The 71,052-nt window shown below is 42.5% G+C and overlaps 5 protein-coding genes across 9 annotated transcripts in view; 3 read left to right on the plus strand and 2 right to left on the minus strand.

The window, feature by feature from the left end:
• The window catches only part of ednrba (endothelin receptor Ba), a 6,503-nt gene extending 5,587 nt beyond the window's left edge, over positions 1-916 (plus strand). The window contains exons 8-9 of the mRNA XM_078264608.1: positions 1-37; positions 164-916. The exon at positions 1-37 is cut by the window's left edge and continues 112 nt beyond it. Of these exons, the coding sequence (XP_078120734.1) occupies positions 1-23 (23 nt within the window). The 3' untranslated portion in view covers positions 24-37; positions 164-916. The remainder of the gene's footprint in view (positions 38-163) is intronic.
• Positions 917-7,073: 6,157 nt separating this feature from the next.
• LOC144526889 (ETS-related transcription factor Elf-1-like) lies at positions 7,074-16,935 on the plus strand. Of its 3 annotated transcripts, none has more exons than XM_078264610.1 (8): positions 7,074-7,396; positions 9,627-10,027; positions 10,159-10,282; positions 13,195-13,299; positions 13,497-13,652; positions 13,762-13,836; positions 14,197-14,392; positions 14,809-16,935. In XM_078264610.1, the coding sequence occupies exons 2-8, from the start codon at positions 9,974-9,976 to the stop codon at positions 15,407-15,409; spliced, it is 1,311 nt and encodes a 436-aa protein (XP_078120736.1). In that variant the 5' UTR covers positions 7,074-7,396; positions 9,627-9,973; the 3' UTR covers positions 15,410-16,935. The 3 variants fall into 3 exon arrangements, with proteins under 3 accessions (XP_078120736.1, XP_078120737.1, XP_078120738.1); XM_078264611.1 differs by lacking the exon at positions 7,074-7,396 and adding an exon at positions 8,764-8,957; XM_078264612.1 differs by lacking the exons at positions 7,074-7,396; positions 9,627-10,027; positions 10,159-10,282 and adding an exon at positions 10,505-10,691.
• A 1,364-nt stretch (positions 16,936-18,299) lies between these two features.
• On the plus strand, positions 18,300-42,668 carry sugt1 (SGT1 homolog, MIS12 kinetochore complex assembly cochaperone). 3 transcript variants are annotated; one of them, XM_078264613.1, is made up of 13 exons: positions 18,300-18,443; positions 18,541-18,589; positions 19,613-19,703; positions 20,404-20,473; positions 20,913-20,983; positions 26,181-26,234; positions 28,225-28,253; positions 28,473-28,498; positions 28,749-28,845; positions 30,226-30,333; positions 39,912-40,002; positions 40,939-41,111; positions 41,855-42,668. In XM_078264613.1, exons 1-13 carry the CDS (start codon positions 18,430-18,432, stop codon positions 41,954-41,956), a joined length of 975 nt encoding a protein of 324 aa, XP_078120739.1. In that variant the 5' UTR covers positions 18,300-18,429; the 3' UTR covers positions 41,957-42,668. The 3 variants fall into 3 exon arrangements, with proteins under 3 accessions (XP_078120739.1, XP_078120741.1, XP_078120740.1); XM_078264615.1 differs by having other exon boundaries at positions 18,544-18,589; XM_078264614.1 differs by having other exon boundaries at positions 18,301-18,443; positions 28,476-28,498.
• Positions 42,669-43,613: 945 nt separating this feature from the next.
• On the minus strand, positions 43,614-51,191 carry LOC144526391 (leukocyte cell-derived chemotaxin 1-like). The gene is made up of 7 exons (XM_078263840.1): positions 51,037-51,191; positions 50,632-50,772; positions 49,268-49,408; positions 48,669-48,782; positions 45,634-45,784; positions 45,102-45,205; positions 43,614-44,440 (listed from the first exon to the last, which is right to left on the minus strand). Exons 1-7 carry the CDS (start codon positions 51,106-51,108, stop codon positions 44,216-44,218), a joined length of 948 nt encoding a protein of 315 aa, XP_078119966.1. The 5' UTR covers positions 51,109-51,191; the 3' UTR covers positions 43,614-44,215.
• Positions 51,192-52,654: 1,463 nt separating this feature from the next.
• Positions 52,655-56,273, minus strand: LOC144526107 (protocadherin-8-like). The gene is made up of 3 exons (XM_078263323.1): positions 53,817-56,273; positions 53,470-53,695; positions 52,655-53,370 (listed from the first exon to the last, which is right to left on the minus strand). Exons 1-3 carry the CDS (start codon positions 56,271-56,273, stop codon positions 53,018-53,020), a joined length of 3,036 nt encoding a protein of 1,011 aa, XP_078119449.1. The 3' UTR covers positions 52,655-53,017.
• Between the last annotated feature and the right edge of the window lie 14,779 nt (positions 56,274-71,052).

Raw genomic sequence — 71,052 nt, forward strand, 5'->3', positions numbered from 1 at the left:
CCAACAAGTCCACTTCAGCCTGAGGATGTGCATAGAGGTGAGAAAGGAGGAAATATGATGGCAAAAAACCCCGAAATATTCAAGTATGTCTGACTGAATGACAATAAGTGTTCATTTTGACCTTATCTACAACATCATATGATGTCTCCTTTAACTTCAACAGACGTGTATTTGGAAATTAATGAGATGAAACCCTTCTATCCTAAAACTCTGAACACTTGCCATAATGGATCGCTGCACACTCACCCTGTCCAAGAAGAAATAAGCATCAGTAAATTCCAAAAACTGTATTCCTGCATAACAAGGTCGAGAGGCCTGTGAAGCAGGCAAACTGGTATTCAAAACACCAAATATTGAGAACTAAGCAGGGGCTAAGTTTAGCACAAGTGTTATGTAAAATTGGGGGTCAAGGGTCAATTATCAAAGACAGCCCATCAGGCTCGCAGCCTGGATAGTGAATGTTACTTTGACGCTATGAATCTTGCAATCATTTCTGCATTGTACGGACTACATTTGAGTGTGCCGCTGTGTTGCATGTTGTTACCACACACTAAAGCAACTTGGAAGAGTTTAAACAGTGAATGTAATGCTCTTGCTTGAGATTTGTTTACGTTATTTTGTTATGCATTTCATTTATAATATATGTATGTATTGAGCATTTTGCATTCTTTATCGCTTGTTACATTAGTGCCTTTAAATGTATCATCTTGGTGTCATTTTCCCACTAGTTATTCGACTACTGATGTTTGATTTCAGCTGTGTGACCATTCAGCTATTGTATTATACGGTTCAATATTGGGCCTGTTGTTAAGGCTTCATGCGTTTCATGACTGTATTTGGTCACAATTGCTTATCTTAATATGAATCCTTACCTTTTTTTTTAAGTAAATAAATACAATAAATAAGGAACTAGTTACTTGTGTATTTGTTTGTTAAGAAACGCATACATTTTTTGTGCAATTATGTGTTCAGACACACAGTCAGAATCATTTATGACTGTAAATGTTCTAGATTTGGCCATTATCGTGGCCTGACTTTGTGTGTGTGTGTGTGTGTGTGTGTGTGTGTGTGTGTGTGTGTGTGTGTGTGTGTGTGTGTGTGTGCGTGTTTGATTTAAGCGTGACGGCAGGCGCCATCATGTGATGGTGAATGCCAACAGAACATTACTGTGATCTCTCTAATTTTCTTCCCACTTTTTCACTCTAAACACACACACACACACACACACACACACACAGCTCTGACCTGGGAATGTTCCTTCAGGCTAAACCAGTGTCACGCATGTCATGTTAGTTGTCAAAGAAGCTCTCTGTCCTGTGATCTCTCACCACCCCTCCTCGACTCATCTCTTCATCTGCTCTCCTTGCCTTCACTCACTGTCTCACTCTTCTTTTTCTGCCTTTATTTCCTTGTTTATACCTCTTCTCTGTCCTCCACCCTTATTTTCCTCTCTGCATTCCTGTCTCCACTTCTCCAAATAACCCCTCTGCCTCTGTTCTTCCATTATACATTGAAACAATTCAGTGTGGTTTGACATTAAATCAAACCCAGTTCTATCTAGCAGCTGTAAGTGAAAGAAATCACATTAGGACATTCCTCCCTAAAGTATTCCTTTTCTACTCTCAGCAGAGTTAAACTGATATACTGTATCTGCTTGTGGATACTGGCATCGGCCCTCTAGTACTGATGTGATTGATTGTCCTTCAAGATCACTGCTAAAAGAAACAGAAAGTTGCAAAACAAAGTAAATTTTGTGCAGTGAGCTACTTACTAAACAGTTTATAAATCAAAGTGTAATTAGCTCAGGTTCAATTTAGAATATCTCATCTTGCTCTACAAAACTTGTTTCAAATTGAAAGGATGTATTGGCCCAAGCAGCCCTGGTTTATTGTAATTTAGGAAGCAGTTGTAATCTATCACAGAGTTTATGCTAAGTAAGTCAACTTGATTTTAAAGGAATGGTTTGACACTTTGGGAAATACGCTTATCTGATTTCTGGATAAAAAATGACATGAGAAGATTGATACCAATGTATGTATGATGAATGCGCTACCGCAAGTAGCCGGTTAGCCTAGCTTAGCATAAATACTCTCTTTTGCAACTCAACGTAACAAAATCTGCCCATCAGCATCTATTTAATCTGTTTTAACCCTGTTTAATCTATACAAAAGACAACAGGTTGTGGTTTTACGAGGGGTTATTGGGCAATTTCTTGGACGGGCACAGTAACTTTCTATGCTAAGCTAAGCTAACTGGCTGCTAGCCCTGCCTTTTTACCAATCATTGTACATACTCTGAAAAAAGATTGGAAACAGCTAGAAACAGTTCCATTTACAAGTCGGATTTTCATTGTTTTCATTAGCTCTAGCCAGGTTAGCCATTGTTAGCAATGTCAGTTTATAATAACACATTACGCTGTTTTTGTGTATACAAACAGCACGGAGCATCAACGGTTGTTGGAAAATCTGAGTTCCGAGTACAAATGGAACGCACTATAATGATGCTTCTATTATTCTCAGCGAACTGACTCAGACCTCGGATATGACGTCACTTCCACACGCGTTCTATGTTTTGCGTGTCCAAGTTGGAGAAAAACATGGACGCCACCCAGAAAGCTGTTGTTGCGGTAGCACTGGCTGAGTACCAGGCCAAGCTTCTAGCACTTACATTACATTGTTTGATTATGATTATGACTATTACCATTTTGACTTTATTACTATTAAAACGTTCACTTTATTTAATTTAATTTATCTTCTAGTAGCAACGCTAGCCACGTTTAGCATACCCTTACCATTACCATTACCATACCCACAGACAGTGATACGGACCCAGTAAGGTATTGCAGTAATACGAGTGATTGAAATCGTCATTTAAACAACCAAAGCGGTCCAAAAACAATGAAAACAATTCATACTTCAAGTCACACAGGGCGCAGCCATCTTGTATCGGAATTCTTGCTCGGTGTCCTCAAGGGTTGTCCGAGTTCCAAGCTCGGAAATCCGAGGAAATTGGGCGTGTTGGTTCGTGTTGCTAGGCAACATCTATCTTTCTAGTCGGAACTCGGATAAATAATCGAACGCAGCATAAGTGTCTCCTGGCTGTAGCTTCATACAAACATGAGAGTGGTATCAATCTTTACATCTAATTCTTGACAAGAAAGAACTGTTTTTTTCCAAAAGGTCAAAACATGAATATTTCTGCATGTTTTAAGTTTATCCCAACTTTACTCTCACTGCTCCTATGTTTAATAGACAAGATTCAGTTTTACAGTCTCTCAAATCTTTCTTCTTACAGCTGTAACTTTCTATTTCGACTTCAGCAAAGTTAACAGGAAAAACACTCCATAGTTCTGCCAAAACTGACATAATGCTACAGCAGTCTACTGTAGTGAGTTCATTTCTCTTTTATTGCTTATAGGAGCCGGAAAATAGAGATGAAAACCTGCAGCAGATTGATGCCAAAAGGTTAATGAGAGATAGCACCTCATTTAGCAATAAAAACTACTGTAAACTTTTCATAGACTTATAATGTTAGCTTGGCCGAGAGGTTCTTTATATTCAAAAGACATTGTGGTCTTTTCCTTTATTAACTGCATGGAACTCTGGGTGGAAGTTTGAGGCAGTATGTCCTTCTCAGTACATACAGACACACACACTGTCTCTCCATACACAAACACATACATGCAGTACATTTGGACACCACATACGCACAAACAGACCACATACCAGTACACAGTTTGTTTTCTCCTCCCCACAGTTTTAGAAGCCAGCATAAAGTGCTGGAACATGGCAGGATTGGAGGGTTGATAGCTTTGGGTTGTGGGTCTCAGGGGTTGGGGTGTGAACAGACCTGGTTTGGCCCCTCTCTGCTCTCTCTTTCTCCAAACATTCTTTCATGTTTTTCTACCCCAACAATCTACCATTTTGCATATTTACACAGCATGTTCTGCAGACTTGCCAGCGAACTGCATTCAAAAACAATTTTCAGCAGTCGTATGAACATGATGTTTGACTTAATTTTTCAAATATTTGACAGGCCGAACTTGCTCCTTTTCTTAACATTTTGGTGCTTATGGAATAATCCTGCGTGGCAGAGCAAGCTATGCAATCAGCTTTCATCTGTTATCCAGATAAAGCTCTCACTCCTGTATTTTTCTGTGTGTGTGTGTGTGTGTGTGTGTGTGTGTGTGTGTGTGTGTGTGTGTGTGTGTGTGTGTGTGTGTGTGTGTGTGTGTGAGAGTGTGAGAGTGTCTAATTTGATATGCTGTTTGGTCACATTCCATTGATTTCACACTTCAAGGAATGGTTGATAAATGACACAAAAATGCAACTCATCACTCACTTTCCCAGATGTATAAATGTCACACACTTGAACACATGACAACAAACCAAACACACACACACACACACACATACACACACATGGTGCAGCAGAAGCAGCAGAAGGTGAGCAGACGTGGCCAGCAGAAGGAATTCATCAGACTGACGTACCATGGCATTTCTTTCATCTATTTCCCACTGAGTTCTACATGCAAGTCTTGTGCCACAGTCCTGCCTCCCCTTTATTTCCTATCATTGTCTGTGACAAAGTGACAAATCTATGGGACCAGAGGTGTGCAGGTTGGTCAGAGACAAATGCTGCAAACATGACAATTGTCAAAATGTAGCTTACATCAGGTAAATGTGTCGTTATTTGCAGTTTGTCAGTAAGGTCAAAAGCCATCTTGTATAAGAGACACATGCCTACAAATACTGCCAATTGTTTTCACGATTCATTGTTGATTCTATAAAATGTATTAAAAAGTGAATAATGCCTGTCATAGTTTACCAACAACATTTTGAAATTGCTTGTTTCATCTGACCCAAACCCAAAGATATTAGTTTCCTAACATAGAAGACTAAGAAAACAACCAAATATTTAATTAATTTGATAAGCTGTACCCAGATACATTTTAACATTTTTCTCATACAAAATGACCATTCATTTTTTATCAAAATTGTTGACGATCAACTAATCAATTAATCGAATAAGGGACTGAATGAAAATTGTTTGGATGTTAAGATGGGCTTAACTTTCAACCCAGTCTCAAGGTAGTTCGTGAAATGGTCACGTTATTTCATCTATTGATTCGTGTTCACGGGGACGTTTTTTTCGTGGTCGCCAGCATGAAAATGTAAAGTCACGTATTTATCCTAATCACAACCGTCCCGTTATTGTCGCACGTTCCCCGCGGCCGCCTCCCGGCGAGTGTGAGACATCCTTTCCCCGTTGTTTTTTTCCAAAACCCAATCTCTGAATAGATGGTTCCCATTTCATGCTGGCCACCACGAAAAAAACAAGATAAATGTGTTGTTGTACACGAATCAATAGATTAAAAATAACATGACAATTACACGAACTGCCGTGAGACCGTGTTGTAACTTTATGTTTCACTTTTTTTAAAAAAGCAAAATCTTTTTGATGTAACAATTATGTAACTAAAAAGGGACAGAAACAAAATATAAATTCAGGATGAGAAAAAATAAAAGACCCTCCCTAGCTAAAGTCAGAATAGCCACCTTCAGCCAAAAGAAAATTACTAAACCCTCTCACCTTTCTGACCCCTTCTCCCCCTATAATAATTTTCATACAGTCCCTCGTAATTTCAGCTTTTCACACTATGCATGTGAAGTCAGCGTTTAAAGCTGAATTAAAACAAACTTATCAGAATTATGACTTGTTTGTATTACGTAAACTGAAAATAATGGCTGTAATTTAGGGTCCTTGGATCACTTGCAGTATGCACCCACACACACACACACACACACACACACACACACACACACACACACACACACACACACACACTGTAAAAATAAAACCCTGCCCTTTACTACTTTACAAAAATAATGGGAGTTAACCTTATTTTTATGCCAAACCAGCAACATTCTTGAACCTGCCTGCTGTTGCAGAAGTGGGGGGAAAATGATATAAAATAAAGGAATGAAGGGTAGGCTTGATTTTTTCTGCCTTATCAGTCCATCTCCACCCACAGATATTGGATGTATATGGATGAGATTAAAGGTAGACTAATATTTTCAAAAACGCTGTCCCTTTCACATATTTGAAAGATGCAGATGTTAAAATTCTCAAAACCTATTTTTGTAATAAACAAGGCACTCTATTGCATTTACAACTACAACACGTCCTTTATGGATCACCTCCCGCTCTTCAGTGTGGCTTAATAAAGCTCTTACGACAGCAAAGAACATATTAAATTGTGATTTTTGTCAAAAAATGTATCACACGTTCCATTTGTATCTATGTATTTGTGATCATATGACGGTTATGCACGGCAAGCTAGTTTCTCTTATGTGAAGTTCACAGACAGGGTAGTTATGCGACCGTTACAACAGTGACTATACAGAGACAGCATGGCTGTCTGCAGAGGCCCCTGTTCTCATGAGAGAGCTGATGATTTCTAAGAAACAGTGGTAACAGTGATCACACAGCCTGTACCAGACCCCTGAGTATCACTGAGCCACACTCTGCGATGAGTGTTCATATAAGCTTTTCCATTTCTCGTTTATAAAAAAAAAAAAGGGAGAGGAAGTAGAGGACATGAAAAGATTGCTCACGCAACAACCCTTGTTCTCAAGGGTGTTGATGCAGAGTTTTGCCACTAGGGAGCATCAGGAACTGAAAAAAGACAAATGTCTTTTTTACTTTATACATCTATCTTCCTATTTAGTCTTTTTGTCCATATTGTTTTTCTCTATTTTTCAGCCTATACCTACATTTTCCATATAGGTTAACATTAACTGTACACGTCATCAAAAAGCATGTTATAATATTGGAAATCTATTTAGTTTAGTTGAAGTTGACCTGCTGATTTTATTTGAGATCAACACACACACACACACACACACACACACACTGGCTATCCACCATCATATAAACCACTGGGCTGTTTGGAGATCAGTTGCTTGTCTCTCTGCTGCTTTACATTGCAAATACGCCCGTGTTTACATTTGCTCCACACTGACAATGGTCACTATGGGTTACCTTGACTCACAACACAGGTAACCAATCAGACCTCACAGGGGGGGAGTTCGCTGGAGAAAAAAAAGAGGAAGCAATAACTGGCAAGGTCTGAAGGGAAGAAGAAGAAGAAGAAGAAGAAGAAGAAGAAGAAGAAGAAGAAGAAGAAGAATAAAAAAATCAACTTCTACACTGATCTAAAGCCTGTATGGCACTCTCCTTGGTGACTGGAAATTCACAAGAGGAAACTGATCCCAGGTCTGTAAGCAGATTGTTCTCTGTTTGCCAAAAGGGATAAGAACAATTTCCGTTCCTCTTCTGGATCCTGCAGGCAGCTGCTGCTCTGCCACATACAGACACAAGCTATAAGCACAAGGTAAGCCCACTGCTTTTTATTCTATATAACAGACCCACAACTCTGACAAATACTCAAAACAGCAAAAGAAAGTGCTAATAGCTCTTCGGGTGACTGTACGTGCATGACATGTGCTGAAGGGAAAGTGAAAGTATATTTCAGAGCGTGTGTGTGAGTTTCTGAGCATGGCTGTTTGACGCAGTTTAAACACCTTGCCAGAAATATAGTAAATACAAATAGTATACAAAAGTGACAGCTAAACCACAACCACATGTGGACACGAAGTTTGCCACCCCCCTCCCCACACACACACACACACACACACACACCATATTTCACTGTGTTCATTTAACAAGGCCCGATTACTGCAAGCAACATGAGGGGCTTATCAGCTGCTCCCTCACTTGCCATACTGTTATCAGCCTGGCCTAGTTCACACACACACACACACACACTCTGTGACCCTTTCTGTCAAACACAGCCGCACTCTTTCTATCTCTGACTCGCTCACACACACACACACACACACACACACACACACACACACACGCAAACTGGGGAATGAATGTTATGGGGGCTTATCAGTGTCCTTAGGGGCCTGGTAACCACTTCACAGGCTCAGATCCCAGTGCCGAGGCCACAGAGACAAACCTATGTGACCAGAGTACTGATGAACAAAGGCTCTGTACAGTGACTGACTCCTCTATAGAAGCAGCAGGCTGCAGGGCACGCTGACAATGAACATAGGCCTAAATACACATGCCAAAATGGCAGGCAGTGGTGGCTATCGCTCAAAGAAAGAAAAACAGCACAAAACACAAAATGCAAGCAGCATTCTTTATGTCTTGTTCTACATTTATTGATACTAAAAAAAGCATGGCAGCTTACCATTCTTTACATACAGAGCCAGATTTTCAGGTAAGGAAGTGGAGAGTAGCTGATAGTTAATTATGTTTAAGTTAAAAATGTTCACATTTAAGAAGCTGGAACCAGAGAATTCCTGATATGTTTTGCTTAAAAACTGATTAAAACAATGAATCAATTATGAAAACTGTTACAAATGCTGTTAACTTTTCGGTTCAGCTCTAATCTCTCTTCTAATCAAGCTATGCATACTGCATACAGAACAATATCAAGGACTACTCACTAACTATAAAACACTGCTCAGAAAAGTAAACGATCATCCATTTTACTTGTGTCCTAAATCTTTGAGCAACAAACAACTGCGCACATCAGAGGAAGTCGAAAATGAGAAGGCCATTGCTGGCAGATGATGTTGGCAGCGGTTTGGCACTGGAACTCAGGAAACGGTGCCTCCTAACTGAGCTGTGCTTCCTGTGTGATAACTGACCCAAACATGTTGTGCCTCTATCACACACATACACATAAAGACAAAGAAGCGTGCTCAGGAACTGTGATACTACCAAGACTTTTCAAACAAACTGAGGATTAATGGGATTAAAATGTACTGTAGGAGCTCAATGACTATCTAATTACCTTGGAAGCGATTTGTTCACAGTGGGAGATCTATTGTACACAAAACCTAAATGCTGGCGTGATCTTCAACAGAGGAGGGCTGACGGTAAGTGCAGCAGTGCCAACAGTGTTTACAACTTCAATTTGACAGTTGGGAGGCGGAGGCCGCTGTACAGCAGCAACAGAAGAGACTGAATTCCCTCAACTGTAAACTTTAACCTCAGTAGAACGGACAGAGGAGCAGGGATGGCCAGGGCACTGGGACTGAGCGATTAAAAGGAATTAATAGCAGAGAAAAACAAGTGACAAGGAGAAAATAATGGGGAGTAGAGAAGAGGAGATGATTTTGTAGTTTTGTTCTGAATGTCCCCTTTACAGTCATGTTGTAAGGAAACCTTGAACATTGTGCAAAGACATGATCATTTACGTCAACACCAGTCACCTCCCCCCTACTCATACCACACACACACACACACACACACACACACCCCGGCACACATTGCAATGCAAACGCTTCCTTCCTGTTGCTGGTTTAGCCTCTTTTATAAGCAAGATAAGAGCAAAAACATGAGATATATGAAAGAGGGAAGCAAACTGTGCTGTTTTTTTCTGCCTCTCAGATTAGAGTGACCACATTTCTTAATTTGGACATTTTATTTAAAAAGTCTGACTGGTTACTACCGGATATTCACTGCAGGTGTGGTACTCTCACTTTGTGTTTTACCTCCAACGGCTTACACATTTGCTCTCGTTTCTCTCTGTTCTTATCTGGCAGGTTAAGTCAGACCACAGGACAGTTTAGCAGCCCCCACTTCCTCATCGAGAGTCGAAGAATCGAAGCAGAGCAAGTGAACACGAGTTTCCTGTGACGCCTCTGTGTCTCTGGTCAATACGTTTGCTCACATCACTCTTCCACTGTTGAATTGTGCTGTTTGGTGGGAGCTCTCTGGTAGATCTACACTGACAGTCAATTGTTGTTCATCTGAAGATTTTCTCCAAAAACTGGATCTGTCAGGACGCAAAAACACATCAGACCTGTCAGTTATTAATAGTCGTCGGAGGAAAGCTGTGATGCTTTTTCCAAGCCAGTAAAGGTCGTGTGTGGGTTTGGGATATTCAGCCATGCAGTCAGAGCTCATCTTTGACTTTGCCAGTGACCATGTCAACGTGTCACAGGTAAGTAAATTTAAGCAGTGATGATTTTCTTTGTGTGTTGAAACAGGGCTGGCATGTGATGCAGCACACATTTCTATCTGACAAATTGTGATCTGATTTAATCTAATCTAAAAAAAATAATTGTGTTGCAGTTAGGGGGTTACTCGGATTACCCTGCAGTGATTGTGGAGCAGGTTCCCCATCCCCACCTGTTCTCATATACAGGTCTAACGTGTGAACAGTCACAGACAAAGCATCACCAGCAGCTGCTCAAAGGTCAGCACGCACGCGCGCACACACACACACACACACACACACACACACACACACACGCACACGCAGGCCTTTCTTTACCTCACATTCACATTTAATGGTTGAAGCTCACCTGTCGTCCAATATTTATTAAACGGTCTAAGCTTTGTTCTGTGAAAGTTTTATCCAAGTCATATTCAATTAAAAGTCCCACCAGAGTCATGCAAAAGAAAGACTGGAACTGCACATGCGCAGTCTCAACCCTCGCACATGGACCACCCTTCGCAAAAATTCAGGAAGTGAAACAAAACATTCCTTGCTTGGCTTGTGCCTGGGAAGACCGTTAATGAATCATATTAGGATGTAGACGTGGTCAGTTCGGGCTACAGCACACATGCTATGGCTTGTTCCTCACCAGTGCTGGGAATTAAAAGTAAGTTATATCACTGTTACGGGTTGTTTTCCCGACTTTATTCTGGTTGGAGCGAACAGTTGAAGTTGGGCATGGCGAGGCTCGGTTAACCTAGCTAACGGTAACGTTAACTGACAACGCTCGCAGACAGTCATGGGCAATTTACTTTACAATTACAGAAGTTTTGGGACAGCAACTTACCAGCAGTGTTTCTTTAAACGTGGATATTTGTTTTGACATGTCGTTTGCTGGTTTTCTCGGCGGCAGAAAGTATTAGAGCCATTTGAGTCCACGACAACCAGCTGTTAGCTACAGTAGCAGATGTTTTCTAGCTCACTGCTTCACAGCGTGCTCACGTCACATAAATAAATGCGTACAAAAACAACTCCCTTTTGATAATATTTTGCCTCAACGACATAAATGTGACAAGATGTATGCTAATAGATATGATAATTACAGAAGGCCAAAGCTTCCCATATTGTTTGTGTGGAAGTAAAAGCACTGTGAACAGTGAAACATCAGACTCGGATATTAGTTGGTATTATTTATCTAACTGTGCACTGTAGGAAAGTTTAGTGGGCAAAATAAAAAATAGGTCCATCTGTTCACGCTGAGAAAGCGTGTCCAAACTTTTGACTGGTACTGTATATACGATTTCATATGTGTAGCCACAGCCACAGTTTTCTCAATGGTGACTTATAAAGGAAGCCCATCCTATCTATTTGGTACAATGAAGGGGTACTTGAACCCATCTGATAGGGTTGTGGTGGCACATCAGACAAAAAAGGTTGGAACCACTGCCCCTTATCCCTTAAATATCTGCCATTTCAGAGGCCGCTGATGTGATTTTGTGATTTGTGGTGGTCACAACTAGGTATTTACCTTTTTTTTTTTTTTTTATAACTGGGTCTAGAAAATACGCCAACCACTGTTTTATACAAAGCGAGTGGGGAGCCAGTGCTGAGCTATCATTTTCTTGGTTGCGGTTGAGCCCACTAGCCAAACTTTCTTCTGTCTCCCAAGCAGATGTAATTTAGAGTCGTCATTAAGTAACAAAACAATCGGGTCAGCAGGAATTCCACATCCTATCACATCAGATATTATTGATGTTGTTTTATTCCAGAACTCATGCACCTGTTCACACTCCCAGACCATGTGCAGGAAAGTTCCAGTTCGTTCAGGTTGACAGAACGTGCAATAGGGAGTGGGAATGACTTTAGAGACGTATCTCTTCTGAGGAGTCCAGTATGTCCTATGACATATGTTGAAGTGGATCTGCTGGTGATTTGGGTTCTTGGAACAATGGAAAACTGTCTCCCAATTAATATTTACCTTTTTTTTGAGTAAAATTCTCATCACACACACAGCCATTATACTTCCAGAGCTCGCCTCCCTACGTGCACACATTCCACCAAAACAAGTTCCTTCCCTAGGCTATTTTGCAGAGGCACTGTACCTGCACCCGGTGCATAGCGCAGCCCAAGATGATTGTGATTGGTTTAAAGAAATGCCAATAAACCAAAGCGCGTTATTCTCCTATCCGGGAATGTTGCGTGGACTAGCCAGACCTTCCTCCACAGTGCTGTGGAGATAGGTCTGGCAGTGCGAGACTACGGCATCTGTAATCAGGCTTATCCAGCAAATGAAATACCTGACATATTAAGGTGATTCATCACATTGATGTTGCTGTCTGCTTTTTAATAAAATTCCTTCCCCCCCCAATTGTACTGTCATGGCAGCAGAAAGTTCAGAGGCACATATCTTACAATGTTAAATAAAACCACCTGCGTGGTAGGGGTGGGGGGGAAATCGATACATTATAGTATCGCAATATTTTCTGTGGCAATACTGTATCGATACACAGACGCCAAGTAACAATCTATTATTATATATGTGTCGGTCAGTTTGTCTGCTTGACAATCCCATTTTGCAGCATGATGATATATAATCATCAGTAACGTGGATTTGATGACTACGTGGGTAAAGGCAAATAATAGAACAGCTAGAACAGTCTGGTAAGTTCACAAAATTACATAATTTTACTGTAATGCAGCTTGTAAAACCAGGAGAGACGACACTTGTGTCATATTACAATATCCAAAATCTAAGACGATATCTAGTCTCATATCACGATATCGATATAATATTGATATATTGCCCAGCCCTAAAAACAGACGTTGACAACGTTTCCTTTTGGGGACATAATTTGAAATTGGGAAAAATTTGAAGTTGGAAAAAAATTTAATAAATTGCAATATATCGCAGAATATTGCAAAATGTTTAAAATCGCAATAACATCGTATCATGACTTAACTATCGTCATGATATCATATCATGATTCTACTGGTGATTCCCACCCCTACTGCATGGCTAGATATCTCTAGCGGTGAGAGAATGTTTTTCGTAATTTGGCTCAACCATCAGGCTTTTGATTCTCATGTTTAATTTTCTTTTTACTAAATGCCACCTTATCCACCTGTTAAAAACATTTTTTGTATGTTACTCCCTTTTCTGTGGTCTGCAGTGGAGCAATGTGAAAGTGGAGAGGAAGAGACCATGGAGACACTTGTTGCTGCTGATTCCCTTCTCAACATGGACTACCCTGACACCCTCTCTCTAGAACACTACTGTAAGCACACACACAAATAGACACACTCCTGTCTGAGTTAACACTACTCACATGCACACTAACAGAGTGAAGATGCCCTAATAAAACCTCACTGCTGCTTTTTGATGTAGTACATGTCTGACTGCAAGATGTTATTTTTAGACTTGGTGGTCACAGTGCTGTTCTCTTTCATTAAATCTGTTTATGCCCCCCTACAGCCCAGACCTTCTTACCATCACTGGGTGACATCATCACTACTCCTGTTACCCAGGTGACTGTGTCTGCAGAGGGGATTGTCGGAGCTTTTGACCAGCCACAATGGCACTCGTTGCACACAAAGAAGCCTGCCGCACAGCTGCAGTCCAAAAAGAGAGGTCAGTCACTTTCTGGGTTATCAGCTTATCTGAATCTAAATAACGGTATAATTGTGTAATTATATTAAATAGCTTGTAAATTAACTGGTTTTATTCTTCAACTACTCAGGAAGAAAACCTCGACATAGAAGGGCAGAGTCTCCCACACCAGACATTATAGTGAAAAAGGACAAATACAACAAAGGTATTGTCACACATAACAAAATTAGTTAAGCGCCTTTCAGACATGTGTCATACGTGAATGTCATGGCAAATTTACATGTTGGTCTCATGTCTGAATAAGCGCCAGAGTCACCTTTACATAAAAGTCACAACAGCAATCTCACTAGGTCTGACCTGGTAACGTTTCCATGACACTTTTAGTCTGAATTAAAGTCAGAGTAATGTAAAGGCTGCAGCGGTACATGCACAGAGAGATCAGAGAGACCAATGTGGATCACAGGGGATCAGTCACTTGCAAGACAGCTTTTACAACATTTTCGTCATTTCCTATGTTGTTTCTTTGTCTTTCCTTTTCCATCGTGTTTTTTTGTTTGTGCTTCAGGAGGAAACACACTGTACCTGTGGCAGTTCCTGATGGAGTTGCTGCAGGACCGACAGGTCTGCCCCCGCTACATTAAATGGACTAATCCCAAGGCAGGAATCTTCAAGTTGGTCAACTCAAAAGCAGTGGCCAGACTCTGGGGCAAACACAAGAACAAGCCAGATATGAATTATGAGACAATGGGCAGAGCACTCAGGTACACTACCAAAAGAGGGCTAAAGCTAATTTAAAAAAAATGTCACTATTAAATTAATCGGTTTGAGTAATTTTTTATGAAAAAGTTTCTCTAATTCCAGCTCCTTAAATGTGAATAACTTCTAGTTCATTTTCTCCTCTATGACAGTAAACTGAATATCTTTGAGTTGGGGACAAAACTAAGCATTCAAGGATGTTTTTTTATTGGGCTGATTAAAACTTTTCACCATTTTATAGACCAAACAATTAATCAAGAAAATAATCAACGGATTAATCTACAATGAAAATAATCCTTAGTTGCAGCCCTAATCCTAACATGGTCATGTTTTTGCATTAAGGAAAATGTGTGTGTGGGTGTGGGTGTGGGTGTGGATGTGGGGTTTGTTTTGTTAATGCTGAATCTCTGTCTTCATGTAGGTACTACTACCAGAGAGGCATACTGAATAAGGTTGAAGGCCAGCGTCTGGTCTACCAGTTCACCTCTCTGCCCAAAGATATGATTTATATCACAGATGGAGATGGCATCAAAGAGGAAGAAGATTACGATCACAACGAAAATAGTGGCAATGATGAGGGTGTGAGTGATGACTCCGATGACAGCACTATACCTTCTAGTGACCAATCGGTGGAGGAGGAAGATTCCCACCCACCACAGAAGAAACCGTCATTCAGCTCTGTTCGATCCCCAGCTACCCAGCGGACCAGGCCAGCTCCCAGGCCCTCAGGCCAGCGTGACACAGTCCTGCGGTCTGCCAGCACCAGCTTGATCCAGGAGCAGCATTTGCCTATTGTGTCCGCTGAGATGCTGCGGACCCTCCAGAACCTGCAGAAGGTCCAGTCCCTGCAGCCTGCGGGTCACGCCTCGGTCTTCAAAACCGCTCAGCTGCTGGGGAGTCTGTGTGAGCGACAGGCTGCTGCTGAGGTGGCTGTAGACAGTGATGAAAAGTCACACCCAAGACTCAAAACTTCACAAGTGGAGACACCACAGCTGGTGCCCCTAACTAGCTCTGACCAATAGAAAAGACCAATCGCCCCTAAACACACACACATATGCACACACATGCATATACACTCCACTGACTCAGGACCTGTGACAGAGCTGCATTTTGCTGTAGCAATGTCTGCCACCAGGGCCTATATTTCTTAAGTGTGAAAGAGTGGGTGTACTGATCTAAGCTTATTTTGTGTATTTTAGATTATATTATTAATTGGTAACTAAAGTAATTCTAGATCACTGCTTCCTCCCTGACACCTGATTCGGCAGGAAACTGTCAGGAACCAAAATCTCACAACAAAGCAGTACTTTCTAAGAGACTTTAAAAGCGCATGTGCTGTATCTCAGCCTTCTGTCATTCTCTGAAACCGTTAACCATACAAGATACCAAAGACAGACATGCACTGCAGTCTACGCCCTCTCTGCACCTTCTGCAGACACACCCTATGCTTGCACTTCACCTCCAGCATCATGGATCAAATGATCTGATCAGCACACTGCCCTCCTTCTCTGCCTTTACTCTCACTCTTTCCCACTCTTTTTTTTTTTTTTACCATCACATGCTGAATCATTCCTTTGCCTTAAAAATGGCTTTGCACTAGTGTTTACCCCTGCTGTATATTTCTTCTTTAATAGTGCCTGACGATCTCAGTCCATCCTGTCCCTGCTTCCTGTGTTCCTGGTAATCGTGAGGTTATTGAAGGAAAACATTCCATATTATTATTATTTTTTTTTTAAGATTACTGAATTATGTTTGTATTGTGAAATGTTGAAAATAAGGGAACACTGTTATTTCTAGAATAGTAATTTAGCACTGCTGCTGTTTGTAGTTAATGTGTCTACACAGATGACCTTTTTGTTGACAATCACCAGTGAAATGACCTTTTATTTAGCTACATTGCCTCTATAGAGTCATACTGCTACTATTTAGCCTTTGTTCTATGTACACATTCTGTTTAGTTATTACATGTATGCATATATGGACCTCTAAAGCCTTGATATCTTTATGTATTGTGTGTTATATACTGTATGTCTGTGAACATGCTTGACTTTGTGCCTTGTTGCCATTTTCTCCCTCAGGTTCGTACAAAATTAGTTTTACTTCACAGACTGTATACTCTATGCAAGGAGTAAAACGCCTGGCCCTTTTTATAATGAAGTAATGCTAAGTTCAGTGTTTTCACTTTAGTTGATCTTAGTTTAGCCTCACATGCCTCACTCCAATGAAAACTGAGTTTGTAAGATTTAGGCTGGCTTCTGTGAGGCTAAACTTGGCTTAGAAGAAGCTTGTAACTGTGCCTTTACCCCCAGGGAGCCCTATGCAAAACTGTTTTCACTGTATTACAGAGTAAACCATTTCTTTGGAATCTCCTCGCTTTATCTGGAGGTTTCTTGATACTGTAAGTTTTACTGATATTGATATGTAAGCTTGTAGCACACGGAGAGGTAGAGTTTCTGTTGCCTTATTTTGGTGTTTGCTTTCATGCAGGCTGGCCGTGTTGAAAAGATAATATTCTATTATATGAAATAAACTTAATTTTGTCATTGTCTGTAAAATTCATTTTCACTCATTTATTCACCCGCATATAGTTTACCAGCATCGGTGGTTAAAAGTACTTCAGGACAATTTTGAGTTAGTTGTACTTTACTTGAGTTTTTCCGTTTTCTGCTACTTTATACTTCTACTCCACTACAATTCACAGTGATATATTGTACTTTTTATTCCTCCGCGCCAGCAACAGCTGTGGCCAAAGGCATTATGTTTTTGGGTTCTCCGTGCGTAATGTACGTCCCATTCTTGTGAACGCGACATCTCAGGACCCCCCGAATGAAATTTCTTCAAATTTAGCTTAAACATCCACTTGGACTCAGGGATGAAGTGATTGGATTTGTGAGGTCAAATGTTAAAGGTCACTGTGATGTCTGTCTATTCCATTCTGGTGAATGGGATATCTCAAACAACACCTTGAGGAAATGTCTTCAAATTAGGCACAAACGTCCACTCACAGATACATTTATTGTATTTTGAAGGTGAAAGATCAAGGTCACTGTGAAAAATGCTTGTTTGGCCATAACTCAAAAATGTATACCCCAATTATGAAAACATTTAACACAAATCTCTAAATAGGATAAAATGACAAGTTATGACATTTTATATCCAAAAGGTCATAGGTCAACTTCTCTGTGACATACAAGCAAAAATGCTTTTTTTGGCCAATATTTATCGTCATAACTCAGAACAGAAAGGTTCAGGAACATTCACTAGCAGTATATAAAGTAAGTCAAATTACCAGCACCTTTATCATCTGCACCATTAAAGTGATGTACACATTAATGCGTCAATAATTATAATCCAATGATATATTATTATGAAATGGGCCATTCTGCAACATAAGTAATTTCACTTTTGGTACTTTATTTAGATGCAATACTTGATCTAATCTGAGTGCTTACCCCACTACATTTCAAAAATATTGTATTTTTTACTCCACTAAATTTTAAGACAGCTATGAAAACTAGTTACCTTAATTAAGATTAAAATGTTACTTACAAAACAGGAATCAGCTTATACAATCTGTATCGTAAATTAAACTAATGTATGTATTAGGATACAAAGTAGGTCACATTAGCCCTTCTCTCTTCCCCAAGCTACATTAAAATGCTCAAATAGTTTAATAGTCCAATAATTTAACGGTATATAATCATTATTGTAATATGTTTAAGAAATACAGCATTTAAAGGCATACTATGTAACTTTTCCAGCTTCGGTCCCCCTACAGGTTGTCTGGAAAAGTTGCATAGTATGCCTTTAAGGAATCGTGCTCCTCCAAAGTTTGCCATTAGAACGCTGTCATGTCATGACTCCTCCAGGACGTTAGGTGGAGGTGTGAGGGGTGTGCAGTTCGATGCCTGCTCCTGGGGCTCGAGCATAGGGCTCGAGCTGTGGCTGCTGCCTACCGCTATCACGTTTCCTCAAGTCTCTCCATATTTTACTAGAACTTTCCTGTCACTCCTGAAACACTGTCCACATTCTAAGCAATTCCATGGCAACCGAACGGCAAGTGCAACTTAACATAATGAATTAGCTTTTGTTTCATTTCCATTATTTTGTTTCTCTGCAGCCGATTAACTAATAGTCTTTCCTTTCGCTTTAGCAGCTTCCCCGATAGCTTCATTGACGAAGATCCACAGAAAGCTCTGGAGGTAAATATCAACGTTAGCTAGCTAGCTAGCCATAAACCAAACTATATAGCAGGTGGCTCTTTCTAATCACATTAACCTTAACTTCCTCTGACTAACGTAAGTTGTTTTACAAAGGAAATTTGGTGTGGCGTCGGTGATAATATTGTATCTGGTGTTAGCACATATTTTGACTCTAACTAGCTAGCTAGCCAAGTCAACTAACGTTTCATGTTAGTATCACTTTGCAATAAGAGCAGGGAATAATTGACGTGACAACTTTAAGTAACGTTAATAGTGCCATTTCGACGTTAGCAGGACATGTTATGTTTGTTGTACTTTACCGCCATTGCAAATGCAACATTTCTTAGTCATAAGGCGTTATTACTAGAAAACGTTTGTAAGAGTCTTTTAAGATATGTCAGGCTATCAGCATGATACGCATGCACTATAATCGTCAAGTCAGTAACTAGCTCTAATTCTATTCACTAGTTTTATTAAAATGTTAACATGTAAAACATTTCATTTTTAGTTATTCCTTAGTTTATTATGTAAATAATGGAGACTGCTCTATGATGTCTCATTAATGGTACTCAGAACCAGCACTTCCAGTCCTACAATATTTGCTGAATAATAAAATAATATTTCCTTTATTTGCCAAGTACATTGAACACACCCTTTGCATTTTGGGGGGGGGGGGGGCTTTTATGGCCTTTAATTGATAGGATAGCTTGAAGACAGGAAAGGGGAGACAGAGGGGGGACTACATGCAGCAAAGGGCCACGGGTCGGACTCAAACCCGGGCCACTGCCAAGGACTTAGCCTACATGGGGCGTACACTCTATTGGGTGAGCTAGAGGTCGCCCCAACACACCCTTTGCGTTTAACCTATCCTAAGTAAGAGCAGTGGGCAGCCATAGTCCGGACCAACTCCAGTTGTAATGCCAGTACCCATGTCAGGGGCAATGGCAGGAGTTCTTGGCATGCATGTTTATGGTAGGACTTGGAGGAACCATAACTACTTAAATTTCATCTCTTTCCTTGTAGGAACTTAATGAGGCCTTGCAAGGAGACTCTAACAACGCTGACTGGTGTTGCCAGCGTGCCTATGCCCACATACTTCTCAAAAACTACAGCTGTAAGTCTGTAAACTACACGCGTTGACAGACATATTAGTTATAACACAATCTTCTTCTTTTTTATAATTAACGTTTTTGAACGAATATGAACACATCCCCCCCCCCTGAACCCCCCCCCCCCCACACACACACACACACACCCAAACAAACAAAGACAAGATGAAATAATAAGGATAATATGCAAGACAATATAATAAAAATAATAAAAAAATAGACAACTGTAAACCAAATAAACATATGTATATGTGATGAAACAATAAGCACATAGTATACGGCTCTCCACAGTACATGGCTTCTTAGGAGCCCTCCAGAAGCGTAAGTACTTTCCCCATTTTCTAGTGTAGACATCCAGTCTTGCAAACGCTGCCACTCTAGCCATCTCACATATAACACAATCTTTTTGAATCAATATGGATGATTGTACTTGTTTGCAGAAAATATAAATGTCTTCAAATTCTATTGAAAGCTGTGTTGTGTTTTTGGTAACTGCCTATGTTATGAGTATATTTTGGTATTGTCCCTCAAACACTGGAGTAGCCGTTGTGGTCTAGACTGCAGAAAAGAACATTTCCTATGGGATACTTGAATTAATAATCTGGTACCAGTCATCAATCACTAGAGGAAATTTGGGTGGCATGAATGTTCATTTTCTAAGTGATACAGGCTGGGTGAATGTATACGTATGTTTTCTCTCCGCAGGTGCTGTTGATGATGCCAAAAAAGCACAGCAGCTAAAACCCAGCCTTCCCCTTGCTTTCATGCGAACAGGGTGTGTACTATAATATGATAAAGAAAATGAGAGAAGACCATACTTATAGGTGTTTGCTGTATGTGCTTAACTAAAGCTACTGTTGATGGACCCAATGACTATGTATTATTTTGCAAAATCTGTAATATATAGTTGATTGGTAAACATGAGCCGTTCCATTGAAGTCTTTCACAATCACATCTGCTATGAAAGTTAAACACATTATTCCTGTTGCGAAAGTTTGGAGTCATGTTAAAAGCTAATATCAAGAGTTATGTAATGAGAAGTTCAACTTTTCTCTCCAGCCAGACATACAGTTTATGTACAATAATTGTTTAGTTATTTATTTTCTTTAACAAGGTACATGATCCAAATTTTGTGTGTGAGAAGAGGTCACTTATGTTTTTCCAAGACTGTCTGATCTAAGTATATGTGGCATGTTTTTGTCTCCCAACTGCAGAATAGCAGAATACCACCTTAACCACTATGAGTCAGCACATGCAGCTTTCACTCAGGGACACCAACTGGATGGTGAGTACAGCCTATTTTGGCCTCGAGTACAAACTTTCCATCATCCCACTCTCTACCAACCACTGTTTGCAGCAGCATCCTGTCTGTTTCACTCTCCTCATTGAATACAAAGTGATTAACCTGTGTCCTTTTAGCTTTATGGATAAAATACAGTACAGTATTCTTAAAGTACAGATCGTATTTATTTCTTACACTATGGCCTTGAAAATACTCCTTTCTAATTGTCTGGCAGGTATCTTAAAAGTGTATTACAGAACACTTCAAACATAGTTCTGGTCAGCAGTTTAACCACTATCTAAAATCAGTGCTTGATGTACTGTATATTAAACTGCAGGTAACATAGCAACAGCATTTTTCACTGACTGACTGTGGGTCAAACTGATTACAATGATCAGACATGCAGTCTTTCCCTGAAATGTGCAGGGATATTTTCTGCATGGGGTCATAGGTGAATGGGAACAGGATTCGGTATTCACGGAAACCCGTACCTCTAATTGCCCACCTCAAGACCTAGTAACATTCCAGGAATTAAAATGGCACCACGGCTTTGTTGTGAATGCAAGCAGAAAGATCGCAGGGATGAGCACAGTTGGACTGTCCCTTCTCCCATCTATTCTGGCATTGCCATGGCAAGTGTAAAAAGGTGGAAATGTTCCTGGATGTGGCTGCATGTGTGAATAGTGAAACACTCCAGCAGTGCCTGAAAGGTTTACTGGGAATTATGTGTGAAAGAACATTTTCCATATTTTCCTGTGGCATCTGCTCATGATCAGAATCAGAATCAGAAAGGGTTTTATTGCCATGTACGTTTTTTTAACACATACAAGGAATTTGTTTTGGTGTTGTTGGTGCACGTCACACATTCTTTAGATTGAATATTAAACAATATAAGTATAGGTACAAACAATATAAGTATATTTACACAGTATGTATTAAGTTAAAAAATAAGGAATAAATAAAGATATAAATAAAAAATAAAGAGCAAAGAGCAATACAGCAGAGAGAGAACAGTGGCATGAAGGTGGAGAGTCAGGGTGGTTTCCGGGCCTTGTTAATAAGGCTAGTGGCGGAGGGGAAAAAGCTGTTCATGTGACGTGAGGTTTTGGTCCTGATGGACCTCAGCCTCCTGCCAGAGGGGAGTGTCTCAAAGAGTTTGTGTCCGGGGTGGGAGGGGTCGGCCACAATCTTACCAGCACGCTTCAGAGTCCTGGTGGCGTATAGGTCCTGGAGCGGCGGCAGATTGCAGCCAATCACCTTCTCCGCTGATGGAATGACACGCTGCAGTCTGCCCTTGTCCTTGGCAGTGCTAGCAGCGTACCAGATGGTGATGGAGGATGTGAGGATGGACTCAATGATGGCTGTGTAGAACTGCACCATCATTGTCTTTGGCAGGTTGAATTTCTTCAGCTGCCGCAGGAAGTACATCCTCTGTTGTGCTTTCTTCACGAGGGAGCTGATGTTCAGCTCCCACTTGAGGTCCTGGGAGATGGTAGTTCCCAGGAAGCGGAAAGACTCCACAGTGTCAATTGTGGAGCCACAGAGGGTGATGGGGGGCAGGTGGGGCTGGGTTCTTCCTCAAGTCCACAACCATCTCCACTGTCTTTAGAGCGTTGAGCTCTAAATTGTTTTGCTTGCACCAGGTCACCAGGTGGTCAGCCTGATAACCTGAAGCATAGTAGAACACTCTTCAGGTTATTCTGATCCACCTCGTCCATTATATCTGTATATCAGGAGACCATGTTGTGTATTATTATTTACATATTTGATTCTGTAGTTGATGCTAACAGTCTTCTTCTTATCTACTGTCTTTTTTTTGGCACATTGCTGCATATCTTGGTGTGTTAACACCAGCTGTAGATCAGTGGAATAGTGTCTGTGCGTGCAAAACCCAGCTCCATACCGTTACAAAAAAACGTTTAAAAAGAGAACCAGTGTATATTTCTAGAGCCTAAATCGTTAAGACCACATATTTATTTATATTTATTATGATTACATTGGAATAAGTTAAGCAGGTATAGCAAGAGGTTTTTTTTTTTTCTTCCTGTGCATTTAACTCCATATGATCACATGGTGTCGAGCCAGATGCACCTGATACTGTAATATTTCAATTAGAGTTCACAAACATTGAGCTTCAGTTGATCTTCTATACAGTATTAGGGCTGCAACTAACAATTATGTTCATTATCAATCAATCAATCTGCAGATTATTTTCTTAAGTTACTGTTTTATCATTTGGTCCAAAAATAGTTAAAAATGACTACAAGAAAAGATGTTAATAGCAGGTTGCAAATATCTTCTGGGATAGTTTCTAGTATAGCCTTATACAATAATTATCAAAAGGTTGCTTTTTTTCTAGGTGGAAGTATTGCAGCACATTCTTCAGTACGGCTGAATATGTTGATGGCTTAGTTTGTTTTCAGTTAAGTAATATCTGGCCACATGATGATGTTACAAAAGAGCTGTTGTGCATTTTGGGCTTCAAGGGCCCTGACACCCCAACCCGATTATCGTCCGTCGGACAGTTTGGCGAGGTCAGTGACTCGAGTCTTTTCGGTGTGTTCCGTGCCATCGTCCGTCGGAGGAGCTGTCGGGCCTTCATTTTGGCCGATTTGACATGCTCAGTCGGGAGACAGGGCAGTCGGGACTCACCTGGAAATGGGGAGCGGATGAGCCTCTCAAAATCTAACGAAAATCTTTTAAACTGACCTTTGTCGATCTGAAATGAAGACAGATTCAGCAACTGTATATGGCCTATTTCTTGCTTAAAATGTTTTCAGAAACACGTTTCAGTGAACTATTTTAGTACAATATGAGATCGTATTCTGAACAAGCCGCCATGACAGTCTGGCTGTGAATTTCCAGAGAAACCAGACCCACGTGACACGTTTGTCCTATCAGCTGCCGGTTTTCATTTTCTGGGAACCAATACAGAGAAGCGCCGCCTGCTGCTATGGAGACGTATTACGTTTCGCGCACGCGCAGAGCGTACACTCAAGTCGGTGTAACCTCAGCGTGTTTTGAGGCATTTATTTGGACCTCGGGGACCCGACTGCCTTTTCTGCCGACGGTTGGCCGTCTGGTTGGTGTGTAACAGCTCTAAGACCCAGAGTAGCCCGGATTGGGTTTGGCTCGAGGGATCCCTCCAAGATGTGAGATTTTAAACCAGTAACTACACAATTGTTAGTACACGTCCAGATCATGCGAGCTAGTGAAGCCAGTGTCTGTCCAAATTGTTCACCACTGTAGCCATTGTCAACCTAGACACTATTACCATTTTCAATATACAGTATCAGTGACCATCATCTCATTAGTCTTTTACTACAGCTATCTCCAACTCTGTTCATCAAACAGATGGTCACCCAAAATCACACAAAACATTATTAACAACACATGGATTCTCACTTCATTATATTTGTATATACTTCATTTTCTCTTTATCAATTAGCTAGACACTTGCACTATTTTTGTAACACTTAAAGCAGCTTTGCTATTGAAAAGACAGCTGGAGCTGGCCAGCAGAAGGCGACAAGGAAACACTACAGTAATGGCTGTAACGTCGTAGATATCATCAAAGTCAATGAATTGATTTTTATGGCCACGTCATTACAGAACAAACTGTTACATTAAAAAAGGCTAGTGCTGCCACTAACGACTAATTTTCTAACGACTAATCCTTCGACAAATTTTTCGATTAGTCGACTAATCTAAACGACTAATAATAATAAAAAAAAATCAAGTTTGTTATTTCGTCCATTTTATTTTTGAACTCAACTGAAGGGCCAAAACATAAAATGTCACCTGTGCCATAACTTTAAAAACATGACATAAATGCAGTTATAAATGTAATTTATAAAAAAATAATAAATAATTATAGATTTTCAAATATTGCACCTGTCAATACAGAACAAAATATTCTGTAGCCTATTTTGCCGTCAATACTGCCGATGATGTCTTTGCTGTAATCAAATCAGCATATAATTATGTTTAACATGAAGTATACTACTGCTTGAGTGCAGTAATCAATGGGAAACATACATGTGTACAGACAAGGCTAGCAGCAGCGCAGCGTCAGACACGTTTCTGGTGTGTAAAGACAGAAAAATCCACGCAGCCGCCACGCAGCTGACACACAACATAAAGACCACGCTCACACCACGCAGGCAGTGTGTAGTTGAAAGCAGGCAGACACGCAGCTATGCTGCTCACGTTTACACTTGTGTGCATGGCGGGGTTTAAAACTTTACTACTTAAGTCTAAGTAGCCTGTTTAACATCCAAAGACAGTCATTGTACTTGTCAAAAGTTAATAAACAGTACAGACTTGCTTGCCGTTTCATTAATAATCATATACTTATGTTCAGAGGCGGAGTGGCAATCGGGAGAGTCAGGACTTTTCCCGGTGGGCCGCTAGTAGTAGTAGTAGTAGCCGGTCTGATAATAGTTATACATTGCAAATTCTTAGCAACACCATCCGGCGGCCTGGTGTGCCGCGGCCGCACCGCTGCCCGCTGGTCAAACTGTGCATCCTCTGCTCCACCCATACGGCCTGCATCCGCCATTTTTCAAATCAAAGCAGTGAAGGCGGGGTGGAGGGGGAAGAAAGAGGATAGCAGATTAACCAGCAGGGTGTGCACAGCGCACAGACTGGTGTGGAGGTGAATTACAATGAGCTGTTTGAGACGAGAGACCAAAAATAAATAGGCGGTCAATAGTAAAACGACACGTCGACTAATAAAATTGCCGTCTACTTATTTTAATGGTCGATTACGTCGACTAAGTCGACTAACGCAGCAGCACTAAAAAAGACATGCTGTGGGTCTTCTTTGGAGTAAGTGGTCAGAATTAAGTCAATGGGATGGTGGAAAAAGATTTAAAAATCTCAGGCAAATCATTAGCACTTTCAAAAGAGCTGTGAAGCCATTTTTGAACAAATTTTGAGTTGAACAAATTTTGCTTATAAAATGTGCTTCTTTGGGCTAATTATATAACCCTTGGTAATTTATTAAACACATTTTCTGTAGGTCCTAAATGTATGACTTTAGCCTTCTACAGCACTTAGTCAAACCACTTTAGACTTCATTAACATCTAACTGACCTCCTTAAAAGTGTACACAATATTCTCTAATTGCCTTTTTGTATCAACATATATCACTTAACAAAGCAATGCAGGAAATTATTCTTTTTTGTGATTTCCACAGTTTCTGACAAATCTTTTGAGATCTGGATCAAGCGGTGTGAGGAGATGATGGGTGGTAAGTAGCTAAACTGAAACTTCTATAATGTGTATTGTAATGTATTTTTATTATTATTTAGAGCTGATGTTGGTCTTTGATTTTAGGTTTATTAGAATATTAAATAGTCTTTATTTAAAGCTCCTATGACATGGTGCTTTTTGAATGCTTTTATATAGGCCTTAGTGGTCCCCTAATACTGTATCTGAAGTCTCTTTTATATAGGCCTTAGTGGTCCCCTAATACTGTATCTGAAGTCTCTTTTATATAGGCCTTAGTGGTCCCCTAATACTGTATCTGAAGTCTCTTTAATATAGACCTTAGTGGTCCCCTAATACTGTATCTGAAGTCTCTTTTATATAGACCTTAGTGGTCCCCTAATACTGTATCTGAAGTCTCTTTTATATAGACCTTAGTGGTCCCCTAATACTGTATCTGAAGTCTCTTTCCCGAAATTCAGCCTTGGTGCAGAATTACAGCCACTGGAGCCAGTCCCACAATGAGCTTTACTTAGGATGTGCCATTTCTGTGTCTGTAGCTTTAAATGCTATTGAGGAGGAGAGAGGGGGTGGCAAGGTGGAGGGTGGGGGTGTGCCCTTGACCAACTGCCACTTTGCTTGTTTGCAAGCCATGATGTCTCTCTCTTTCTCATGGGTGGGCCAAATTCTCTGGGGGGCAAAACAGAGAAAGGGGAGGTAACCTTCCTCCTTATGAAGTCATAAGGAGGAGATTCCAGATCGGCCCATCTGAGCTTTCATTTTGTCAAAGGCAGAGCAGGATACCCGGGGCTCGGTTTACAGCTATCACCATTTCTAGCCACTGGGGGACCATAGGCAGGCTGGGGGAACGCCTTAATGTTAAAAAACCTCATAAAGTGACATTTTCCTGCCATGGGACCTTTTTTAATTGTTGTATTTAAAATCTTCAAAGGTATTAAATATTGGTACACAATATTGCCTATGGCGGTTTTAGTTTAAAAAATAGTTTCAGACTTCCAAATCCATTACCAGTTGCACTCTAACTTCTATATGCTATTTACTCCTTGCTATCAAACACTAAGCTAATTGGCACAGTCCGAGAGCTGATCAGCCCATCTGATCAAACAAATGAGTTTTTCACACATTCATGAATCTACAGTGTGAGTGTTTAGGCAGAGCTGCTCAGTCCAATAAAAAATGCATGCCATGTCTGGGTGTGTGTTTCTGTTTGCTGGTGATGCCTGGGCCCTCTGGATCATCTCAAGTAAACAAGAGCATGAGTTTTGACAAACACGCTTCACACCCGCTTGCACACGTACTCCCGTGAGGGGTATGATTCATCAGAGTTAACGTTACTGATGTTTGAAAGCCCCCGATGAGACCCAAACTCCTTCATAGGCCTGCTCACAGACAGCACGTGTACACAGACAAATGCACACCAGGGTGTACATCACCCCCCCTAAAACTTAAAAGTACCCTACTTGCACTCGCTCACACTCACACCAGCAGCAGTTGTTTCTTCTAGTGACAGTGTGTTTACCACCAACCAACCCACACGCGGCACCTAGTTATTCCATCACATGTGGCACCCTGCTTGTTTAAAAATACACAAACTCTGACACAGTCTTTTTCTCCAAACACCCCCCTCCTCACCATTTCAAACGCGACCTCATTAAGACAACATTAACACGCCTCTCATCATCTTGTCTCTCTCTTCCCCCTCTGTGCTCTCTTTCTTTAATGAATTCAGTGAATAATGTATGATAGCATGCTGGTAAACGGTGATCAGGCTTGCTTGGGCTCACAGGGCTTTTAATGGGCGTGGATGGACCAGTAAACAAAACTGGTGGAGGATGGGAGAGTGTCTGTGTGGGCATATCTGTCTGCTAGTATTTATCTGCAGACAAAAGTGTGTTAAAAATTGTGTTCTTATTTCATTGTCATAGATACTTGAGTTACATTTAAGGCAACTTAAGGGGTGTATTAAATGTTTCCACCTGCTACTCACCCAAATTTTTCTTCTCTCTTTCCAGAGCAGACACAGATCGGCAGCATCGACAGGGTGAGTTTCTCTGCACGGCCACCTGGGGGCATTGTTGCTCTCAACATCGACAGAGCGCTTCAGCCTTGTGTATGCTCATCATGTTCAAAGAAAGGAGCCTCACTAAGTTTCTTTTCTTATGTTTTCTCTCATTTTTGTCCTTTTTGTTTCATCCCCCTGCCTTATCACCACATCCACCTCTCAAATTGTCATTCTCTCTCGGGGGGCTGAATGACCCAGCAGACACCAGCGGTTCCACATGTGAAGTAAGTGCATAAATGTAGATTATGTCTTATCTAGGCATCTATTTTTATGTGTTTGTTTGTTTTATTATTGATGGCCTAATCAGTAATAAGTATGATTAACCAAGCCTTAGTGTGTTAAAGCAGTCCCATTCTGTATAATTGTGGAAACATTGTACATAGACGAGACTTGTTAATGATGAGCTGCATTTTGAAGTTTTTGTTGAAAGGTCTTCAGACTTGTTAATTCCTTTTCTTTGTGTGTTTTTTGCAGACATGACTGGTACCAAACAGAGTCTCAAGTCATTGTCACAGTCATGGCAAAAAATGTACCCAAGGATGGTGTGTGTGTAGACTTCATGGAAAAAGAGGTATAAACACACACTTAAATGCAGTTTCAAATGAAGTGTCTGTGTGTGTGTGTGGAACAGAGATGGGTTAGCTTTTGGGTGTTTCCTCAGGGGGGCCCATTAGATGGGTGTCATACACACTCCCCCACACACTCCCCACGGACCCAACTATGCCTCCAGTGGTGCCTTGTTAACATTGCCCCCAAAGTACAGATCTAAGAACAATTTACCCTCCCCATCTTCTTCAACCTCCTAATTGTCTGTAGATAGAAGGCATAACTGATCTAGGATCAGCTGCAGTGCCCTCCAGGGACAACCCTCTTTCTATCTCGTTTTCTCTTTTCCTTTGCATCTTTCCACTTCTTTCTTTCTCTCGGAGGGGAAACTGCAGGGCACCCCAGGGAATGGCTTTGTCTTTCCTAATAGAATAACAAACTGAGTTTACCCCATTTTAAATGAAATAGTTCACTCGCTGCGAATCCCACAGTCACTTGTTACGCTCCCTCTGTGGTGTGAAGTACAGATAAGTTCATATATTTTTTAGTAGGTCAGTATATACAAAATAAATTAAAGATGAAAGGCAGTGTTTCCAGTTCTTTTCCCTGGTGACTGAGTATGCAGCAGCTGTATACCTACAGACAGTGCAGGAATTTAAATGGGAATTAATATTAAGGCTTTGATAGTTTTGTGAAAACTGCCCAAAAGCTACTTTAGCTAACTTTCTAAGCTTTTATCCCCGATGAACTACTTCTTACATACATTTGGTCCCAAATCAGAAAGTCCACTTTTAGTGAAATGGTAGGTGTTGAATTGCAAACAATGAAAGTAATGTACTGTTCCTCCGCTGCTAAAAAGGGTGATGAGATGATAACTGTCGAGTTATTCCTTAAGTGGGCCGTTTTAGTGTTTTTCTATATGTGGGCAGCATTTGCAAAGGGACAAGTGTGTAAGGAGTGTGAGGATGTATGCCACAGCCGAGTCCATGTCCCTCCTAAACCAACAAGCCACCCACCCACCCAGTCCCAGTGAGTGACAGGCAGGAGCTGTCTGCGCACCCCCCCACAATCATCACTGGTCACTCTGTGGCTGAAGGGGACAGGGTGAAGATACTCTTGGCTGACAAACCAGCCACATCAGATGATTATTCTCATGGACAAGCTGACCCCTCCACCCCTCTTACTTCTTTTCTATCTTTTTGTTTCATGTGTTTCCAAGAATTTCATTTATACATAAAAAAAAAGGAACCAAAAAAAGCGAGGCAAGCTCTCACCTTTGACATTTCTTTTGAGACAATTATGTAGTTGAGATGTGAGACGTCAGTTAAGTGAAATTAAATGTTGGTGCTACAATTTCAACACCGGGATTGTTAAATTATATTTCTGGTGTCTGTGGTCTCTTCAGCTCTCTGCCAAGATACAGCTGGCATCAGGGGAGACCTATAACCTCAACCTCCACCTCCTGCACCCCATCGTCCCTCAACAGAGCAGCTTCAAGATCCTCACCACTAAGGTATCCCATTCACTTTGACTTTAGCTAATGCAGTTAGTGTGTTGTTGAAACCTTCTAAATCAACAAGGAGCCCACTTTTTAGGAAGAAAATGTTGATTTTCTTCCTAAAGCGGCATTGCATATTGAAGATTCTGGCATACATTTTTGATGATCTTGACATGTTTTTGACAGACATTTTGCTGTGACAGATGACATTCTCATGAAGCAGCAACAAACTGTCTGACCTGCATGCTTTCAACAATACCAATTGTGTTTAATGGTCCACTGTGCACATCAAAGCTTTGCGATTTTTCTGATGTAGGAGCCCACAGGACAATTGTTTTGTTTTGTCCTTTCTGGGGTCACAGTAAACACAACTGACCAACAGTCAATGTCTTGAGATAATAAAACGGCCTGAAACTAAGCAGATGATGTAGCTGCCAGGATACAATTGGGCATGGTAATTTAATTTCTGGAATATCAGTAAATATAGTCGGTAAATATGGTATTTCCTCTGTGGGGAGTCATAAAATAACACAGAATTTAACAAATAGGTCATTTCACAGATTATACCACATAACCTGCTTCACATATACAGTAGTATGAGATGGTGGTTTTCAGATGTTTTTGTCCACAGCAAGCCGAGGTGTAGTGGAATATAAAAGTTTACCACTTGTCTGAACTGAAAAAAACATAACCACACAAGGTAGAAACACCATTTTTAGGTCATGGAAGCACTTTTGAAAGTCAACAAAAAGTTATTACATTTTACTCAGAATTGGTGAGAACGTCCCCGTAGTTACTCTCAACAGTAAAGAAGCAGACTATTAAACATGAATATATGATGTAGTCACACACTGGTGAAATGCGGGCCCTTCTTTGACTATGCTTTAAATCTCTGAATTGCAGTTTTGCCAGAGAGCATCAAATGATATTATCTGTATTCAGGCTTTTATTATCTAAATAGCTGATCATTAATTATAGTCGTGTTTTTGTTACAACTGTTAATGATAGCAGTATAGATAACAGTAAATAAGTCAAAGTAAAAGAAACCCATGCCGATGCGAGTTTAAGCAGCTTGCTGAAATTGTAACCACTCTGAGATTAACATCTTAATCTCTTCAATAATTTAAAGCAGTGTAAAGTAGGCTGTCACTACCTATAATGCCTTAATGCTAGTAAAGCTTACTGTAGCTGGAGTAGAAATGAGAAAATCCACTCTCGCTGTATACAGTGCGGCTTCTGTGGAGACTTTGGCACAGTTCATCTGAGCAGCCAACAGGAGATTCACACATATGCACAAATCCTCACTCCTACACACACACACACACACACACACACACACCGTTAGGGCTGTACTCGCTGAGAGTTCCTCGGCACTGTTTAAGGTGATTATAGGCCTAATGAGTAGGAAGGGCACTTTTTACCATAGACTAATTAGTGTGTATTATAGAGGATGTGGGCTAATGACTGTGCTGGCTGAGTGTGTGCTGATTCAGGGTTTAGACCACTGTCAGGTTTTAGCCTGAGGATCAAGACGCAGGTTTTGTGTGAGTTGTTTTGATTGTTTTTGTAATCGTTAAGGAGGAGGAAATCGTCTTTCAGGCCATTGATCGATACAACATTAAGCTCTGCTTTCTTCCTTGGGACTCTGTGTAGAAGTATTATTCTGATGGTGGTGGTGATGATCTTTCCACAGTTTTTGGACACAGCATCTTCCAAAGCACATCCTATTATAAGTAACTCAACAAAAACATAAGGTTGTAATTTATAGTTAGTAAAGGGATAATTACCCAGTTAACCACTTATTGTTGCTTCCCACAGGTGGCCTACTCATAACTAATTATACAGTATTACATAAGTACTATTGAATGTCAGAGCAAAACTGTAATCTGGTTTCCTCATGTAAATCAGACATTTTGACAATATTAGGCCAGATTTACTGAGAGAATGCAAATGTGAGCTTAATCTTTTAATGAATTTGTTGCCGCATTTGCATATTTTTAACTTTACTAAGGCAGCATCTCATCACGCATTCAGTTGCTGGACTGATCCTCCAGATGCAGTTCAGCCATGGGATTCCTATACACCAAGTCTAGAAAATAAAATTATAATGTAGTTATCTTAACTCAACAAAGTTTACTTCTACTAAAGTTGAATCCCACATGAGGAAGTGTATCCAATCTTAAGTAGTTAATCCAATAGTAAGCATGGTTTTATTTCAGTGAGCCTAATAGCTGGTTTGATTTGCATTGAGAGATGATTTTATGGAAAGTACTCCATGCCAATCTCTAGGTATGGTGAAGGGTATGTGATGATGTGGGGCTATTTTAATTCCAAAGACCAAGGGAACTTTATCAGGATGAATAGTATCCTGGATCCATGAAATAACTGGCCTTTAAAAATAAATATCTGCCTGCCTCTATGGGAATTTAACATAGGGCTGTACTTACTTATGCCCCCTGTATTTTAAGAAAAAACATGTATTTATTTACGATACATTATTCATTCACAAAGAAAATTGGTGTCCTTAAAGATTGGATTTTTCCTCATTTTTTTAATTAAGGCATTAAGATCAATTTCCAAAAGATGATATTTTTTTTTTATTCCTCTTTTTAGTCAACTTTAGCATGGGTGTCCTAATTTGTTCACATGACTGTACATGAGTAGAGCGGAGTGAAGATGATATTGATACAGCTGATGATTCTCTAGAATACTGAGGTAAATGTAGTACCTCCCTCTGGTTACCTCAGGTCTGTTTCCAGACTGGGGGCATGCCAACTGCCATCTACTGTAGGTAATACACTCACTATGGATAAGTACCTCATACATAGGCCTGTAACAATAATTTTATAATTGTCTAATCACATTTTCTTTTACATAATTACGGTTTCTTTTTTCAACCGCAATTAATTGCCAACATTAGCTAAGGTCCGGAAAACTATTTAGTACTGTACTATTGTCAATTTTATGTTAATTTAAGAAAGAAAATACAATGTTTTTATGATAATAAAGATGCGTGGTTTACTTCATAGACTGTGTACCTGGGTTATTACATTATCCTGGTCACATAACAGTGATATAATCAAAACATTTATCCTGGAATTCATTCAAAAAATGTGTTTGAAAAAGTAATATATAAAGAATTATTTTATTTTTTATTTGACTGAAAGAGAGACAATCTATATTGTGTGCATTATATCCACCGTCTACACTGTGCTGAGTGGAAACTGACCTGCACAGAAACTGCCCCCTCTCAAAAAAACATGCACTCTTAATCACTAACTCACTTTTCCATGGCAACAGCAGACACTGCATTCCAGAGGTGCACGTGGGTTGCAGCTTAAACAAGGGCTCAGTCTTAGAGAGAGCACAGCTGAAGATGGTCTTACACTCTCTCTCATATCTTTCTACTGTGTCTGTCTTTTTTTCCTCTTTCTTCCTCATTTATTTTCTCATGTCTTTGTTTTGTCTATCTCTCCATGGCCCCTCACAGACACCCACACCTTATGTCTTTCGCACATACAAACACATGCACACAGACACACACACACACCTCTACCTCTTGGATAACGAAAAAGAGTGTTCAAAACCTCCTCCTCCTCCTCTCCCACAAAGCCCTGACTGTTCCCTGGTCCACTGGGCTCCTCCGGTACACATGGCCCCTACACACACAGGCAATTGCATTGGCAATTGCAATTCAAGATGGCATAACAGCACCTAAGTCTTTTAAAACTCTACAGGTGAAATGTGTGTGCACACATGCACGACAATGTGAGAGCCCCCAACAAACTGAGCAACTGTCTCAATGCTTGTCTCATTTAAATATTTTGGAGCCTTTTCATTTTTCTGAAGCCAAGGAGCCACTGGGGGGAAAACACATTCAAATGAACAACGGCATCAGCAAATCAAGTTTCTGCAGATTGGCATGCATCCCTAATGAGCGTTTGGAGGAAGAAAAAAAATGCATTGCCCTCGGAGCCTGTCGGCCTGTCTGTCTCTGTAATAGGCTGCCCTGCACTCTTCGCTCCACAATGTTTACGCTTCATCTCCTCGCTGTCTTTAAAGACAACTTAGCAGGGGGAGGCTAAGCCGGGTGTGAGTGTGCAAGCACATACACACAAGCTCTCTCACACACACGCACACACATACAAATACAAATACAGAGGCTGAACAGTAATCTTTCAACACAAAATATTTGCTGTGTGTGTGCGGGAGTGTCGTCTGTAGCACATTATCGTCTATGCGACCTCCTCCTGTCCTCCACCACGACAGACATTCCAACCGCAGGGGTCACCGCGACAACGGGGAGCCAATTACACACCAGTGTGTTTGATCAGAACAGACGGCTGACGCACACTAAATGCAATTTCAAATCCACACTCGATCGTTCATTCACTTCCAAACTCATCTCTTTTGGGCAAATAGCTAAAGTGGCATCTCCGCTCTTTAATTTGCATGCCTGTCAATGTCTAAGAATGTTTATATTTATTTCATTTATGCGGCTTTCTTGCAGAGTTTGTTTTGAAATCTGCGGGGATCTGGAAAAAGAGGGAGAAAATGCTGGGTGAGGAGTCGTGACGGGGGGGGGCGATGGTTACAAACACATGTGACAAGCCACACGGGAACCCAGTGCCCCTCTGTAAATAGTGTGTGTGTGTGTGTGTGTGTGTGTGTGTGTGTGTGTGTGTGTGTGTGTGTGTGTGTGTGTGTGTGTGTGTGTGTGTGTGTGTGTGTGGGACAGTGCACGTGTGTAGCAGTGCACTTTTGTATAGTCCAGCCCATGGGGTCCTGTGGGTGGTGGCCCCTGTATGTGGCTCTGCTGTCACATCCCTTTACGAGCCATCTTTTCGCCTGTCACACACACACTAAAACGCACACAGAGAGACTCACACATGGCGCCTGGCCTGCCATGTCCCTTAAAAGCCAGGAAACACAGATGTGGCAGCAGATTAATGTTGTATGGCCCATGAGCACGCATAGAAGCGTGCACACACACACACACACACACACACACAGAGCTGTTGCTTGACTCCTGCTGCCATTCACATTATAGAAACATTGAAGACAAGAATGGCACCTGCAACACTGAATGGTAATTTTAAGATGGTAACGTTTAATTTACTTGGTCTATAGTCCTTGGTCCTTTTCTGTTCTAAGACTTTGTCTCTGCCTCTATGATCATTAACAGATCAATTAACTAGAGACCATCTTGCGATGGGATCACAGCCACCACAACACCAAATCAGGCCAGGGGCGTAAAGTGTTGGTGAGGGGTTAATGGCCCCTTCCCTACTTCCCATCCCCCTACTACCTCCGCCCTTGCTTAGATCACACCCGTCTTCGAACTTGACCTACGTTTTGTGACTGTATCTTGCACGGTTGCTACGCGATCGCGGTGACAAAATCTGTCCTCAGACAGACATATAAACACCTAAGTACCCCAAACCGCCTCTGTGGTAGTCTACAGTACGTGTCTCCAGGACCACATTTTCCATGACCCACCCACACAGACTCATAAGGTGAAAACTATACCATCGTCACTGTCATGGCTGGTAAAAACAGTCAGTCAGGCTGTTGAGTTGCTGCCTTGTTAAAATTGAAAACATTAACTATTCTGCCTAGATAGCTTGACTAAGATTATTTTAGAGTTGATCTCAAAAACAAAATACAAAAAAAAAAAAATTAAAATCCATAAAAGAAATTTAACCTCAACCCACTGCTACAAAGGCTGTATTAGTTTGATCGCCAATTAGCCGTATTCGTCAGCCATTAGAGCAGCTTGGCATATCGGCACTTTGATGCATACTAAAGTCTTTAAAGCACAACGAGACCCCTAACAAAGCTCAAAGATTGCAGGTACATCTGTCAAAGAAACTAATATGATTTATTATGCCAAGAGGAGCTGTCTCAAAAAGCGATTGAAATCAGTTTATCAAACACAAACTGATGAACAGGGTTTAATAAACCAACATAGCAACACTGATGTATCCTGGATAATTTACCAATTCTATTGAGAAGCTGAAACCAGAGAATGTTAAGCATTTTTTGCTTGAAAAAAACCTGATAAATGGATTATAAAAATAGCTGCTGATTAGTTTTGTTGATCAACTAATTGAATAATCATCTAATCGTTGCAGCTCTACGCAATACATCACTGCTGCACAGAGTGAGTAAAAGGCATGTTGTCATCACAAGCTGGCAGGGCAAGCCAGATGGGTGTACTATGAAGCGAGATTAGTGGGTTAGCGAGGTATGTTGAGCCTAGAGCCAGAGTTTAACGATGTTACGAAGGTGGCTCTCTTTTAATCTGACTAGATTGCCATAGCAATTTATGCTGCAGACCTAGTCCTGACCAGTTTATGATCAGTTTCGCATTGAAATCAGTTGAAAAGCGCCTTTCACTAATCCATACTCACTGACGTCCAGTGATCACCGGTTAATGAGACAGCGTTTGCAGCACCTTGCAGCTGTTCCAGTGTGGCTGCTTTCTCCCTGTGGTATGTGTATGGTGAAACTACTGTCTCCCTCGACGGCAACGAGACAGGTCAACCGTAGTACGTCTTTAAGACCTGAGTCCTCTACGATGCTGACAGGTCTGCAGTTAGTTGCCACCCGTTTAGCCCGCTAGCGGGTAGCATCACGTTAACTGTACTACTATGCTTAGCTCGTAGGTGGTAGCTCAAGCTTGACGTGCTTCAGTGCTATTTTAATTTGGCTTTACACAACGTGCATATGGCTTTCGACTTGTCTACGAGCCGTCCGGGAGTTTTGGAAAATAAAAAGCTCCATTCAGAGTTATTGCTGCTGTGTTTCTCCATCATGCCTGCAGCCTGCAGTAGAAGGATGTGTTACGAGGAAGTGGCAGCTTGATGATAAGTAACGGTGCTGCACAGGGTCAAAATAGTAGCCTGTTAGACACGACGCAAAGCCGAGTGAAGTGTAAAATAAATTAATAAATGCCGGCATGCGATTAAAAAAAAATTAATCGCGTCGGCCCTTAATCGCATCGCGATTAACGCGTTAACGCTGACAGCCCTAGTTGGAATATTAAACTCTGGTTGATTTCTGAGGACTATGGTTAACTACTCCTCAGATCTCGGCAGGGTAAATCCAGACAGCTAGCTAGACTATCTGTCCAATCTGAGTTTTTTTGTTGCACGACTAAAACAACTTTTGAACAGACACATGTTCCACCAAAACAAGTTAGCGCCGCCCCAAGACGATTGTGATTGGTTTTAAGAAATGCCAATAAACCAGAGCATGTTTTTCTCCCATACCGGAATGCTGTGTGGACTTGCCAGACCCTCCTCTGGAGCGCTGTGGAGGAAGGTCTGGCAATGTGAGACTACTCTATAGTTTATCGTCAATCTATATGCGATACAGATTTTTGTTATATATGTTATAAATGCAAACTTGTTGAGCTGTTACGTTAGTAATGCCACTGAACGAAGCCGTGCGATTACAGTAGCACAAACTGTGCATCTTCATGGTACACGTTCTCTTTAAACGAGACTGGGCTTTGTCAAGCCAATTAATGCAAAGAAAGCGTGGCTCTGTCAAACGTGCTTCGTAGTACACCCCTCAGATTAGACTAGGATAAATTCATCTTTGAGTTGCATTTTTGTCGAAGCCAAACACAGCACCATAGTTGTCAAATGAACCCACAATTGACCCAAAATCCGAAAGTGAACTGATTTTAAGCTGCTGAATGTGTAAACTCTGCTTTCTACTTGCTGTATCGAAATGCCCCTTGGAAATGTGTAGTTAACTTCTTTCCTTACATTTTTATGCACACAGGCTTGTATCTTTTTGAATTTTTATTAAAGAACCAGATATTTTGTAAAACGGTAGCTGGTCTTTTGTATTGATGATTCAGCCAAGAGAGTTTCATGCAAATCCAATCGTTTGAAGTGCTCCAACAGATGGTAACCTAACATTGTCTATGCATGAAATGAATTCACTGAACGAACCCTGGACGCCCAAAATAACTTCTTTCACCTCAAAACTCTATAGGGGCTGACTAATTTGACACACCTTTGGAGCAGTTTTGATTTAGTTACTTCAAAATCAAATTCATTTTCTATTCTATCTTTTATTATTTACTCCCTGTATGTACAGTATGATTACTGTAAGGGCTGGGTTATCCTCAAAAGAACTTCTTCCTACAAAGTGTTGTCCAACCTCATCGGAAGTGTTTATAACTGATCCAAGAGGCCACATCTGAAGGTGGGTTGAAATGAGGGCCAAGATGTAATGAATTATTTAAATATGGATATAATGATGCACATTTTCAGACGGTCTCTTCTGAAAGGCATTCAGAGTGTTGAGCTCTGTTCTACAGTTCAAAACCTGCTTACTTTCTCACCTCTTTACACCCTGTTAATCACAGCGTGAGGTGGGTGTGAATGTCAGTGTTTCAGAAATGGTCGGACACAGCCACCTATTCTGTCGGAAGGTTGCGGGGGGGTGTGTCTGAATTTAGATGAACTCACAGAATCGGATTGTATGCACAAACTTGCAAAATGTAAGGATGAATATGAACTATTTGGGCAGTGACCTGTATTCTCAGCAGAGATGTTCTTTTTTTAGTTTCTCAGCCCTGCACAGGTGAGCCAAAAAGTTAATTTCGGACACTGCACAGGGACGCCTCCCTGTGCACAAGGCCCTTTTGTGGGGCAGAAAGCGCTGACACATACCAAAGTGATCTATCAGTGTACCGAATTCGCACTAGCTCATCACCCCGGTGGAGGAGGTAGCAGCGATCATCTTATTCCCCCTCAATCTGCTCCCCTCACTCACGCTTGTCTCGGTGCCAGTCAGCCTCTCTGCCTCCTCCTCTCCAACCTTGTCTACCTCTTGGTTCCCTCTTCTCCTCTGGCACCCTCATAAATGAATCATCACATCGACCAGCAGAGCAGAAATGTTCCTTAATTGCACCTACATAACCAGCGCTGTCTTTCACATGCACACATATCAAACGCACGCACCGTTAATGAGTGTTGGGGGGGGGGGGGCTCGCGTGTTTCGCTGGTATGTGTCCTGTCAATGCAGCTCAGTGTTAAAAGCGTGTGTCCATGTCCTCTCTCCCCTCATTGTTTTCCTCCTCTCCCATGTTCTCCTGGTAATGATTTGGATCAGATGCTGCTGTGTGGAATTAGGATCTCCCCCTCCTCCTCCTCGTCCCCCTCTCCATCCCTTCCTCCCGCCCGCTCCGTCTCTCACACTGGCCTTCTGGCTGACAGGCATCTCGTTAGTGCAGTATGTCTGTCAGTGAGGTTCGAGATTGAGCTGTGCCCCCGCATATCCCTGATGTCTCTCTCTCTCTCTCACTCACTCACACACACACACACACACACACACACACACACACACAAACATACATATACACTTGCAGGCTGAGTTGACGGCGGCTTCAAACAGACAGCCTCTCTGGCCTCAATAATGATCTGATGTCCTGTACTTCTAAGATGTCGCTCTAATGGAAGCGCTATTTTTGTGCCGAGCACCAAAGACAATCATTTTGTTTAACGTTTTATCTCCCTTGTTCCCTCTTCTTCTTCTTCTCCCCGCTTCTTGTCACCCTTCTCTTTTGGCAGGTGGAGTTCAAGATGAAGAAGACAGAGGCCATGAGATGGGAGAAGCTGGAGGGAGAAGGACAGGAGTCCAACATCAAACACTTCGATCCAAGTCAGTCCACAGCTTCTGCATTTACAGAACTACCCTTCTGTCTCTGCTCTCATCTCTCTTCCTCTCCCTTTCACCCTTACCCTCTTCTTATTTCTCTCTCTCTCTCTCTCTCTCTCTCTGCAAAGATCGATATAAGCTCCTGTGTTTGTCCGTTCTGCACTAAAAGGAGAGTGGGCAGTCAAGCCCTGCTAGAGTCTTTGATTAGTCTGACGGCGAAAGTTTACAGGGAGAGGGAAAGGTATGACATCAAAATATGACTCAGTATTTTAGCCCACACATTCACATTACTGACAGGATTAATTGCTTATGTAAGTGTCTGTGTGTGTATGTGTGGAAGGGGGAGTAGAAGTTAAGTGGGCAGCCAAACCATCTTCTCCATGCAACCAGCTCAGCCTCTTGGACGTCCTGTGTATAAGTGCCTGCTTATAACTTGGACTACTGCTACATTTAAACATGATATTTGACATCTGACTTTATGGGATGATATTGCCGCATGTCCACAATTGACCTGAATATGTCTACTGTGCGTCTGGTGCTGTATTTATGTAAATCTGCATCTGGATTTCATTTCCCCCTCTCTATCACTTGTTGGGATTACAGTGGGCATATTTCATCCTGAAAATATATAAATCAAATCACAATGTGATCCTTCAGCTTCTGAGTTGGATGACTCAGTAGCAAAGTGAGCAAAATGAATTCAGTCAATACACCTTGGTGTGATTAGGTGATAAAAGTCAATTCAAATCTCATTGAAAAACCTTTATTAACACGGTACTGTTTCACAAAAGCATTAAGCTGTTTGTTTCAGGGTGATTAAAGAGCTCTGCTTAACGTCTTGCCAAATGCCTCTCAACTGGTTTAAAATCCCTCTGACTTGGTCTTATCTGAAACTATATGAAGTGTAGCCTTTTAAACACAGTTTCCTTTTTCCATCAGATCAGTACCCATCGTCGTCCCTCCACTCCTGCAAATGGGACAAGGTGGTGTTGGACATCCATGAGGAGGAGAAAAATGAGAAGCTGGAGGGAGACGCAGCCCTTAACACGCTCTTCCAGCAGATCTACTGCGATGGCTCAGACGAGGTCAAGAGAGCCATGAACAAGTCCTTTGTAAGTATTATACTTTAGTGACGAGCCTTTTTCGCTAGTTATCACTTAAACCACCGAGCAATAGTAGCCAACTATATTTTGCACAGAAGGATCCATGCTTCATCCTCTGGGGACCATGAATCTCTGTGCATAATTTCATGGTAATTCATCCCATAGTAGTTGTTGTGGTGGACCGGCAGGAAGACATTTCCATCCATAGATGGAAGATGACATGAAGCACTTTAAAGGCTTTGTAGGAGTTGTAAACACCGTTGCTTACTGTATTGAGGGCTGGAATACAACATATTTGTGTATTTATGTGTACAGAAAGATATGCGTATGATGACTGCAACTAAACGTTTGATTAAGGATTGGGATGAATCAGCATTCTGTTACTAAAAGTATGATTTTGGGACCCTGGAGCCCAACGGTAAACTTGAAAAAGGATTTGCTGTCATTTCCAACATACAGCCTAAAGATGATGGTGTTTTAACGTTCATGTCATTTCTGCGTTTGGTTTCAACAACCTAGAGCAGAGGACTAGACAATAAAGGTCAGTTTATGGGGAAATCAGCATTTTGAATTCTTCGACTTTTTTAGCTTATTGTGAAATAACGAGAACATTTCAATAAAAATGAGCTACTGGTCAAAAAGTCCACCTTGTGGAATCAATAATGCTGCCATGAAGTTATCTAAGCCCTAAGCCTTGTTAAGCAGAGAGCAGGTGTTGCGTAACTACAGTACTGCCTCTCCTCCCTGTGCAGATGGAGTCCGGTGGTACAGTCCTGAGCACCAACTGGATGGATGTTGCTAAGAGAAAAGTGGAGATGAACCCACCGGACGACGTAGAGTTCAAGAAGTACTGAGGACCTGCCTGTCCCTCTCCCCTCTGTTTGACATTATCTTTTTTCACATTTGTCCATCTGAACTCCAGCGGGACTCCTTGTTGCCCTGCAGTCTCCGTGGCCGCCCACCTCCTCCTCTTCCCAACCCCTCAGTTGTGCTGCTGCTCTGGTGTTTTCACTAAGTGCAGGGAGCCTCAGTGTTCCCACTTTCACTCGCCCAAACCGCTCATAGCCCACTCTCTGCAATAACCTACTACCTGATGGGGTCCGTTCATTTGAATAATCTGTTGAACAGATTGATATCTGATTTTTAAAGGCCAATGAACACAAAAGGGAAGTCTGGATTAAAATGTGACTTGACAGACCTGAAATCCTCCAATTCAATTTTCAGATCATTCTTCTTTTCTCTCCTTTGCTTCTGCTGGTTTTCTCAAAAATATGCCCACAGCCTTTCTATTTGAGAGCCTTTTATGACTTTCTATTATCATCACTTGTATAAAACTTTAAAGTTGTTGAAAATAAGAACCAATTGAGATGTTTAAATGATAGCTATGATTGCATTTATTGGCTCATGCAGTCTTTTTTTCTGTACCCTCAGTAAAAAGTCAACAGCAATACTCTGCAAACTGACTTGTCTGGAATGTGTGCCACATTTCAGTCAGTGGCTTCGCACCAGTCGTTCCCTCAGTGTGGTTCAAGCTTCTGTGTAAATAAAAGATTTGTTTGGCTCACACACCTTGTCTCCTGTTTTAGGGGTTTGTTGTCTCTGGAAACTGCTTTGGACAGGTTGGAAAGTCTAGGAAGGGATCCACCAGATGCCAAAACAGCAATATATTATGACCGAGAGCCATGCTCTGTGATTATGTGCTAGGAGGAATGAAATGTGGCATTACTGATATGAGTGCAGGCAGTCCAGATATGGACAGCTTGAGGATGTGGTTTACGTATCATGGTTCGATTGGTATCAAAACGGAGAGCCCCGAGTTGTTTGGCCAGCAGGGGAGGATGCAGCCCTGAGGTGGAGTGGTGATTTACAGTCAGATGTGGGAGAACAGGAACCTTCCCCGTTCTGTAACCACATATATGCGGCAGCAGTAACAGTGAGGGGGCGTCCTGCCGTGGCAAGAGAGCATTAATATGGATCAGCCTCCTAACCGCATCATCAAGCCTCTCACACGGAGTTAAGTGTTAAATTCATCACACATCGTTTCATCTCTTGTGACGATCAAACGCCCATTTGTGGCTCTCGATGGAACTCTGAGCTTCATAACACACAAACACACACACACACACACACTCACACACACAAACACACCGCCCCCATCCTTACCCCCTACCCCTGCCTAAGGCGGCTCTGTGACATCAAAAGGAGCTAAGCGCTTTGCATCGTGGGTAAGATCTGGGAGCGTGACGGCTACAGAGTCTTTAGTCTCATTAAAGAGTTCTAGAGCTGCAACTCTCACATTTAAGAACTCTGGAAACTTCATTCTGCTCATCTCTTTGGAGTAGCTACCAGATGTGACACGTCTCAAACTGAAAAGTGGGGGGTGTGCTGTTCCCAAATAAACCCAATGATAAGTTACAAGCAATATGTATTTACAAATAGGATATTAAGTCATCAGGTCAATAAAAAAAGAGGGATGACTTTAATGTTTACTTAAAAAAGTTTATTCAGTGATATTGCACTTCGAAATAGCTTCTTCAATGCAGGTGGAAGCTCATTTAGATGAAAGCTTGCGAGAGAGTGTGTACAGTACATTGTTTTAATGAGAGCAACTCATGAAAATAAAATAGTCAAAAAGATTTCGCGCTCGAGTGATGAAAAGTAAAACAAACCATAGGTGCTATTTAAGCCAGCCGACTGCTATTGAAATACTTGCACCCTATACATTTATTTACATCAAAGAATGAAAGAATGATTACCAGCTCTATAAATACAAGCCCACATGCTGCATGTTGTGCTGTAGTTCAGAAAGATCTAAATCCCAAGGTTTTTTTTAATAAGACAAGGTGTGCAGCGTGCAGCCACTCTGTACCTTTACATGTGAGAACATGTCTGTCCTAGATTCTGTACCATGCATTTGTAATGCGTGGGCACAGTTAACTGACGCTGTTCGTTTCGTACGAATCTGCTCAGACTGACGGGTAATAAGATTACAATAAGAAGCCACCATCTTCCTTTCCTTAAACGTTCCCTTCATCTCCCCTCCCTTGGAACCCCGTTCCTCCCTAGTTTCTTCCCTCTTGGACTCCACCATCTCCTAGGAGGATGGGGAGTGTTTACACCAGACCCATAATGCGTGCCACCCACCAGTTGCAGGGCATGATAACTCTACAGACCACCCTGCAGCCCCTGTAGTGGTAGGGCCACGGGTGGTACCCTCCCAGCGGCTCACAGATCCTCTGGCAGTGGGTGTAGCTGCGACGGCACTCGTTGCAGCACACGCCCTGGTGGTCCAGCGTGGGGTCGATGTTCATGGTGCCCTGCTCGCCCTCAAGGCCTCTCTGAGAGGAGACAGACAGGACAGTAGTCAGAGTGTACACAGTGTTTGTGTGATGTGATACTGTACGCCTTTAGCGGCAGAGAAGACTCGTTTCAAACCAATTAAAAATGGATTTTCGACAGGCAGGATGGGTAGGGTGGGATGTTGTCAGGTGTTGGTTTTTTGTTGTCAGATATTTTCTTTTTCAACGTGTTTACCCCCCTCTGTAGTTGTCAGGAGTGTGTAGCAGGGGTTGGGGGATGCTTAGAAAGGGAAGGGAGAGGGATTAGGAAAAAAGGGGCCCAACATAAGGGGTGAGGATGGAGGGCATGGGGGGGGTTAGGCCATGTATGGGAGTCTGTGTGTGCTCACTAGGGCAACGGGGCCAGAGCAGAGGGGGGGGATGTTGTGGAATTATTCATACGGCCTCATAGCTGAAAGGAAAGCTTTGGACAGGCTCACACAGAAAACACAGCCACGCATACATTCAGATTTGCAGTGACAATCCGGGTCCCTCGGCTGTGACCCCGGCATCTGCTGCTGCCCGCACAGCTGTGAGAAACTCTCCTCAGCGAAAGCCTTCTCAGGTAGTCCTCCGATCTGAACGGACAGTCGTGAACGCTGCAGCGGGATGTAAACTTAACAGAAGAAGAAGAGTGTGTGAGTTTGTCTGTGTGACTCACCTGATAGGGGTTCTCCGGGTTGACCTCTGCCTCCACGTCCACTTTCTCCTCCCCGGCTGCCTGGCGGCGCTGGCGGGGGGCAGCCCTCCTCTTCCTCTGTCTGCCTGCACACACATCACAGTCTCAGTATCTGACAGCAGACCAAACTTAGGAACGGAGTGGCACTAATGTGGCACTGCTCCTGATTGCACAGCCGTTTCTCTGGCAGCATTTTGAAGTCCTCAAATGAAGTCGAATATAATTGTGTTTTGAGAACTTTTGACCCCCCTCCCCCCCCCTCCCCTCACGGCATGCTAAAAATTGTACACTCCGTAGCTCTGAAACTTCAAAAGAACGTCTACTGTTCTTTTTAAGTTGTTTTTCTTTCTGTGGCTTAAACAACTGCAATGTTAAATGGAAATTCTACAGACCGTTTGACCCATATCCTCTTTGTTTTGTGAAAAATCACAGCCTTGAAATTGGAGTGTTTAACTTTCAGTTTTCTTTGGATTTACATTTTCATATCTTTACCACGAGCTGTCTGATTGCTTACTGGTTGAGTAGGTGGGACGGAGCCAGAAGATTGGCAGGTCTCCACACAAGTCCTTTATCTTGTTGCTGAGGAAGGCGGAGTCCGAGAGTGGGGTGTCAGCCGCCACCCAGATCAGATCATCCTCAAATTTGGCCGGCATCACCTCATCCTCCTTTAGGGGTGAAGAAGGTAAGGAGAAGTGAGTAGCAGATACCCAGTGCGAATGCAAACAAACATCACAACAAAGCATCTGAGGATGTCACTGGCTGCTGGAGGCGTAATATCACACTTTTTACTAGCCTTCCCCTTTAAATAGCCCACAGTATTTGCATCCTGTCCGAGTCTAATCTGCATTAATGCCGTGCTGTTAATGCTCCTTATAACAACATAAAATCAAGTAGTAAAAGGAAGCCCTTGAGGCGTCAGTAGACAGATTCCCTTTGTGCTAACATGTAGCTGTATACACAATGTCAGGATTCATCAAGATCTGAAGGGAAGAAGGGATTGGATGGCCTAAATTTGCAGGTTTCTGCAGATAAACTAATGAGTTTTCCAGAGAAGAGGCTATGTAAACATATGTACTCTGTATCCACGGCCTGCAGGTAAAAGGGGAATTCTGTGGGGATGAGGGGATGATTTGGCTTAGAGGCATTTGTTCCTGATGGCTGCGTACTGCACTAGCCACAGCCATGTTTATGGAACATTATCCTCCAACCTTTCAGAAATGCTGTTTTTTTTCCCGAGCTCAAGTGATTTGCTGGAGGGACAAATAAAAGCTGGGGTCCTTCCCCACTGCTCCACTGATAAGAGTTTATCTGACCCTCTCTCTCTCTCTCTCTCTCTCTCTCTCTCTCTCTCTCTCTCTGTGTGTGTGTGTGTGTGTGTGTGTGTGTGTGTGTGTGTGTGTACTTATCTAACCCATATTTGCCATCACTCTAAATTATAGCAAATGACCAGCCTGCAGCAACCATTACAACATCTCTCTGTCTCCACACACACTCACACACAGACGTGAGCCAAACGATCCTTTATGAGGCAAAGAGAGCCAATAACACATACACACACAAAAGAACAAACGTGAAATAAATGATCTGTTATGAGGCAGAGAGAGGCAATAAGAGCAGCCCTGCGTGATAATTAATTGTGTGTGTGTGTGTGTGTGTGTGTGTGTGTGTGTGTGTGTGTGTGTGTGTGTGTGTGTGTGTGTGTGTGTGTGTGTGTGTGTGTGTGTTTATGCACATTCATAAGGGCAATTCTGGTGATGTGGATTTATGTGGATGTGAGGCTTATGCAGAGCTAAATGATTATAATTATCAGACAGCCACACACACACACACACACACACACAAAGTGTATTCAGTGTAGTCACTGTTGGGTTTGTGAGTCCACCAAGCTGTTACATGATGGAAAGAACCCACATAAAAATCGCCCATGTGTTCGTGGTTTATCATTGGTTTTGGTGATTCATGCTAATACCTCAGCATACGCTAGCTATATATCAGAAGTGGAAACTCGTAGGTTCAAGGGTTTATAAGTTGTAACTGCTGGTTTTTATAAATTTATAAATTATTAAAGATGTATTAAGTAATAAGGCATTTTTGAAAACAATGTTTGGGTTGCTAGGTTTGAAAATATCCCTTGATGATGACTTCTATTGTCCTTTTAGCTGTCTTGTTCTTACAAAGTGAAGAAAACTCATGACCATTTATTAATGACCTACTAACATTTGTATCTTCAGATTTGATGGTTTATTAGAAAGTGAATTAGTTGTTAAAGGGTGATCATATCTGCAGTTGTAACTGTTGGATTTAAGTAGAGATTCTCTACAGCGCTTTCTAAGGAAGGTAAGTGATCAAACTGTCCAATCCATTCCTGATTAATCAAAGAGCTAAAATAACTACTTAGCCACAGCAGCGCATTGAGCTAAATGCTAACATGCTGATGTTTAATGTTTACCATGTTCACCATCTTAGATTGGAGTGTTAGCATTATAACATTATCTTATTAGCACTAAACACAAAGTTAGCTAACCTGTAAGTTCATTCACTTCAGATAAGTATTGGACACATTCAAATTTAGGCTTGATTATGGCGCTAAAAGAAAAATGTAGGGATCACTTACGTGATTGCAGTTCATCCTGTGTGTGACGTGATGTGTGTAATATAAAAAAGTAACGCACACCAAGGGCTGTCGTGAGGTGCTGATCACTGAAAGTAAACTTGAAAGTAAGAAAAGAAGTGTTGCACACTCCATTTGCATATCTCTATTTCTTATGATGACGTTTTGGCCCCTAAGCCTTCTTCAAATCAACAATCCTGACATGATACCATATTTTGTGCCAATCCATCTAGTAGATGTTGAGATATTTCCCTGGATAAGTAAAAAAGAAAAATGACACTCTGGTGGTGCCAGAGGGAAAAAAGTCTGGGGGATCAACAAGGTCCGTATGATTCATCCTCTGGGGAGCAAAAATGTCTCAACATAATTTCACGTCAATCTATTTATTTCTTTTTCAGACCAAAGAGGAGAACCAAAATGACATTGCCATCCTTTAGAGCCACGGTGAAAATACAAAGTATGTTATGCTTTTAATCTCTTATTACTTGTCTATAAGAAATAAATTATTTTGTAGTGGTGGTGATAGTGGTACCAAAAGGTCAGTCTTAATTTGAATAATGCTGGTTGATTAATGATCAGTGTCATTTCGTATTTTAACATTGAACTCTGGAACCAATGATTTACCACATGCAGATGGTGTTGGTGTTTATGTTTATGTTGTGATCACTTAATAAATAAGTTAATAAAGGATCTCAATGTGCGCAGCAGAGTGGATTACAAAAATTAGGTCCCGTTTGTAAAACATATTGGAAACACAAGGAAGAACTTAGTACCAAAGCCTTGCAGTTTGTTAAGCTCCTGCAGTGGAAATGGGCTATTGATAAATTCACCGAAAAACCATAGACTGTATAATATTAATATTATTACATTAAAAGCATCTTACAGCATGGAGAAAACACACTTTCTCAGGACATACAAGACAGACAGGACCAACCCACCAGGTTGAATGTCATCGAGTCCTTGTTGAGAGCCTCCACATCAGGCAGACGAGCCTTCACTTGGGTCTTGATGTAGCACTTCTCTCCTCCTGAAAACCGGATCCCTGTGATCCCCTGGAGAGGTCAGGAAGGAGAGGGCACAAGCAAATATCTGGAAATTAGAACTCATTACACCTCCAGTTGTTGTGTCATCCTCAGCACTCTGCAGGTGTCCGGCACTATAGACATCAAATGTAATATCACAGCTGATTTTGATGACATTATGTTCTAGCTTAAAAATGATTACACTCACAGGGACACTATGATTAAAGGTCCAAAACTGCTGCTTCACTAGTCTGATTGGCCTGGTTGGGGTACTTTAATTAAAGGTCAAAAACCACCAGTCCGCATTTAATGGAAATTGGAGGGAAGATGCATGTTGACACAGATTGGCCCAAAGGGAGACAATTTGTCTGAGCCAATCTCCCCACACATTTAGTTTCAACCAATCTGATTGACTTGCTCTGAATTGCTCGGTTAGCAATGATCAGTGTGTTGATGAGTCTGGTTTTCTGCACTAGAACCTCCTGATATTTTAGATTCTTTTAGATCCAACTTACAATCTCAAAGTCATGGACCTCCACGGCCTCATCTGCCCCACTGCCGGTGCTGAATTTCTCCATGTTATTCACCGTATCAATCTCCATTGTACCCTCCTCCACTTTGCCATTGATGCTCATGCTGTAATGGACATTGTAGACCTACACACACACACACACACACACACACACACACACACACACACACACACACACACACACACACACACACACACACACACACACACACACACACACACACAGAGGTTTCAGACTGGCATGTAAGGTATGAGAGTCCTGAGAGTCACCCCACCCCCAGCCCCCTCTCTTTCAACACTCTTCCTAACCCTCCCTCTGCAATCTTTTGCAAGACTTTTCCTCACACATAAACCTTCTCATTTCTGGATTCTCTTTCAGACACACACACATTCATTCAAACTTGGTGAGAGGAACACATCTGTAAAAGCTCTGGGTGATAGTGACCCTTCTACAGAGGTGTTTCATCGTGTCTTAATAGCATTTTTTCTAACTTCATAGTGGAAGAAAAACACTCAGGAAGCCACATTTTCCCTCTCATGTCCTCCACCTCTTGCCCCTGGAGCATCAGCCGGACCAAAGAAGCCCCCCACCACCCCTCTCCACCCTGTCAGGATCCTCTACACACCACACACCACACACACACACACACACACACACACACACACACACACACACACACACACACACACACACACACACACACACACACATACAACGCCTCCATTCACCAAGCTGACTGCACCATGGAACTGGAGTGTTTAATTTACATTTTACTGTTTGCCTACACTGCAAAAAAAAGCCATCTTGGTAAAACGACTTTACTCTCGAGTCTCCTTTGAATTCAAACAAGTTAAAAAATGTTTCCACTGGCAACTTAATTGCACTTGTCTCCAATTTAAAACAGCTTGTTTCAAGAATTTCTTCAATCAAGTGACATTATTTTCACAGGGTACGAGTGTGTTTCCTTCGAGTAGTACCACTCATTGTAGAAACGTTTTGAAAGTAGAGTGAAAAAGAATTATTTAACAGATCAGAGTGCATTTCATTTGACTTTTGATTGAAATCCCTCAGGGACTGTAGGCTACGAAGGTTATTGTTGTGGTGAGCGGGGCTGAACCTTATTTTTCACTTTGTAAAAAAAGAAAAGTCTTTCACAAGGTTATTATTGTTGTCTTTGAATATCTTATTTGTAATATTTCAATAGAATGTCTAATGTGTGTCACCACTAATGTATACAGTATGTCAATAAAAACTGAGACAACTCCCTCCCTAATAATTTCCGTACAGTCCTTTATAAAACAAATGTAACAGTGTAAGTAAAAGCACCAACAACATATTAGACGTACGTGTTTTTCGTTGTTGTTCCAGAAGTATAACGCTCCGACTGCCCCCAGTAGCAGTAGGAGGGCCCCGACGATAAGCACCGCGATCCCGGCCTTCAGGAGGCGGCCGGTGGCGGCGGGCTTCACGGCCACGGCGGAGTAGGCCTACCGTAAAAATCCAAGAAAATGACAACATGTCCATAAACACGACATAAAAAATAACAACATGCTTAAAGCAAGCAGCTTCTGCCAACCCAATTACCATCAGTTGTATCTGACTACAGGTTTTTGGTCAACTGTCCAAGGTCAATAACCGAACATTTTGGCCCCTGACTGGCCCCCACAGATGTATCTACAGTAGGCTACCCGTTATTATATTCCGGGATAATCCCAGCACACTGAGCTGTACTGGTTTGTGTGAAAACTCACCGGGGGCATGAAGTTATGCAGGTCCTCTGGTCCCGCCGAGGCGATCGGTACTTTCTCTGAGTTCCCGGCCATGACTGGAGCCAAACACCTGAGGGAACCCCAGTCCACTACTAACTTCTCTCTCTCTCTCTCTCTCTCTCTCTCTCTCTCTCTCTCTCTCTCTCTCTCTCTCTCTCTCTCGCGCGCGCGCGCAGGAGGAGGATGGGCACTTCTGCTTCTCCACAGGTCGTGTTTAATAACGCTGTGTTGAAACTGCGCACAACCTTTCCAAGTTTTATGACTTCAAATAGAAAAGGTATAGGCTAAAATAGAACCGTGGTGATTATTCTGCTTTCTTTCAGAAAAACATTCATCATGTTTTCCCTTTGAAGATGCATATAGCTGCTCCTGTAACTTACATGAGTTTGATTCCGGCTATGATCCTCAGAATGTCCTATCATTAAACTGTATGGCAACCTCGATGGGTAGACATAAGATCTGTTCGGCAATTAAGAAGATGATGAAGGAAGAGTTGTCTCCTTCGCACACGCCCATCCTCGCTTCCTCCTCTCTCTCTCTCTCTCTCTCTCTCTCTCTCTCTCTCTCTCTCTCTCTCTCTCTCTCGCTCTCTCTCTCAAAGCCTCCACAGACTGCTGCAGGTCAGAGGTGACTGGCGGAATGTCGCGTGTTTTCTCCAGCTTGGAGACAGTATATTTGCATGACAGTGTGCAAAAGCAGCTTGTTGGACAGACGTGGGCCTTATTTTAAACATATCTTCTTTATCCGAGTCCAGAACTGCGTTGCTGTTATACAAAATGCCCTGAAGTCACGAATGATAATGGGGAGATTATGTAAGTGGTGCAGCGTGAGCGCGCATTTGGCAGATAGACAAAAAACATCGTGACAGGATAGCAGGAGGATTTGCTCACAAGGACTTCTTGTTCTTTGACAGTCAGCTGTGTTTTGATGCCCATCAAACTTAGGTTGTTAGGCTGTTAGACTTTTATTTTATACATGTGAGCTTGGTTTGGACACGAATAGTAAATGCACCTTTACGCATAGTCAACCTCATTATGAACATACATAACAGAACTCTTCTATGCGCGCATTTAAGGTGGTAATGATTTATGTAACGGAAGGTCTTCGCCAGTAAAATGCAGTTATGCCGTCCATGTAAATGAGAAAGAATAACTCTGAAGGTGTTCGCTTTGATATGCATGAGGTGTGAAAGTGATTTGCTAGAAAACATTGGCATTGCTCTGGCATCTCACCAGCAAAATCGTATTCACAAAAGAAAAAACTAAACTGACCTTCGTCGGTGGGATGCAAGGACAGAGGCTCACTACTGCAATAACAGCGACGCCTGTTGGCTTTATAGTGACTGGCCTGACTGATGTTTCTGCAAGGCATTCACAAACACCCTGCTCACCTCGCCTTGGTGTTCATCTTTTAGAACAAACACATCACTCACATGTTCAGAACAAATTATTTCAAAGTTTATTTTTCTCTCAGAATATTGTGATGATAAAAAAACATTCTGTACAATTACTTATTATTGCATTCAAATAATTCCATACATCGTTATCAACTTGATACATTGTGGGTCACCGGCCATCCAACAGCACAGTTTCTGGGGCCATTTTAAATAGTCAGCGTGCTTAAAGATCAATAATTACAATTTATATGTACATATCTTTGCTTAATTATTACTTTTTATAAAAAAATAAAATCTCTGTATGTACAAAACTTGCATATGATACACTTCATGTCACCAAAACAAAATGTATCAATTGATTGAATGGCCATCAAATGTGGCTTTTACAATAAAGCAGAAACACACGAATATTAGGATATAAACTTATATATGCACTCTCCACAGCAACGAATAACTTCAAAAAGTTACAGTATTCTCATTGTCAATGAATCATAAATTAAAACTTTGAATACACTATACATTTCTTTGAGAGTGAGCTTAGATGTGTGTGTATGTGCAATGTCTGTTTTAGACGTCATTGTTGGGACAGTGTGTTGGGGTGGGGGTGTAAACAGGGATGGTTATATCACTGATCTCCTGCACCCGCACAGGCCTGGGTGGGGTGACCAGAACGTAGTCGTACTCTCTGTGCAGCACCTTCTCGTACACACTCTGTAGACCCACGGTTTTGGGGATGTGCGCCTGGTAGTAGTTGTCCCGGCGGTGGGGGTCCCGGGGCAGGGAGGTTGTCTTGGAGAGGCTGCTGAAAGAGGAGAGGGTGGGGGCTGGAGAGGGCGCTGCGTTGGCTCTTACTGCTGAGGGGCTCCAGCAGCGATCTGAGTGACCCAGGACCTTACATTCACTGGTGCAAGCCCACAGAGCTAGACGAGAGGGAGAAAAGAGAGTTAGATTAAGAACCAAAGCATGACAGCTATTTGACATCATTTTATATAGCCATTCAAATTAGCCTTTGTTCTTACCATTTTGGCCACCCATGGGAGGAACCACTGCCCCATCTTTCTTCAGGCCAGTGTCCCCACTGACATCACTGTCACTGTCATTGAAGTCACTGTCTCCCTTGCCACTGTCTTTGCCACTGAAGGCCGGGTCCCTGGCAGAGATGGTGGTGTAAGAGTTCCCCTTCCAGATAGTGATGGGCCTCACAGCCTCTTTGGCGTTCCCATAGCCAGGCAGAGTGGAGTAGCCCTGCAGGAGGAGAGAAGAGAAAGCAAACAGAGGTCAGTGTCTGCTGGATGAACACATTGCAGATTACTCATTGTTGTGTGCCTCCCTACACCTCCCCTCCCCACCCGAAAGTGCATCTCACCTCGTGTTTATTCCCTCTCGGCTTGATGTTGCTGTCTGAGTCATACACACAGGGCACTTCGCTGCCGTCCTCTGAGGCCGAGCACATGTCGCTGCCCCCGGGGTGAGCCGATGTGAACCCACCGGGCTGGCTGCTGTAGGAGTGTCCGTCAAAGCCCGCTCCTGCCCCGGTCTCGTGGAGTGGCAGAAGCGGGTTGTCCCCCACGTGGTTCCTGCCCCGCTCGAGCGTGCCCTTCTCCCCATACGAGTCGCTGTCTTCTCCGCTTTTGTCTCGCTTGCGCCGGTTGCAGGTGGTGGCGATGAGGATGATGGCGAGCAGCAGGAGCGTGCAGCTCCCCGCGAGGACAACGATAATCACCACGGACAGGTCCCACTGCGCGTACACCTCGTCCCCGCTGCCTGAATGGTACACTGTCCTGTCGCTCGGCGGGGAGCCCGCGATGATGAGGAAGTGGAGCGTGGCGGTGGAGGTGAGCGCGGGCCTCCCGTTGTCGCTCACCGTCACGGTCACGCTCAGAGTTTCGTCCACGTCATGGCTGAGCACCTGGTTGAGGTAGATCTCCCCGGTGGCTTTGTTAACAGAGAACACGGAGGGTTCACCGGTGGCCAGCCCGTAGGACACCTCTGCGTTCACGCCCTCATCCGCATCCCGCGCCTCCACCCGTGTGATGACGTAGCCGCTCGGTGCGTCCCGGGGCAGGAGGACTTCAGCGGAGCCGTTATTGAGAGGCGGCTGAGTGATGACCGGTGTGTTATCATTCTGGTCCATTATCCTCACATAGACGTTAGCGCTGCCGGACAGAGGCGGGGAGCCGCCGTCGCTGGCCGTGATACGGAGCTCCAGCTGTTTCATCATCTCATAGTTGAAGCTCCGGAGCGCGTAAAGCGACCCGCTGGCGGGGTCCAGTGACACGAAGGTGGAAATGGGGGAGCCCATGAAATATGTGTCTGCCAGTTTGTAGCTGACCTTCCCGTTTGACCCCATGTCCATGTCCCGCGCCACCACCGTGGTGATGTATGCGCCAGGAGCATTGTTCTCCACCACGGCCACTTCATACACCGGTTTACTGAACACCGGAGCGTTGTCGTTCTCGTCTGTCAGTCTGATTGTGTACTGAGTGATGGTCCTGAAGGGAGGGGATCCCAGATCCTCTGCCACTACTGTGAGGTTATATTCGGGGATTTTCTCCCGGTCTAACGGGCTGGTACTCACAATCATGAAGCTGTCCTCGTACGCCTGCTGTAGTCTGAAGTGATCGTGTCCGTAGAGCGTGCAGTGCACCTGCCCGTTAGCGCCGGAGTCTCTGTCCGAGGTGCTGACCAGAGCCACGAAACTCTCTCTGGCCGCCGCCTCGGTAATGTACGCTATCCCCGCCGTTATGGACGTCATAGGAGTGATGGAGATCTCCGGTGCGTTGTCGTTAACATCCTGCACCTGCACTACAATTTTGCAGATGGCCGGGCTCGGGTTCGGACCCAGGTCGGTTGCCTGAACGTCAAACTCGTACGTGTTCTTACTTTCAAAGTCAATCGGGCTCTCGACTGTGAGCCGTCCGGTCTTCCTGTCCACTCTGAAGAGTTGCCGTATTTCTGTGGGCACCTGGTTACCGAACCCGTACACCACCTCACCGTTCAGCCCCTCGTCTGGATCCTCCGCGTTCAGGTCCAGCAAGAGAAAGCCCACCGGTGCGTCCTCGGGCAGGTCCACGGAGAAGCTGTTCCTGTCGAACACCGGGCTGTTGTCGTTATAGTCTTTCACCTTGACGTTGATGCGCGTTGTTCCGGTGCGGGACGGGTTCCCACCGTCCATAGCGACCAGCTCCAGCGCGTAAGAAGCCTGCGTCTCCCGGTCCAGCTCCTTCATGAGCACCAGCTCCGCATATTTAACCCCGTCGGCCCTGCTGAGCACGTCGATTGAAAAGTGGCTGTTGACGGAGATCTGGTAGCTTTGGATGTAGTTCGCCCCAACATCCTCATCCACGGCAAAGTCTAGCGGTATCCGCGTGCCCACCGCTGTGTTCTCGGAGATCTCCAGACTCGACTCTTTCCGGGGGAACACGGGGGAGTTGTCGTTGATGTCCTTGACCTCCACCTCGACGTGGATGAGTTTGAACTGCTCTTTGGAGAAGCTGACCACGTCAAAAGCGATGAGGCATTGCAGCATGTGTTTGCAGGTCCGCTCCCTGTCTATCCTCTCTCCGATGGTCAGCTGCCCGTCGCTCTCCCTCAGCCGGATGAAAGAGGAGTTGAACTGTTTCATCATCCTGAAATTGGTCCTGGACCCCCCCGAGGAAGAGGCAGTGGAGGAGATGTCCTTGGCCAAGTTTCCAATCACTGTCCCTGGTGCGTCTTCCTCGAATGTCTGATATTTCACCGTCTTTCCTTGTGTGACAGAAGCCAGGCTTGCCCAAGAGACGCACGCTAGCACCAACAGCCCGTTCCACCCTATTTCTCCCATCTTGACACCTTCACTCCGAAATAATCTGAAATTCAGCAAACTGTCCGCACTCCAAGTCCGATTTAAAGTTAAAACAAAACGCACCTACAAAAAGCTATTCCTTCCCCGCTCTCCTCGACTCTCCGGGGTTGTTTATTCTTTTTATAAAGCCAGTAATATATATTCCATATGTCTTTCAATGCGCACTCTGGATGCGCTCCGCTCTCTTTCTCTCTCTCTCTCTCTCTCTCTCTCTCTCTATCTCTCACTCTCTCTCTCTCTACTGGAGGTGTGCTGCTCTTTCAGCGCAAGAGGGCTGCAGTGTCTGCAGGAGGGTTTATACGGCGAGCCATGCAAATGAGCCGCACTGTGGCCAATCCGGGCTTTGATAGGGGGGGAAAGAGGGACTTCTGAAAGACCTCTAAACCCTGTTTAGAGATTCCTGGACTGTGCGGAGAAACTTGGCACCCAATATGTGGGCTAAACGTGGGGCTTGATTTAATACAGCTATAGTTCCCGTTGCTTGTTTATCTTCCTCGGGCTGTTAAATGAGTCTGCGCACCGACACATGGGGAGAGAACAGAGATGCGCAGTGTCCCTGAGCTAGAGGACAAAGCATTTGAATAGGAGTGTCTGTTCAGGATGCTATAGCTATACCATAGGCGTACTTTTAGAATAAAGAGATTTATGCTTAAACACTGTTGGATAGCCACGCACGTGTCCTGTGTAACCCAGTCAAAGCAGTCACTGGCAGGCTGAGGTGTCCCAGTGACCTCTCCACCTCTGATAGGAGAATAACTTCATGCATGCAAGATAAGAATATGACGTGATTTGTCCTTTCCTCCAACATCAGAGTGCCCTGATCCACTCACCCAGACAGATACTATTTCATATAATGCACTTCTGATAGACCCATAATGCTGAGACAGCTTAACATGCTTAATAATGGCTGGGCCGGGGATTCAAAAGAATGTGGTGTAACTGGTGGTAATAGCGTCATTTTATTGCTCATTTTATTCTCATTAATAAATTCCATACATTTGCTCTGTCTTCTATTATTCATTCCCTAGTGTGTTGTACTCCAATTGTTTGCCTATCAGATCATATCTGAGAGGACTATATCCTCTCAAACATAGATTTTTTTTTCTAATTCGGTTTTAGATCGGCTCACGAGACGTCTTGTGCGCGAGAGAGGGGATTTTTTTAATTAAAGCCGGTGTAACGGCCCGGTTTAACATGCGACTCTGCTTGGCCTCGCCTGCCAGAACAGAGCAGAGAGACGCAGGTGAAGACGACACACACACACACACACACACACACACAGCGGTCACGCACGCACTCACACAGTCTTCCACAAACCCGTTACAAATGGGATTTGGCTGTAAACGCAGGGGGGATTTATCTGGATTTCAATAGTGAGATTATATCAAAGGCGTATGAAGCCCTCGTTAGTAGCGGCGGGATAATGGCATGGCAGGGTCTCCCTTTGCAGCCGTCCATGCCGGTATTGTGGGCCCTGAGCTGGTCTGTGGGGACCCTAACCCCCGCTGCCTCCATGCAGCCCTCCGTCTAACTGCAGCATAATGAGGCAGAGCCACATGCAGCCTTTGTACCCCCCCCACACCACCCCCATCCCCATTTCCCCCCCTCCCCCCAGACCTGCCCCGGTCCGGCCACGACTCCTTTCATTACAGGGAGATGGGAGATGAATTGCCCTGGACATCAGGGTCCCTCCTATTAAAATACATTTAGAGAGCGACTGGGGCCCTGTCACGGCTCTTTAAGAGATTTTCTTATTCTTCCCATTGGAATCAGTCTCTCTTTCACTCTTTCCCTCTCTTCCTTTCTCACCCCCCCCCCACAGACACACACACACACACACACACACACACACACACACAGCTTTTCAGGGGCAACACTTGCCTTGCAGTAGAAGCTAATATCAGTTGGCATGTTCTATAAAGAACCCATCTGCCACAGAAAGTCAAATAGAAGACACCTGAATGGATAACATCTAGTCAAGCAGCTTGCCTAGTTAGACACAGTCAGGCCTGTCCTTAATGATAAGGAGACATCGTTCTGTGATTAATTAAGGACATCAGAGCAAAACTATCAGCCCTTATAGGGGTGTTATATAAACATTGGTAACATTTTCCAATCAGGCACCTTTATAAAGAGTTTATAAGTTGTGTCTAATGGGGTTATAAATTAATAATAAATCATACAGCTTTATAGATCAGCTATGATCCATTAGAGCAGACAAGCGTCTTTTTTCTCTCTCCTAAATTTAAATTTTGTTCCAGCTTTCCTTTGCAATATCAAAAAGACAGTTTGCACCTGCAGTATGACTTGTAATGTTCCACTTTGCCACATGCAGAAGACAGCAGTTCTATCAGGTTTTCATTAATATATACAATGGCGTTGTACATTACAAGTTCTATTAAGACATTAAGCTTTAAATTGAGGTATGATGAAACAAGTTGTACCAATTTAATACTGTTGTTATTTTTGACATGTTGTGGGGGAGTGTTACAGTTCTAAGTCAAGAGCAGAGTTAAAAAATATATATTAATAACCCTGGGGAGGACCTTTCTATTTAAAATTTTCATACAGTCCCTTGATAAGTTGTTAATATATGCAGTTTTTGTCCAGATCCTCTGCAACCCGAAAGGTATTACCTTGCAGACGGCCTGGACAAAATACATTTATAAACAACTTACAGTGCTTTTATTGATGCATTGCCAATATTTATAACTGCATTATTACCAAATAGAGGATACTTACCAGTCAAAGGCATTTTTCACAGCCTGATAACACTGAATGTGTTCCTAAAGGTTGTTATAACTGATACATAAAGCATTAGTAAATTATTTATAAAATGTGTAAAGCAGTGATCATATAAAGATGAGGTAACTGATGAATTTGTGTCAGCAGCAGCAACATTAAGTCTGATCCAAAAGATCCCTCTTTCACTCTCAAGCTTTGTGAAGAGCCCATTCTGTCCCATTCTATTGAACCACAGTAATAATAATGTGCTCACTGCGGGGCTGTTTTTTATTCCGCCGTGTGAGAACCGTCGTGTTTACTCTCATTTCTTTCTGTGTTTAGAGTACACAGGGCTCTAATACCGCTCCGCATTCTCTCACACACACAGAAAGACAGACCAATCAAAAGCAAATCAGCCTATGTTGAGTCTCGCCTCGCGGATTAAACTCCCTGCACGTGCATGTGCGCGTGCATTAGACGGACAGGGAGACTTTTGTCCTTACAATGAAAGCAAAGCTGCCATTTAAAGGACATACACATCTAAAAAAAAATCGTCATTCTCTCACGTGACCACCGTGTCGTTCTCGCCCGTCTGCACGCGAGTTCAACAATAGCAGAATTAGAGAGTCTCCGAAAGCCCCTCTATTCTTCATGAGACATATTAGCATTTTCTTTAACGTAGGCTATATAAATATGTCTTTACAGGACCCCTCCCTCCCCTCGCACCCTCTCCTACTTTCTCTCTTTTCTTAAGCATTGTGGTCCCATTTGCTCTATTGATCGTGGGGTATTTGGGGTCTGAAGCTGCTCGCCCGATCCCTATGCCTATCGTTGGGGCTTAATTCATTGAGATGGAAATAGGCGATTTAGGGTCTTTTGTCCATCAGATAAGCGGTGGAAGGAGAAAGTGGGGGGAGAGAGCAGGAGGGGAGAAAGGAGAGATGCATGTATGCGTGTGTGGGGAGGGGGGTGTCTAAGATAATCGATCAGAGAGTTGACACCCCCCCCCCCCTCTCTCTCAGATAACCTTTGCTTAACTCGCGTGCCATCACAAGCACAGAGTCCTAATTGGTTCCCTGCACTAATTATCCAATTATCGCCTCTCCACCGGAGAACCGCACTCAAGGGTCTAGTCTGGCCTCATCCTCTACACTATTGATGAAAAATGATTAGGAGTGAATGCGCCCATCAGCTCCAGAGTGCAACACTTAAGAAACTTGTGTCACGGCCCCTGTATAGAGGTCTTAAAGAGAGGCTCGCACTTCACTTACAGAGGGGTAATGCGACTATTCAACCTGTATTTTTCCGAAACTCTTATCGAAAATTGAACGCATGATAAAGTGGTGTGGAGGTTAATTAGGCCCCTTTGTGTGGCCCTTACAAAGTGAAAAATAAAGGTTGTTGGCTAAGACCATGAGTCTGCACTCGTGTTGAGGTAATTCCATAGTGAAATGTCCACGTGAAATAATAACTTGTACATACAATGTTATTTCTTATAAACTAAAAGTGACAATACAAGTTGTTTCTTAACGTTTCTTTAAGGGACTGTATGAAAGCTATTAAGGTGGCGAGGGTGGCTGAACCTTATGTTTCACTTTCCTCGTGGGTTATTAACATTTTGTAGATCTGAAACAATTAATCGATTAGCTGATCCATTATTCTGGATGTTAATTCTTTAGCTGATTCCAGAATCCCAAGTGTGAAGAGTTGATGCATCTGAAGATGTTGGGTTGCTCTGGGAAGTTCTGATGAGCATTTTTCATTATTTTATTAGATTGTATAGGCAATATGATTAATCGATGAATGGAGAAAATATTTGATTAATCAATGATAATAAAATAATTGTTAGATGCAGCCATAACTAGTCTTTGAACCTTTCTCTTGACTGACCCCTCCCAACAACATGCCAACATAACAATAACATGACCAACAATTGCAATATAATTGTTTAATAGTGTACTCCAATGTAAACCTTACTATAATATCTTAATGGAATTTTGGACAAGAGAAAAATAAGACTCTCCCCTGCTTTCTCAAAAAGTCATAGGCTACCTTCCGCCAAAAGAAAAACGCCCTAAACTGCAGTGTAAATATGCTCGTTTGAAGGAAAATAACATAATTGATAATACTAGAATAAATAGACATGCTGGTAGACTACTTTGCATTCTGATTGCCTAACAGGGGACCAATAGTGTATGCCTGTAATGCTGCAACAGGCAGTGAACTGCCGTGAGCCAGATCTGAATGGAGCAGCAGGCATGGACTGGCACCAGAACGCCACCAGATTGATAACGTCCAGTTACATTAAACATTTATTCTCTTTTCTCCATCTCTTTTTCCTTTAGTTAACTTCTGCTCCGATCCATCACCTTCCAGCCCATCTGTCGCTGATAGCTGCAACACTTTGAATAAATTCCTTCCGACAAACAAAGCGGTTAACATCTCATGAATGCAGCTTTTTACACCCCACATACAGATTGTGGGGCAACTTTAGGGCCAGTGGAGTAACCAGTGCAAAGAAATCTGTCCTGGGACACTCCCTCTTAGCTTCCACTTCATTACCGGTATTGTGCTCGGGAGCGCGCAATCTGTGCGGCCGTCTCCGCCCGGCCCCGCCAGCTTTCTAATGACTTTCCAATGATGATTTAAAAGCTCACAGGCCCGTTTTCCCTCCAAACTCCTCCCACCTCCCCTCTCATTCTTCCTTTTACTGCTTTTGAGTCTCATCCGCTTTTGTCTAGAGCCGTTTCCATCACCGGCATTCTGGAGAGGTCAGGAGGAGCGCACATAAAGATTCACACATCAGGCCTGAATAAAAGGGGAGTTACGTTAAGTTTGGCCCCTGCCTCTGTCTGGTAGTGGGAGAATCGGGTGAAAGAATTAGTGGCTTGTGTCTGGTCTGAGGATGTTCCTCCGAATACCTTATTTCCTTATTTTGAAGACAGACAGGAGCTAAAAGTTAGTGCGTGAGGTAACGAAGGGCTGGGGGGCGGTGTGTGTGCACACCTGATGGTTGCAGTGCGCCAGATTGTGCCGTGCTTTGGATGAACAGATGGAGGTGGAGGAGTTAAGAGAAGCATGGAGGGAGGGAATGGCAGAAGTCTGCATATCACTCATGTGAAGTTATGTCTCCCCTTTTTCTCTCCCCTTGCATCGTCCATGTGCATAAAAAAAAAGGCAACAGCATGCAGATGAGCTGCATTTGATGTGTGAGGTTGATGCAGCTGAAAGAAAGTTTGTAGCAATAAGTGCCTGTCATAATCCATCAATCAATGGGAAAGACTTTAACTGGGCAAAATGGCTCACTTAACAACCTTATGATGGAAAATTTAGACACAGCAGTAGCAGAGGCGTAACACTGCATTGAAGATGAACATTTAGCTAAATTGCTAAATAAACATTAGATCAATGTTTATGTAAGAGTATTAAAGTAACACTTCTCACAGCTGCTCCATGACTAGCTCTATCACACAGTTATTTAGAGCTAACAAATGTGAGGCAGTCACTGAGGCACTGCTGCCCCCATTTTGGTTTGAAAACTCTGGGGTTGCTTTATAGTCTGGATGGGCACAAACGGAGACCTTTGGAAACGATGACGCACGCCAGTCAGTGTTATCAGCTAGGTAGGCTTACCTTTCTGTAACAGTTCCACCTTGTTGTCAGTTCAAGAAAATAAGTCCCTGCTTTTCGCCATTGTTGTTCTTTCTCCAAAGTATTTTAACATATAGCCTACATCTGTGACTTTCAGCTGCAGAGTAATGTCAGACAATCTGCTTCCTGTTTACATCAGCATGTGCATGCCCAATGTTGCGAATGGTCATGTGATATGCTTTGTCAGACGTGTTAACAGGCTCATTTGAGATGAGCCAGATCTGCGCAGAATCGATCACCGGCGATCGCCGCCCAATGCATGCCGGTTAGATTTGTGTCCGACTTGATCCCGACTTGCTCTGACGTTATGCACACGTGGGCAACGATAACCTCACGAGATCAAGGCGGCCACAGTTTTTAGAGCCAGGCGCCGCAGTTGCTCTCCACCGACTGCAAGAGCCAGGCGGACCCATTGGCGTGGACCCCAGTGCAAGCTGATCTAACAGCTGATTGGTTCAGAATCGACTCAACATGATGACGTTTTATAAAACTTTTCATTGATTTTGATTTGAAGGGATTTTAACTACTATTTGTCTGATTTAAAGGCTTATTCTGTACGGAACACATGCTGTGTGGCCGATAGTGACGTTTAGAAGTCAGAGAGACTAAATCTGATCAGATTACAGATCAGCAACAGATCGCATGTAGAGCATTTTAACAGCTACTCTGTCATAATAAAAACAACTGGAGACTGTGTACAAGCTGATATATGGGTCTGATAACATTTTATTAAATCGGAATCGGACCTAACAGGATGTGAGTTCACTCTTGTGTGGACAGAGATCCTTTTTGTTTTAAAATGCTGCTTGAAAATGAAAACATAGTAGGCCTAGTGTAGATGTAGCCTGAAAAGTCAACTCAAAAGTTCTGTTCATATTTTTAGCCATGCTAGTATGCTAACATGTAGGCCTACTTGATGTATTGGCACACATTTTTGTAGCTACATTTATTTAACCTACCGACTTTGGTGATCTCCCAACCTTTCCTCCAGTGCCACTATGAGGTTATTTGTTGAAGACTGAAATGTCTCAAAAACTATTGAATTATATGACTATTGCATTGCTATACAAATTTGGGGATGACTTTCATGCTCCCCCTACGGATGAATTGTAATAGTAATAATTGTAATAATAATAATAATTGTGATCCCTTAACTTAGTGCCATCATCAGGTCCAAAATTTGATTGGCAAAACTAATAATATTCCCAGTTTCTTATGTTAGCATTTAGCTTCTCTTCCGACTGCACCTTGGCTAAGAAGATGATGGTTATATATATAGGCTATGAAAGAAAAAAAGCTGAAAGCATGGCTCTTTGTCTTGTTGGGTAATAACGTGTTTGAGCATGGAATTTTATTAATGGATCACTTACCAGCTTTTGGGGCTTTCAACCACGTCTTACTGTCTTCATTTAGCGATTGGAGTTGGCTCAGGTGTCACAACTAAGTGTGATGATGATATGATGACAGTATCATTACGTTCTCCCTGCTGAACAGCTTTACTGCTCTTGTGTCAGATCCTCCATTTTCATTTTAAGAGGCTGTGTACTGGTACATTTGTCAAAATATGAGGCAATGCTCTGCTCAAATGCCTTCTTTATACTGAGCAGAGGCATAAAATTCTCCTGATCAACAAATGCGTAGCCTAATGTTTTTGCCGTGTGGGCTTATAGGATTTTATTTTTAATGACACATTTCATCATCACAGACAAACTTTGCGACAGACTTTTTCTTACTGCAGTTATGAAGAAAAACATTTTGAGGCTTATTAGCTCTTTAACTTTAAGCAATAACCCACTAACCTACTTTAGACTCTATGAGTCACACAAGACAATCACAGAGTGCATTAGCATCCAAGGTGGAAACGCTTCTTAAACTTGCCTATTTGATAGGCAACAGAACTCCCACTCTCACTTACTTTGTAATTCCTCTCTCTTATCTCCTCTCCCACTCCTCTTCCATCTTACCTTCCTATTTCTCTCTCGATTTCTCTACATTTTCTTGTTGTTTCAAGTCCCCGCAGTGCTATTTAGAGCATGGTACGGGGCTATATTAATGTGACTAAAGAGGATTGTACAGGTAACACAAGTCCAGCTGGCAGTAAACTCTGTGGTGCGGTTCCTCTCTCACAGAGCATTAAAGCTCCCCTGTTTATGGAGTCACCCTCCATAAACAATACTATATAATTCTCTTTGAACGTTACAGCACGTGGCTCATATAAAACAACACAAAATATGAGGGGACACCATGCACACCCACACATACAGTACACAGGCTCCACACGTGCGCACGCACACGCACGCACACGCACACACACACACACACACACACACACACACACACACACACACACACACACACACAAACACAGAAGACAGGCTGCAACCACAGCATTATGCGATCAGTGTGTCCTCTCTGCATGTGCCAGCAAGACTTTGAAGGGAAGGCATTGTTTTCCCTCAGGAGTAAACAGCCACCGAAGACAAACAACTATATTCAACAAATAGTCTATATGCACCAAAACGCCCCATACCAAAAAAACTGAAATATATCTCTCCACACTATAGAGCTAATCAATATTTCAGCAGCCCAACCTTGATTGTTCATGCAGGCCATGAGAGGGCTAATGAGGCGAAGCTGCAAAGACAATCTGGCCACCAAAGTAGGCTATCTACTAAAGGACAAAATTATCTTTCAGATCTCCTGGATCACTCGTGCTCTGCGCAGGATGCAATGCCACTGAAGTAAACCACTCTAGATCTTCCTCTGCATGACAGCTTATGAGTAGGCATACTATGTGGGAGAGCACAGATGTGGTTTCCTCTGATCTGGTGTGTCAAAGTCCTCACCCCTCAAATGACATTGTTGTCAGCGCACTTTGAATTGCACCTAATGTGGGGAACATGGTATGCAAATAAATGACAACTGAGGGATTGACACCAAATTGTTAGCTTGGAGTTATGAGGTTTTACTCAAAGTTTAGTCAACCACAAATAGATCTTTGAATTGAATTGCATTATACTCAGGACGTTTTAGTTAACTATTTGAGTTTGAATATTTATAAAGGCAAAACGTTCACACCAGTTTTTACAAAAGGGACTGTACAAAAATGATTCAGGAAGGTCTTTTGTTTTTCAGTCTCTTCTTTGTAATAGAATCAATAGTTGCATAATTAGTTATATAAAAAAGACAACTTTCATTTGTACAGAGGACAGCAGTTATGTCACTGTAATAGGGTTTTCTTAATGTGAACATTGTTGAAGTTCCATTAAGAGAGTACTTACCATTGCACTCCCAAAACATTGTTGAACTCACGACGGACAGTTAAAAAGGAGCAAAATCGATGCAGCAGAACCAGAGATATCAACTTTTTTATTCCACACATTCTCCGAGACTGTCCTCTCACGAAAAACAACCCCATAACGACCCACATTGTACAATCAGCAATTAAGATCCATATTTACATTTTATTGTTAGGAGGCCCCCTCTAGTCGCAGTAGTAATTATGACGGGAGCAAAGTAGGAAGTAAGAAGTATGAGAGTGCCAAACTCCGCCGAAGAAGGCAGGTTGGGATGCTTGATTGGGTCAAACAAACACAGGATTTTGTTTGTCTGGGGTTCGTGTCCCATTTAGAAATAAAAGTAAAGAGCGAGGGATTTTTAAACTTAAGGGAACAAACTGAACTATATGTCACATTCTGCGTTACGCGCCTATAACCATAAGTGAAGTAACGTAACAAATGTACTGATTTCAACCCAAACCTCGATCTTTTTCTAAACCTAACCAAGTAGTTTTTGATGCCTAAACCTAACCAAACTGCGACTGTTTACCCAACTGTAATAACTTCCGTGACTGTGGGTCGTATTTCCTGCCACCGCTATGGGGGCGCTAATTTAGGAAACGCTCCTAAGGCTCGTATCAACGGGTAGGAAAAAACGACCAATATAGCCGTATGGTTTGGAGGACTTGTTGCATTGTCTTTCCTTGTAAACATCCATAGCCTACATTACCCACAATACAACTCAACTGCCCCTCAACCACCATCAAAATAACTTTTGTATAGTCCCTAAATGTGATGTTAAATATTTGATCCCAGATCTGCACTTAACCCAGAAAGAACCTTTTGACTTTACACTTGTGTTATGAATTGCTGAAACAAAAAGTGTTATGGTTGCAGGTCTATAAATTCAAGTAATAAGGTTATAAAACACTGTTAGCTTGCTACATTTTGGGTCTCCGCTGCCATAAAAGAGAAAAAAAACAAGCTATGTAAACACAGAGCCTTGCAGGCACACTAACACACACAGCAGGCAACACCCAATTATCTTTGCTCACAATAAATGAGAAGTAGTCAAATTAGTATTGGGTCTAGGAAGTATCTTAATAGAGTAGAATATAAAAAGTGGAGGAAAACATCCTCACTCACAATTCCTCACAGACCCTCGCTCGACACAAAGCCAAATGTAGGCTATTTCATAAAACTACAACCCCGTGTCATCAAAGCTCTCCCTGCGGAGGCGTTATTCTTGATCGCTCCTCCCGTCTAAGCGCCCTATTTCTCCACATAGTCATCTTTGTTTGCAACACACCGAGAGGAAAAAGCCCGTGTTCGATTTATCTTAACAGTTTGTGTGTCGCTGGGGGGGGGGGGAATGGGTGAAACTTTTTTAAAAATCAGGCTTTGTTGCCAGAGAACAGAAGGCTGACAAAGTTTTTATAGAGGCAGCCATGAAGTTCTGCCTCATTAGATCGAATAGCTGTTCTATATTCAGGGCCTCTCTGGGGCTAACAAACGCAATGAGTAGGCCAAACTCAGTTCGTTCCGCTAGACCAAGGGCCCTTTTGTTTGTATTTGGTGGCTGAGGTACAGGGGCCTGGCGGGTCCTTCAAAATCTGGATTTCACCACAGTTTAGCAGACTGCATTAGGAAGAGAGTGTATGTAATGGACTAACTAAGAAACCCTGTAGGATTTGAAGTTGCACAACTTGTCCTTAAATGATCTAATCCACTCAGTTACATCACTGCAAAGACCCAGATTGATATCTACCATGAAGTGAAAAGTACAGCAGGTCTATTATTTTCCCACACTGTAGCACAAAGGAACCATAATAATTCAGCTGGATATGGGGTTCAAAAACAATGACTGAATAATGTCCTTGTCAAGTGCTGAGATTTCAGACAACTTACTACCAGCCCAGTATTTGTCTTCATGGTAATACTGTATTTGTACTCACCAAAGAAATAAGATCTGGGAAAAAAATAAAGTCTAAAAGGTGGGAAGAAACTAAAGCAGTCCGATGATCAGATGTGTTGTAAACAGATTATCTACACCTCGATATTTGGAGGTAAAACACCATTTTAAATTTAAACATTTGGCTAACTGGGGGGTCGGTTTAAAACCTGAATGATCTTCTGAATGTGTTTCTTGCCTCCTCTGACTTCTTTTCACAGTCACAAGTCACAGCATTCTTAAAATTCAGCAGTTATATGTTGCAATCCATTGGAACTCGGAAAGAAAACTAACCTCAGACATGGAAAAGTGCAATGGAACAGTTATTCAAGTTGAAATTCCAATTGGGAAACTCAAGCCAGATCCATCTAGCCCGAATTCACAGGCACACACAGTGAACCGTTGTGAAAGGTAGTTGTAGGTGCCATTTCCATTCAGTTGATCTGTGCTTGATAAAAGTATTTTTAATACCATTTCCACAGCCACATTAATGCAAGTTCTACAACTTTATGCTATTGGCTGTGATTCACACTATTATGCTCGGCACCCATTTAAATGATTTTGAGCTGTTGTACGTCATTTGAATGAGCAGAGACAAGTAAGGGCCTTTTTACAGTCGCCGCAGCTGAGCTGGCACGCGCGAATGTAACGTCAAAATGACGTAGATCTCGCTGGCGTGCCAGGATTTTGAGTGCGTGACCAGAGGGCGCGCACCACTCTATTTTTTTCAGCAGCACGACAAAGCGGAAACAGAAAGCACGGATGAGTTCGAGGGCAACCGGATGCCAGGACTCTCACAGTGACTGCAAGTCTCTCTTGTAAACTTACTGAGTTCTTTTATGGCAAATGAAAGGCTTGAATCAAATCGAAGCATTGACTTCAATGCAACCAGTTCTGCCGTTGTTTACCTTTTTCTTCTTCTTCTAGTCCGGAGAAATAGCAAAGTCGGTAGCCTTTCCTCTCTAGCGCCACCTCTGTTCAGGAGAAGACTGCAACTAGTGTTGCGACCATCCCGCACAAGTATAAACAGTTACAGCGCTCCCATCGTCGTTAACGTGGTAAAATGGTTAGGTTTAGGTACCAAAACTACTTTTAGAAAATGATAGTGGTTACTTCACTTCCGGTTATGCGTGTGACGCAGAACTCAACATATTCCCTTTGTTCCAGAAGGAACAAAAATCATTGTTTACTTTTGTTTCGAAATGGGACACAAACCCCAGACTCCTGGGTGAAAGTCTTGTGTTTGTTTCGACCCATCTACCAACCCAGCCTCCCTTCTTAAGTGGAATTTGGCACCTTTATACTTTGTCACCTTACTTTCTGCTTTACTCCCCGTAACCCCCCCCCCACACACACACACACACACACACACACATACACACACAGACACACACACACACACACACACACACACACTATAAACGTAAATATGAGTCGTAATTGCCGCTTGAACAAACGTCTTATGAGGACAGTCTCTGTAACTGATGTAGGTCCAGATGCTTGTGAAGCTCAGATACTTGCCATACAAACATCAGTTTGATGCTGCTGGGACGCATTTGGATTGGTCAGAAGTTGTGAATACAGACTCAGAATTATCGTTTACCCACTTGCAATGGACTGCAGCACTACAGTAACTTGGTCAGCACAGAACTGATGGCCACACTTATGAATTGTAATAAACCGGTATTGTCCTTTAAAGCTGCTATAATCAATACTTCTACATTAACAATGGATCACATGACTGTGTGTAATGAAAATTAAACAACAACAGCTTTACTGTTTTGGTTCAGTCTCACCGCTCTCATCAGTCACTATTGTATTGTCTTCTACTTGAATCTCTGTGGTTTGGAGGTTAGTTTCACTCCTGTGTTCATGTTTGTACTGTCAGATGTCAGCCTCATTTTACCGTTTACTGATCGTTTTCAGCTATTGGAGCTGTGTTAAGAAACTACTAGTCTGTATCCACGACGTTCCACTTTCGTGACTACTCCGTTGCAGTCACTCTTTTCGGCCAGATGTCTGTTACCTTACGCTTTCTTTTGTGTTGGAATTTGAAACTCTGGTTGAGATATGAAGACCAGTGATGCCAGTAACGCGTTACTTAGTAACGCGTTACTTTAATCTGACCACTTTTTTCAGTAACGAGTAATCTAACGCGTTACTATTTCCAAACCAGTAATCAAATTAAAGTTACTTATCCAAGTCACTGTGCGTTACTATTTTTGTCATTTTCCTTAGTAAAAATATATATTTTTGCTTTCTTCTTGCGTCTCGGGGAGTGAAGTAACATATGCGACAAGTCATGTTTTCAGCATGAGGAGGATAGGTCACGTTTTCAGCATGTGGACAGTTCACTTGTACCACACCGCGATACAAACGTAAACAACAATGGATGGAGGAGAGAGAGATGCGCGTTTTCTAGCTGGAAATACAGTCACTATTTTGAGTTTGTGTTAGCTAAAGACGGCAATATTAAGGTTCGTTGTACACTCTGTGCTGGTGGCGACAAAGTGCTATCTAGCTACAAAAACACTATGTCAAATTTGAAGAAACATTTGGAGTCGCAGCACTGCAGTCAAACTTACAGAGCAAGTCCCACCAGGTGGTGCGAAGCAGAGAGCAGGAGGTCCCCCCACCACCCAAACAACAAAAGCTGGACCTCGGTGTAAAACCAGTAAGTGGGGGAGAGTTGAAGAAGTTGAATCGGGCAGTATGTTGTAGCGGAAATGCTATCCTGAACAGGGTTGACTCGCTCTCCTTCGTGCCATAATAAACAAGATCCCTACTACTGGCAATGCCGAGCTGCCTCACAGTAAACCGGTTGTCATTTTTATGTTGAGGCTGTGGGGGTGTTCAATGTAACTAATAAAGTAATCTAACTTTGTTACTTTTAAAATCAAGTAATCTGTAAAGTAACTAAGTTACTTTTAAAATCAAGTAATCTGTAAAGTAACTAAGTTACTTTTTCAAAGTAACTGTGGCAACACTGATGAAGACTATGGTTAACTGCTCCTCAGATCTCTGCAGGGTAAATCCAGACAGCTATCTAGACTATCTGTCCAATCTGAGTTTTCTGTTGAACGACTAAAACAACCTTTGAACGTACACATGTTCCACCAAAACAAGTTCCTTCCTGAAGCTATTTTGCAGAGGC

This window comes from Sander vitreus, chromosome 12, assembly GCF_031162955.1.
Source record: "Sander vitreus isolate 19-12246 chromosome 12, sanVit1, whole genome shotgun sequence".
NCBI lineage: Eukaryota > Metazoa > Chordata > Actinopteri > Perciformes > Percidae > Sander > Sander vitreus.

What these genes read in the sequence shown, in the direction of transcription:
- LOC144526889 (XM_078264610.1), top strand. Translation starts at nt 9,974, where the DNA reads ATGCAGTCAGAGCTCATCTTTGACTTTGCCAGTGACCATGTCAACGTG. An exon ending in AAAGGACAAATACAACAAAG is followed by an intron (nt 13,837 to 14,196) that starts GTATTGTCACAC and finishes TTTGTGCTTCAG; the next exon opens with GAGGAAACACACTGTACCTG. An exon ending in ACAATGGGCAGAGCACTCAG is followed by an intron (nt 14,393 to 14,808) that starts GTACACTACCAA and finishes GTCTTCATGTAG; the next exon opens with GTACTACTACCAGAGAGGCA.
- sugt1 (XM_078264613.1), top strand. An exon ending in TAGACTTCATGGAAAAAGAG is followed by an intron (nt 28,846 to 30,225) that starts GTATAAACACAC and finishes TGGTCTCTTCAG; the next exon opens with CTCTCTGCCAAGATACAGCT. An exon ending in CATCAAACACTTCGATCCAA is followed by an intron (nt 40,003 to 40,938) that starts GTCAGTCCACAG and finishes TTTTTCCATCAG; the next exon opens with ATCAGTACCCATCGTCGTCC.
- LOC144526391 (XM_078263840.1), bottom strand. Translation starts at nt 51,108, where the DNA reads ATGGCCGGGAACTCAGAGAAAGTACCGATCGCCTCGGCGGGACCAGAG. An exon ending in TGCATAACTTCATGCCCCCG is followed by an intron (nt 50,773 to 51,036) that starts GTGAGTTTTCAC and finishes TTTTTACGGTAG; the next exon opens with GCCTACTCCGCCGTGGCCGT. An exon ending in CCGTCCCACCTACTCAACCA is followed by an intron (nt 45,206 to 45,633) that starts GTAAGCAATCAG and finishes ATGTGTGTGCAG; the next exon opens with GCAGACAGAGGAAGAGGAGG.
- LOC144526107 (XM_078263323.1), bottom strand. Translation starts at nt 56,273, where the DNA reads ATGGGAGAAATAGGGTGGAACGGGCTGTTGGTGCTAGCGTGCGTCTCT. An exon ending in CGAGAGGGAATAAACACGAG is followed by an intron (nt 53,696 to 53,816) that starts GTGAGATGCACT and finishes CTCCTCCTGCAG; the next exon opens with GGCTACTCCACTCTGCCTGG. An exon ending in TCCCATGGGTGGCCAAAATG is followed by an intron (nt 53,371 to 53,469) that starts GTAAGAACAAAG and finishes CCTCTCGTCTAG; the next exon opens with CTCTGTGGGCTTGCACCAGT.